The sequence below is a fragment of the Dromiciops gliroides genome, chromosome 2, assembly GCF_019393635.1.
Source record: "Dromiciops gliroides isolate mDroGli1 chromosome 2, mDroGli1.pri, whole genome shotgun sequence".
NCBI classification, from domain to species: Eukaryota; Metazoa; Chordata; class Mammalia; order Microbiotheria; family Microbiotheriidae; genus Dromiciops; species Dromiciops gliroides.
The window spans coordinates 154,502,455-154,574,543 of NC_057862.1; the positions used below are offsets into that span (position 1 = coordinate 154,502,455).

General features: G+C 41.6%; 1 pseudogene; it reads right to left on the reverse strand.

Moving 5' to 3' along the window:
• Positions 1-67: 67 nt before the first annotated feature.
• On the reverse strand, positions 68-1,118 carry LOC122738424 (annotated as a pseudogene).
• Positions 1,119-72,089: the final 70,971 nt, after the last annotated feature.

A 72,089-nucleotide genomic window follows, 5' to 3' on the forward strand; every position in this document is an offset into this window, starting at 1 on the left:
GGTGGCCTGGGGACAGGCTGGACTGGCCAATCTTCCTGGGGTGGGTAGAGGGGGGTGGTATAGCTTGTCACTGCTTCTTCTGCATCTGCATTTCTTTTAGAATCCAGGTCCTATAGCAGCACAGGTTGGTGTAGACACCGGGATATCTGGCCACAGTGTTCCATGCCCCAAGACACAATGCCTTGTAGGGCCCCATTGCACACCAAGGGGCCTCCAGAGTCACCCTGACAGGCATCCTTTCCACCTTTCTCAGTCCCTGCACACATCATTCCTGGGGTGATTTCATTTCGGTGGTAAGCTTTTTTGCATTTTGCCATGGACAGGATACTGACTTCCACACACTGGAGGGTGCTGGGATATTTGACAATAGGACTGGAGATGGTATCCCAGCCGGACACTTGGCAGGTTGTCCCAGGAGTGGCAAAGTCTTCTGCCAGCTGAATGGGCCAGACTTGAGGGGTCAGATTTGCCGGCTTCTCAAAGTAGAGCAGCATGAGGTCGTTTTTCAGATTTCTGGAGCTGTACTTGGGGTGGGTGACCCGGTGCTTCACCCTGATTGATTTCTGGAAGAGCTCCTCCTGATAGATATTGTGCTTTCCCAAAACCACTCAAAGGTTCCAGTGGTTACAATGAGCTGCTGTGAGAGCCCACTGATCGGACAGCAGGACACCCCCACAGTGGAAATTCTGAGAGACAAACAGTGCGGCCTGTCAGGGCTGGGAGTGGGGAACACATGTTTGCCCGCCAATGATCTTTTCCTCAGTCCTCTGGGTGATGTAGGCAGAGACCCATGGAAGAAGCAGCATTAAGACCAGGGGTAGTATATCTGAAGGGATCTCAGGGTGGGCTGGGGGAGGTCAGAGGCAGAGATGGTTCCCGAAAAGAAGCCACCATCTAGGTCCTGGAGGGAGACACAGGACAGAGAGCCAGGTCTCTGCTGGGAGAGGTGTCTGCAGAGAAGGACCAGTCCAGGAGGAAGTCCCTTTCTCTGGTTGTGGGTACATTTTTTGAGAGCCAGTTATTAAACATTTACCAGCACATTCCTGCATCCCTCCTTCCACCAATTCACAAGCCTCAGTTCCCATCTCAGGCTCTTCATTGGTCCCCTTGGTTAGCATCCCAGACTGACTCTTTCCTCCTAGTCCCCTCACCCTGTATCTTATCCCAAATCATACTTGGATACTTTGATGGGTCTTTGATGTGATCACACTGGGTATTACCTCCATCCTGGTCCATTGGGTGTCACTTATCTGGGTTTTCACCCTAACCTCTTCACTAGGGAGCTTCCCAGTCTGCTGGAGGCCTCTTCTGTCCATGGAGCTTCCATCTGAGAATCAGATAGTCTTAGAATCTTAGGGATCATCTAGCCCCCAAATTTAATTATTACAGATGCTGAAACAGGTCTAGGGAGGGAACATGATTTCTTGTTTTTGTTTTCTGTTTTTAATTTTGTGGGGCAATGGGGGTTAAGGGAACATGATTTCTTTAAGGTTGCCCAGCTAATTAAATTGCACAGATCGCTTCACTCCTAGTCTAATGTTCTTTCCACTATATTGGAGTATCTTGGCATAGTGGGGGGGGAGGGCCGAACTTGGAGTCAGGAAGAACTAGGTTCAAATCTCATTTTTGATCATTATTAACTAGGTGGCCCTGGGCAAGTTCCTTAGCCTCTCAATGTCTCAGCTTCCTAATCTATAAAATGGGCATAATAATACCTTATAGGGCTCTACCTCTCAATATTGTTGTAAGGCTTAAATAAGATTATTAATGTTAATATGAATATGTAGAGTGAATTTCAAAATTCTATATAAATATCAGTCCATTGGCTAATAGATCTAGAGCCTGAAAGGCTTAGAGGGCATAGAGTCCAACAGGTGAGGAAACTGAGGCATGGACCACACAACTAGTATGTGTTGGGACATGATTTGAATCCAGGTCCTCTGGACTCCCAGCTGAGGACCTGATCCTCTCTATCATGTTATCATGTTTTCTCTATATATATCTATAGCCACATCTCTATCTATGTGTATATTTATTTATTTATTTGTTTTGCGGGGCAATGGGGGTTAAGTGACTTGCCCAGGGTCACGCAGCTAGTAAGTGTCAAGTGTCTGAGGCCAGATTTGAACTCAGGTTCTCCTGAATCCAGGGTCAGTGCTTTATCCACTGTGCCACCTAGCTGTCCCTTATGTGTATATTTATAAAATTCATATCTATATCTACTTTTCTACATATAGTTATCTCTTCCACATTGTGACTTTCCTCATTGTGGTTTTGATACATCACAGGTTAGCATAAGAAATCAGTTGGAATTTTGAAAGTTTTGTGGGAACCACAGATGACAGGTGAAGGCCAGAAGATGACACAGAAAATGTTTAGAAACTCAGAAATGCAGAATATAGATGTAGAGTATTGTATAATATCAACATGCTTTATCTTTTAATGCTATATTAGTTCAGACTTCTTCTCTAGTATGAAGGGAGGGCCAAACATTTTTACGAGGATTTTCCAGATCATGGGGACACCATGCCCTTAACCTATGTGATGTGGAAGGGATAATGCTATCTCACCATCATCGTCGTCATCATCACTTTTATTCCCATTATTTCAGATCTTCTTGGGACCAAACTTACTTTGCTCACCAAGATGACAACTAACCTTAGAAACTAAGCTCTGCTAATAGAGAAAGCTGGAAGAGACCTTCATGTGAATTCTGCTTCCATCAGATAACAGGCAAATATTTTCACACGTGCTTCCTGGAGCTACTGCCTTTACCCTTGTCTATCCCTCCCAAAGGAATGACTTGAATGATAGGAGTCTCCAGGAAGATAAGCAGAGAGGGAGTAATGAAGTTTTGGCACGTGAGACTCCTGGATTCATTGCATGAAGCTGCTATCGCCTAGGCCTGGCTCCTTAGCATCCTTGTACCCTCACTATAGGCCTCCCACTGCACATATCTCCAATAGTATGTGCAAATCACCCATCAGCAAGAGACCTCTATTAGGTTTTATCTTGTAATATACAAAAGGACAACATGGACCCTGCAAGTCTCCTTGGGGAAACAGGATAGACACGTGAAACAATTTACAAACCCTTAAAAGAAGTCAGTGTACTTTGATTTCTGGTCCTTCGATTAGGAGTCAGGAGTCCTGGTCAGGAGCCCAGCTTGATCTCTAGCTGGGTGACCTTGGACATGTTTTTTTTTTCATCTCCCTAATGATGCTTGGACTAGGTGACCTCCAAGGTCCATTTTAGCTGATAGAATGGATAGAACACTGGACTTTGATGCAGGAAGACATGAATTGGAATCTGCCTTAGGTGTGTTACCTTGTGCAAGTCACTTAATCATTCTGTGCTTCAGTTTTCTCATTTGTAAAAAGAGGCAGTTGGATTCAGTTGCCTCTAAGGACCCAGGCATGTCTAAATCTATGAGCTTCTTTCTGCTAAAGTGCCCCCACAGGGGAAGAGGGGTTCAGAGGAGAATCACCTTGGGCGAGAGTGACCAGGAAGGGAGGAAGGGAGCTTTGACTACATCCTTGAAGGATGATTAGGACTTGGATAAATGGAAAAGAGTGGAGACAGGTGTGCCTGGCAAAGAGAAAAGGAAAAGGAAAGGAATGGTTATGGGAATCATAGATCACTGATAGACAAGAGAGAGGGGTCTTTGAGGTCACCTAGTTTGGCCCCTTATTTTCATAGATGGGAAAACTGAGAACAAGAGAGGGTGAGTGATCTGCCCAGGGTCATTCAGGTGGCAGGAAGCAGAGCTAGAATTTAGACCCAGGTGTTCTGATTCCAGACCCAGTATCCTTTCTGGGTAACCTGTGTTGGGGAGTCCATGAGGTGAACTTGGATACAGTGAAGGGTTCAAATGTGGAGGGTGAACATGTCTTTCCCAGCTTACAAATTTCCCCTCCTAGTAGAAATGAACAAATCCACTTTTGCTGCATCGGCGTTCTTGGGAGGGGTCCTGGCCATGCCCCTAAATCACGTCACTGACATGAGTTTTGTGTTGGGGAACAGCCTGTCAGCAGGCCTCCCATGCCGTGATGTATGTCTGCAGTCCATCATGACCGCCCTGACACTTTGATGCATTATATGGGAGTGTAATCAGAGTGATGGTGCCCTGATCTATTAGGGGTGTACATCATCAGAGGGTTGGTACCTTGACACATTACCTTAGCATGCTGTCAGTGGGACAGCTCTTTAATGTATTTCAATAATACATCACCCGGGCAATGGTGGGTTTAGGAGGTATGCTGGCGCCAGCTGGTGAGAGCCCTTTCAGTAGGATGGAGAGTGTCTTTGGGCTCTTAAAAAATTTATCAGTGTGTGTGTGTGTGTGTGTGTGTGTGTGTGTGTGTGTGTGTGTGTTGTTTGTGAGTGTGTGTGTATGCAAGAGAGACAGACAGGCAGAGAAAGAGAATAGTAGTAAGACAGAAACATCTGCTTCAGGGATCAAGAAGATGCCCTTTGAGAACCCCCTGAGTTCCCTCTCAAGGGGCCAGTTTCTACTGTTCATGTCTTAGAACAGGGCAGCTCAGATTTCCTGTAGATTTGTTTGTTCAAATCTCCATATTCAGGCTTGACCCCATAAATGAAAATTCCCTCTTCCTCTCTCTCTTAGAAAATGGGAATGACCCTAGCCAGTGATGTCATCAGGGATCCCCTTTCGGGGTGAGGTGGGGGTTGGGAGCTTATGCTTTGGTTTTTGGTGGAGGGCTAACTTGAAATCCCTGGTGAACCTCATGGAACAAGTCCAGATGATGGCTTTTGGGATAACTGAAGCTAAGTGTTGATCGTGCCCTACCCCCCACCTCCATTCTCCAGGGGAGACCCCTGTGGGCCTGGGTTACAAAAAGAAGAAATCTGGTTTCCTGCTGAAGTGGCAGGCGGGGGCAGACCCCATAATTGGATGGTGCTGTGTTTCCTGTGGCTTGCCCACAATGTAAATGATTTGCTTGTATAAATAATTTATGTTGTCCTTCATTATCTCTGGTAGCTGTCTGTATGTCTTCTCTAAAGAAATTAGACTCAGTCCTACCAGTGTTTTATTTAATGCCTACTCCTATACTAGGCACTATGGGTAATAGAGGGGGAGGCAAAATCTGTGTCCTCATGTTGCCTATAGTCTCATAAAGAAAATAATTATATTACCTATGAGTAGTTTATAAAGAACACAAATTCCTAGGAGGGACCTCAGAGGTTACCTAGTTTAGTATAATACCCTCATTTTACAGATGATGAAACTGAGGTCTGAGGACTTGCCCAAGGTCACCTAGGTAGATAGTAGTGTTGTTTTTGTTCAGTCATTTTCAGCTATGTCCAACTCTTCATGACCCCATTTGGAGTTTTCCTGGCAAAGATATTGGAGGGATTTACCATTTCCTTCTCTAGCTCATTTTTACAGAAGAGAAAAATGAGGCAAATAGGGTTAGGTGACTTGCCCAGGGTCACACAGCCAGTAAGTATGAACTCAAGTAGATGAATTTTCCTAAGTCTAATCCCAATACTCTATCCACTGTACTTATTTAGCTACCTCTGATCTTTCTCCCAAACTCCAGGTCTTAACAGCATACTGGATATCCCTACCTAGCAATCCTGAAATCATCTTGAACCCTTCTACCCAGAAATCATGAGTGGCTACCAGTTGTCTCTAGGATAAAGAGTCTCTTTCCGAGGTATTCAAACTCTGCAATCTGGTCTCCATCTGCCTTTCCAGTCTCTTCATATATTACTAACCTTCATCTTTCTCCTCATCCTCTTAGCTCATTTTTCTGTTTTGTCTTAGGGTTTACAAAATGTCTTAATACATGATCTCATTTAGTTGGTGTTTTTATTATCCCCACTCCTTTTAAGAGATGAACATACCAAGACGAGGACAACTAGGTAGGCAGTGGATAGAGTGCTAGGCATCAATTCAGGAAGACTCCTCTCTCTGAGTTCACACTGACTACATGCATGATCCTAGGCAAGTCACTTTACCCTGTTTGTCTCAGTTCCCTCATCTATAAAAAGAGCTGGAGGGGCAGCTAGGTGGCACAGTGGATAGAGCACTGACCCTGGAGTCAGGAGGACCTGAGTTCCAATCCGGACTCAGACACTTAACACTTACTAGCTGTGTGACCCTAGGCAAGTCACTTAACCCCAATTGCCTCACCAAAAAAAAAAAAAAAAAAAGAGCTGGAGAGGGAAATGGCAAACCACTCCAGTATCTTTGCCAAGAAAACCCCAAATAGGGTCACAAAGAGTTGGACAATTCATACAACAACTGTATGAACTGTAGCATTAGAAAGATACCCTTAATCCTTCATGGCTACTAGAAATTTGAGGGGGGTGTGTAGTAGTTGTCCACTGTGGCTCTACCTTGTAAGTATGACTGGGAGTTGGGAGAATAGTTACAGAGAACATGTTGTGCTAGACTATTAAAAATAGGCAACATATGTGTACATTACAGCAGAAAATTTCACAAAATCTCTCATGATCAGAGGATCTGTGTTAGAATTCTATTTATGCTATTTTGTGACTGGGTAAAACAGCCCTCAGGAAGTCCTTTGGGCAAAGCTCTTTGGTTCTTAGTGTCCTCATCTGTAAAATGAGGGGGTTGTACTAGATTACCTCTAAAGTACCTTTCACCTCTAAATCTCAGATCAAAATCTACAACCCTCACGGACAAGGAGAAATATGAGGAGAATAGCACAGTGAGGTAAATTTGTAACTGGTTAATGAGCATGCTCAGGGTGGTGATTAATAGATTTAACTTATTCAAGAGAATATTCTTTAGTGGAATAATGCCAAAAGGCTTTGTCTATCACTATGTCAATAAACAAGCATTTATTAATGATTCCTGTGTTTTAGATACCGTGTTAAGCACTGGGGACACCAAAAAAAAGAAAAAAGAAAAAGAAAAAAAAAGCAAAGTTTCTGTCCTTGAAGATAGGAATTTGAATGTAGGAGATACATATATGCACAAATAAATACATATAATACACATACAGCAGACATATAAGACCTTAGAATTGAACATGTGTAGAACCTTAGAACAGAATGTGCTTGCGGCTGGGGGTGGGGATGGGGCTGGGGACTGAGAAAGGGGCCTCTTCACCCCTACCTCTCAGAATTCCTCCATCACTTCCTGAAGAAGGGGTTATTTTAGTTGAATTGTAAAGGGATTCTAAAAGAGGTGGAGGTGAGGAGGGAAAGCATTGGATGCATTGTGGGAAGCCATTGCAGAAACATGGAGACTGGAGATGAAGCATTGTGCATAAGGAACAGTCAGTGGGTTAGTGTAGCTGAACATGTAAAGGAAATGGAAGGTAGCAACGTATAAGAAGACTAGAAAGACAATAAAGATAGTGTTATGAAGAGCTTAAACAACAGAGGACTTTGATCCTTGAGATAATAGGAAGCCATTGGAGCTTATTCAGTAGTAGGGTGACATGATCAGACCTGAATTAAAAACAAAAACTTTGGCAGCTGTGTGGATAATATATTCAAGTGGGCAAGAAATGAGGCACAGAGATGAAGTAGAAGAGTAATGCAGTAATTCAGATGGGAGGTGACGAGGGTGGTCATTGTGTGAGTGGAGTGGAGCTACAGGAACATATATGAGAAATATTCTAGAGGTATAAATGACAAGATTAGATGAGCTGTTTATATGAGGTAAATGAAAACGAAGAGTCAAGGATGAGAACCTGGCTCTCTGGGAGGATGGGGGTGCCTAACAGGTATGGAGGAAAGGATGGGTTCTGTTTGGGGCAAGTTCAATTTGAGTCTAGTTTGAAATGTCTAATAGGCACTTAGTCATTCAGAACTGGAGCTCAGTAGAAAGACTAACATTAGGAATAAATATCTAGTAATCATTAGCATAGGTCTGGTAAATGAACCAATGGAAGCTGATGAGCTCATCAAGGGAAGGAGCTTAGAGAGAAAAAAGAAGATGGTTCATGTCAACCCCTGGGGTTCACCTATGATTACTAGGCAGGATGTGGAAGAAGATTCAGCAAAGGAGACTGAAAAGAAGCAGTCTTCATCTTTGTTCTTGCCCCGTTCAATGTTATTATCAAGGATACATATATACATAGAAGATATACTTATCAGATTTACATATGACACAAAGCCAGGAGGAATAGCTACTGTATTGCATGACAGAATCAGGATTCAGAGAGGATCTTGGCAGGAGGAAATGCCAAAGGAACAAGATTAAATTTAATAGGGAAAATGGAAAGCCTTGTACTGAGGTTCAAAAAAATCATCTGTCTCTTATACTGGGGGTTGCCCATGACAAGGACGGTTTATGGGGGGGGGGCTGGATTCTAGTCGAAAGCTAAGCTGATATATTGGTAGTTTGACACAACTACTAAAATAGCAAATACAATCTTTGACTATATTAATATGAATGTAAAGATCAGAACAAAAGAGATAAGCTTCTTATTGTGTACTCTGTCCTGATCAGAGATTATCTGGAATGTTCTGTTCAGTTCATTTTGAGAAGGATACTGACAAACAGGAACTTGTCCAGAAGAAGATCTGGGTGGTGAGGAGTCTGAAAATTATGTTACAGAAGGAATGATTTGTTGATTGCAAACTTCTTTCTATTAAAGGTACCATGTTCTTCTCAGTCATCTGTGCTCATGACCTTGGAGCCATCCTTGACTCCTTTTCCATCTCCATCTTGTACACACCTATACCCAGTAAGTCAACAATTCCCATGGAGTGTATCTTTACAATATTTCCTTCGTCAGTCCTCTAGGACCCTAGTTTATATCCTCATTGCCTATTACCTGGACTATAGGAATAGCCTCCTTATTGATGTTCCTGCTTCCAGTTTCTCTACTCTTTATGCTCCACAGCACTGCCAAAAGAAAATTTTAAGACATAGGTCTGATTATGTCACCTCCTTGTCCCCAAACCCTCAGTGGCTCCCTATTATTACCTTTAGGATAAAATGTCAAGTTCTTATCTTGGCATTTAAGGTTCTTTACAAATGACTTCCTGGGCAGCTAGGTTGTACAGCAGATAGAGTGCTGGGCCTGGAGTCAGGAAGACCTAAGTTTAAGTCTGGCCTCATTATCTGGGTGACGCTGAGCAACCCAGTTTGGCTCAGTTTCCTCATTTGTAAAAATGAGCCAGAGAAGGAAATGGTAAACTGCTCTAGTAGTTTTGCTAAGAAAACCCCAAAATGGGGTTACAAAGAGTCAGACATGACTTAAAACAACAAACAAATGCCTTCTGCCTACCTTTCCTGGTATTTCACCTCAGTCTTCTTCATGTAGGCTATGTTTTAGTCATCCTATACCCCCTGCTGTTTTTCCTGTTCAAAAGTAGAGAATCATACAGAATCACTGAATTTGAGTGTTAGAGGGGATCTCAGTGGCAGTTTGGTCAAACTCATTCTTTTTTTTTTTTTTTTTAGTGAGGCAATTAGGGTTAAGTGACTTGCCCAGGGTCACACAGCTAGTAAGTGTTAAGTGTCTGAGGCCGGATTTGAACTCAGTTCCTCCTGACTCCAGGGCTGGTGCTCTATCCACTGCGCCACCTAGCTGCCCCAGTCGAACTCATTCATAAAAGGCATCCTCACTCTAACATGTAACAAATAGTTGTTTGGTCTTTGTTCCCAAGGAGTTCCCAAGGTGTTCCCATCACCTTTTGGGGCAGGCCATTATTCTTTGGGACAGCTCTAATTGTTGGGATGAGGTGGTTTTTTCTCCCAATAACAGGCCTAAATTAATCTCTTTGAATCTTATTCCTAGTGCTCTGGGTTCTGCCCTCAGTGCTTTCTTTCTTGCCTAGATGCCTACATTGGCACAAGCCATCCCTTTTACTCAGTGTGTACTAAATCCTCATCTGTCCCCCTCAGCATCCTTATCCCCTTTCAAAACTCAGCTCCGGCGCTACCTCCTTCCCACCCACCTCTCTTCCAAAGTTGTTACTCCTTCCTTCCTCAAATGATCTTGTATTTAATCTCAGGAAGAATATTAGCTCCCCAAGGGCAAGGAGTGCATCATGTTTTGGATTTACATATCCCAGCTTTCCAGTATAGTGACTTGCAGTAGTAAGGACTTAATATATGTTTATTTTTGTTGATTCTAGGAACTGGGAATGCTTAGCTCTGAGAAGATTTAGGGGGAAGCATATAAACAACCTTCTTCAAAGACTGTGAGTGCTATCATTTGGAAGAAGACTTGGATTGAATCTGTGTGGCCTTGGCTTTGTTTTGTTGATATTATGAATGTACTTATATGTGTAGATATCCTTTCCCCTATTAGAATGTAAATTCCTTAATGTCAGGGGCTGTTTTACTTTTGTCTTTATGGCAAAATTCCTGCTAAATGGTAGATACTTACTAAATATTTGTTTGATTGGCTCCAGAGGGAAGGACTAGGATCAGCCAGTAGAAAGTATCAGGAAGGAGACTGTGGCCAAAAAGAAGTAAGAGTTGGGTTGTTGTTATTTGTTTTAAATTATTAGTAGCTTGTGAAGGAGTGAGCTCTCCATCATTGGAAGCAGTGGCTGGTTGCTCACTGTCATTTTGCTTCTGAAATCATTAGTTTCTTAATTCCTAAAACAGAGGAATTGGTTTAAATGATCTCAAGATCCCTTTTAGCTTAAGGGATAGGGAGAGCCCTGTGATTTTATTGGTATAGGGAACTCCCTAAATGGGAAACTTCTTCCAACAATGCAGGTCAACACCTGCTCTGTAACACATTCTTAGTTACTTAGAGCAGAGATTAGGAGGAATCACACAGCCCATATGTATAAGGGGCAAGACTTGAATTCAGGTCTTTCTCACTCCGAGGCAAGCTTCGCCCACTATGCCATGTTGAATCTTTATAGCAGGGGTTCTTAACTTTTTTGTGTGTCATGGAACTCTTTAGCAGTCTGTTAAAACCTTTGTACTCTTTCTCAGAATACTTTTTTAAATGCATAAAGTAAAATACATAGGATTACAAGGGATCCAAATGATACTGAATTTTTAATGTTGTTGTTGTTATCAAGTCATGTCCAATTCCTGGTGACCCCAGTGGGGGTTTTCTTGGAAGAGATACTAGTGTGGTTTGCCATTTCCTTCTCCGGTTCTTTATCCACTGTGCCACCTACCTGCTCTGACATTGAATTAGTTATCAAAATAAATGTTTAAAAAGCTCACAGACCAGGGGCAGCTAGATGGCGCAGTGGATAAAGCACAGGCTCTGGATTCAGGAGTACCTGAGTTCAAATCCGGCTTCAGACACTTGACACTTACTAGCTGTGTGACCCTGGGTAAGTCACTTAACCCCCATTGCCCCACAAAAAACCCCAAACCAAACCAAACCAAACCAAAACAAACCAAAACAAAACAAAAAAACAAATAAAAAGCTCACAGACCTCATATTAAAAACCTCTGCTCTGTAGCTATTATTACTCCCACTTTACAAGTAGGGAAAGCTACATCAACTGCTCAGTATTATACAGTTAATAAATATCTAAGATAGAATTTGAACTTGGGTATTTATGACTCCAAGTACAGGTTTCTATCTACTGCAAAAGCTAGCTGAATCCCTTTAAGCTCAAATGCTCTACAATTCCTTGCCTCTATGGCATAGGGAGGATCTCTGCATAATATGAGACACTCAACTAAAGGATCTCCAAATTCTCATTCTTAAATTTCTACAGTTCTACGATAATATCTGCTAAGGTGTATTAACAGCTAACAAGGGGCATCTTTATAGGGATGTAATTATAGTGTGCAATGCCTATCTGCTTGGGGCAGGGCAGGGGCAGGTGGGAAGGTGTGTGGCACTTCTGAGCACTTGTAGCAGGCTGCTCCTGCTCCCATTCCTCCCTGCTATCTTCATTTGACATTCCAGACAAATTAAGCAATTTGCCTGAGGTCACTAACTGAGGAGGAGGAGGAATATAGAGGCAAGCCACCCCACCTTTGTAAGTCTCAGCTTTTTCATCTATAAAATGAGAGAACTGGACTAGACCTCAGAGGTTTCTTAAAGATCTAAAGTCCTTCCCCTTCTTTCCCTTTTTCTTGCTTTCCTTATATAACCTTTAGACAAAGGAAGCCACGTGTGGAATTTACCATTGGAGATTTACTGTTGAATAGATTTTTGTTGTTAAGTCATTTCAGTCATGACCAACCCCTTTTGGGGTTTTCTTGGCAAAGATATTGGGGTGGTTTGCCATTTCAAGATCTTCTCCAGCTCACTTGACAGATGAGAAAACTGAGGCAAACCAGGTGAAGTGACTTGCCCAGGCATCTAGTAAGTGTCTGAGGCCAGATTTGAACTCACGAATATGAGTTCAAGCCCAGCGCTCTATCTATTGCACCACCTCAATGCCCATCAAATGGATAGGCAGGACAAAAGAGTGAAGTTAATGAGTTGGTTTCACAAATACCCCTTAGCGAGGGGCAGCTAGGTGGCACAGTGGATAGAGCACCAGCCCTGGATTCAGGAGTATCTGAGTTCAAATTCTGCCTCAGACCCTTGACACCTTTACTAGCCTGTGTGACCCTGGGCAAGTCGCTTAACCCCAAATGCCTCACCAAAAAACCAAACCAAACAAAAAAACCAAACAAAAAACAAATACCCTTTGGCCCCCCAGCAGTGTGGTACAGTGGAAAGAACCCTGTATCTGGAGTCATAGTACCTGGATTCATATCCAACCTCTGGATACTTACCACTTGTGTGAGCTTGGGAATCACTTAACCAATCTGGACCTTAACTTTCTCACCTGTAATAATGAGAGTGTTGGACTAGATGGCTTCTGAGGTCCCTGTCAGCTCTAAATCTGATGTTAGAGGATCCTGGGATGTTCTTGGATACCTGGATTCCCCTAATTCTGGTGTAATACTTATGTTTATTCACTCCTGGCCACTATCTTTGCTCCAGACTTTCCTTTCCCTCACTCTCCTCATTCTATTAGAACTTCTCCATCTTTTACTCTCATCTCATCAAGGTCTTGTTATGTGACTGGTAGAATTAATTTGATTAATTAATTCCCACTAAGATATTAAGAGTTGTTAATAACTTAATGGGTTACTCATGGTAGGGAATGCATTAATATTTTGTCAGGTCCTTAACTTAACTCTGAGGAGTAACCCTAATGGTAGAATTTCAGAAACTATAGTAAAATGATGGGGAGACACTTGGGGGGAGGAAATTTGTGTCTTTCAGTTGACCTCAAGTCATACCAGAGGATCTGGGTTGGTTGTTAAACGATGAGTAGAAAAAACTCCAATTTCCCTCTTGCCTTCTTGGAGTTGTGATTATAAAGGCAAGACCTGAGAGAGAATGCCTCTATTTCAGTCTGCTCCAGGACAGAGGGAGGCTCAGGTTCCCCTCCAATGCCCTGAATCTGCTGGGGGAGGCTGGCAAAAAAAAAAAAAGGAAAGAAAAAAAAGAAAGAAAAAAAAGAATTCTAGGGCTCCTTCCAGTTTTGCTTCTGTCTTGCTCCTCTCCTCCTCTTGCTCCTCCCCCTGGCTCCCAAGCGTGCTACTTCTCTGCCTGCTGAACAGCTGTTTCACCAACATCATTGCCTGATTATCTTTCAAGTGGCTTCTTGGAGCAGATGTTCCCCCAGTCTTTCCCTCTCCTAAAGTAAACAAGAGCTTGTGTTGCCATCCCATCTAGTCGGGAAATTTCATGCTGCTCCCAGGGATTTTTCTTCTCAAGAGGCTCTGGGATAGCCTGGTGAGTGTCTGGTCCCTTATTCACCATGGATGTGACATCCAGCTGGATATTTTGGGCTAAATTCTTTCTTAGGAGACACCCCATTGTGAAGTTTCTCAAGTATATTAATATCATTTTCCAAGAATCCAGAGGAATGGAAGAGCCTTTAAACTCAGAGATATCAGATCTTCGAGGGAGACGAGACTAAGTGGTTCTGCCCATCACATGTGCCTTCATTTAGGCCCTTGAGGAAGGTAGGGGTAAGGGACAATAAAAGTCTGTCCATATCTCTTTGAAGGGAAGGCCATTTTCTACATGTGATTATAATTTGAGTAATGCCAGGAAGACATTCTTCCGCAGTCTGACCACATTGAAAATTCTTCTATTTGTAATTCATTTCTTTAACAAAGCATTTGCCCTTGCTTATTTAAGATTCAATAAATATTGTATACCAAAGAGGTCAAAGACAGAAAGATCCTATTTACACCTGAATATTTCGAGTAGCTTTTTTTTTTTTTGTATTAGAAAGAGCTAGAAATGGAATAGATGTCCATGTATTGCAGAAAGGCTAAATAAGTTGTAGTACATGGATATAATAGAGCCATAAGAATTGATGAATGTGTATTAGCAATGTCATCCTTTTGTTGTTGTTTTAACAAGAGCTGGAAATGAATTGGATGCCCATCCATTGGGGAATGGCTAAACAAGTTGTGGCACATGAACGCAATGGAGCCATAAGAAATGATAAATATTAAGAATTTGGAAAAGCATGGGAGAACATGTGAACTGATGGAAAGTGAAGTAAGCAGAACCAGGAAAAATAATCTAAGCAATGACCATAAGAATGAAAATGGAAAGAACAAAGACAACCAAAACCTGAATGTCCTATTATTATAATGACCAAACTTAGTTGCAAAGAAGAAATGAGAAAGTACACTTCCTTACCTTCTTTGTCTAAGTGAATGTTGGGAGTTGGGGTGTGGGGGTGGGACAGAACAAGAAACTATGGGTGTGGAATATCACATATTTTGTCAGACTCAATTGATCTTGGTTTTGCTGTGCTGCTTCCTTCCTCTACCCCTTCTTTTTTATTCTTTGTTCTGAGGGATAGCTGGATCAGGGAAGAATGGGAGAGGGTTATATTTGAAAATAAAGGTGATATTGAAACAAAAGATACCAATACAATTAAGAAAAAGATTCAATAAATATTTATCAGGAACCAGTTTTGTAGAGAGCACTGTGCTAGGTTGGCATTGAGAGAGAGCCAGTGTTTAGGTAATGCACAGTCCCTGCTTTCATGTAATTTATAGTCTTATGAGGGGACAGTGCACAGATAGTTAAAATACACCAATGTTTTGTGATAAATGTAGAGACCATCCCCTTAAGAGCTCCTCCAATAGACAAGAAGTGATCTGGGTGGTTGAGGTGGAATTTTTCCAGGTGTACTTACTATGGGTAGCCTTGAGATTATAACTGCCCTGAGGGTCCAACATCCAGGAAAAGTACACAGGTTCAGAGCATAAATAGCAGAGGGAGGGGCAAAATGGAGGAGTATTGGGGGGATATTGGTAGGTGTGATTGTGTTGGAGAAAAGCTCTATGATTGGCTATCACACCCCAAGGGTGGGATATAAACTCTTTTTCCACTCTTTGATTGGTTGATCATACACTCCTTGGGGTCAGGCCATGGTTCTCCTAGGGTGATACCTTGGCCTCTCAGAGGGTCCTGTTCCCTGCTCCAGAGACTATGGGACTAAATGTCCTTTAAGACTCCTTACAGCTCTAGTTCCAGTCACATAATAGGGCACCATTAAAAGATTCTGACAAAAGGGATGAAGTGATCAGAGCAATATAAAGGTTGAACTGGAGGAGGCAAGAGTGGAAGCATGTAAAACAATTTAGGCAGGTGGAATTGAATGCCTGTTAGTGTCCTGAGAATGACCTTGGGTAAGTCACTTAACCCTGTTTGCCTCAGTTTCCTCATCTGTAAAATGAGTTAGAGAAGGAAATGGCAAACCACTCTAATGTCTTTTCCAAGAAAACCCCAAATGAGGTCACCAAGAGTTAGACATGACTAAAAATGACTGAACAACAATGGGAACAATAGGAATAGAGAGACCACTCAAAAGTCATTGTGGAGTTGAAATGAACAGGACTTAGTAATTGGACTTTGGAATGAGTGAACTCTTAAGCCATTATCAGCCTTATACCTCAGTGTGAATTATGATCTGGTTTCTCACCTGGAAGCAGGCAGAGAATATTTGGGAGTAGGATGGGGAAAAGAGTTGGGAGAATGAGTTTTAGGGGCATGGTATAGGGTGGGCCTGACTAAGTATGTCCTGGACAGTCAAAGAAGCATCTTGAGGTCACTGGGTGCTCTACAGGATTTCTTCCTATAGAGTTTTTTTGGTTTTGTTTTGTTTTTTGGTGAGGCAATTGGGGTTAAGTGACTTGCCCAGGGTCACACAGCTAGTAAGTGTTAAGTGTCTAAGGCCGTATTTGAATTCAGGTCCTCCTGAATCCAGGCCCTATGCTCTATCCACTGTGCCACCTAGCAACCCCCCTATAGGTTTTTTAGGGGATGGGGGTGGTGGGTAGAATGAGAAGGGTTCTGAATAAAGGGATCACAAATATAGTGATGAGAGGACCAGCTTTAGAGTCACACACATCTGGGTTCAAGCTCTCCTCAGATACTTCCTATATTACTTTGGGCAGATCAAGCAACCTCTCTGGGCCTTGGTTTCCCCATCTTTTAAATGAGGAAGTTGGATTAGATGACTACAGAGGTTCCATCCAGCTCTAGAACCATTATCCTGCATTCTTTTTTTTTTTTTAATTTTTTTTTTAATTTTAGTGGGGCAATGAGGGTTAAGTGACTTGCCCAGGGTCACACAGCTAGTAAGTGTTAACTGTCTGAGGCCAGATTTGAACTCAGGTTCTCCTGAATCCAGGGCCGGTGCTTTATCCACTGAACCACCTAGCTGCCCCCCATTATCCTGCATTCTTAAGGAGATATGGTTTTCACTGAAGATAAATTTTGGTCAATGACATCACAATTTTACTGAGAGCCAGCCCTGACATCAACATTTGTTCATATATAGAAACGCCCAATCCATCAGTTCCATATGGGCAGAGAAGAAAGTTAAAATAATCTCTGGGGAAAAATTTTTGGCTTTTCAAAGAATTTCTCTTTCATATTGGGCCTCACATCTTGGCTGACATTTGTTTTACCCTTATATGACTTCCGAATTCTTCAGGAAAAGTCAATTCTAATTAATTTTATTTTTTAAAAAAAGCCTTCCTGAGCCCCTCTTTTTGGAAAGGCAGCTTGCCATAGGGCATAGAATATAGGAACTGGGATCACAGATTTAGAGCTGGAAGTAACCTTAGAGACCATCAAGTCCATCCCACCCCCTTCCCCTTTCATTTTAGATATGAGAAACTGAGGTTCAGAGGTTAAGTGTCTTCCTTGGTGTCACACTGCTAGTATCAGATGTGGGAATTTGGCCCAGGTGTTCTTGACTCCAAAAAGGCCTGTGCTCTATCCAACAAGCTAGGCTGCCCCCTCCTGCCTATCAGGAGTAGGAAAACCTGGATTTCAATTGTACTACAGGTACTGAATGACTTTGAATTAACCTTTCTGGGCCTTCATTTCCTTAACTATGAAATAGGGATAATAATAGCACCTACTTCCCTAATTTCTTGTGTGGAGAGTTTTTTGTAAGTGTTTAAAGTATTATGTAAATGTCACTGATTATTACTGTGTGTCTGTTCTCATGTTAAACACGGTGGTGGAGAAGAAAAGGATAGGACACATTCTCTGCTCTTAGGGAGGTTACAGTTTTGTGGCAGACTTGATATATGGAGCAGCGAGGTGGCTCAGTGGATGGAGCAGTGGACTTGGAATCAGGAATACTCCTCATCTGACTTCACATTCAACCTCAGACACTTACTAGCTGTGTGAATCTGGATGAGTCACTTAATCCTGTTTGCCTCAGTTCCCTCATCTGTAAAATGAACTGGAGAAGGACGTGGCAAATAACTCCAGTATCTTTGCCAAGAAAACCTTAAATGGGGTCACAGAGAGTTGGGCACTGAAATGCCTGAACAACAAGAAGACATGCCTACGTGAAGCAAGCTCATGTATGCAATGAAGTTCTAGAAGGAGGGATCCATACTTTGAGTACTACAGGGGTTCAGAGAAAAGACAGGAAGTTTTCAGGTGAACTATCAGAAAAGACCTCATGGAAAGAGCTGGTTGTTGGGCTGGGCATGAGGGACAGGCACAATTCAGAGAAGAAAGGAAAGGGAAGGCATTTCGAGTAGTGGGGCATTGTAAGCAAATGACCCTAACAAGCATAGGAAATTATGAGTAGGTCAGCCTGGCTATAGCAGAAGGAATACATTAGGGAGTGTGAGAGATAAAGGTTGATGATATAGCATTTTCTCTTTCTTCAGCATTTCAAAGATTTCAAAAAGACCTGTGATGTCATCAGTTTGGTTCTCCCTTGACACATGCAAATTGCAACCCCTCCAGACCTTAGTGGATGATTTCATGAGTTGCTGTAGCCAAAATATTCATTACCTAGTGGCCAGCCTTCAGATGACAGACATCATCCATCACTGGGTCCGCACTCTTCCAGCTTGGATGGTCCTGCCAAAGGTGACATCTCATTGATACAGCTTTTAAAAACCCAGGCTCATCTCTATCCTCAAATGAGATGTCTTAAGATGACTTCTTTTCCCATTCTATTTAATACATTTGTTTTCTTTATAAACCAAGAAGAGAGACAGCTATGTAGAGGGGAGAGGGTATTGGACTTGGAGTCAGGGACAAGGTTTAAATCCCATCTTTGACACTTATAGGCTGTGACCTTGGACAAGTCATTGGACTTCTCTGTGTCTCAGGTAACTCCATGGTACTTTTCTACTAAACCATAGTGGGTCATTAAGAACTGCATCGGTGGAGGAAATTCACACACTAGAAAGTCCCTACACTGACCCCCACATTTCAGAAGTCTGTTCCAAAACTTTCTATAAATAGCTCACAACTCTCTTTCTTCCCTTCCCCCACCCCTACTCCCTCCCCCACCTTCACTCTCAGCTGAAAACTTTACCAGAAGTCATTCCTAGGGAGCTCTTTTCCTGTTTCTCTTTTCACTTTCCCACCTCATCCTTCTTATCCCTCCTCTTCCAGCTGGTTGGGCCTCCCTGGCACAAATTACATTGTATGTATTTTACATACACATCCTTCAAAGGTATACAAATTATATCTTCTCCATGAAGCCTTCCTACTAATTCCAGGCAGCACTGTCCAATTCTCTTTCCAACCTCCCCACTGGTTATTGTTCTATAGTGTGGTGTCACCATATGTGGCTCAAACAGATTAAGATCGACTTCCTATCTGATTTTAATTTTTAATCTATTAATATAAAAGGGATATATATATATATATATATATATATATATATAGTGGTAAAAAAATATGAAAGTTTTTTTTAACAGTTAGGATAACTGAAAGATGCCAGTTTTTGAAGGACCACCCTTTTGGGGAGGAGACCAACGGCATGAGCTACGCACGCCAGTCCGCCTGCTGCGCACGTTAGACTGCCTGCTATGCACTCGACTTCCAGGGTGTGAGCTTAAAAGGCAAGGAGAGAACGGAAGTGGGAGTTTTTTCCTGCTCTGCTGGTCTCCTGACTGCCACAGACGATCTCTCTCTCCCCAAAGGTGGCCTTCTCTTTTGGTGAGTTTTATATGGAATATAGACTAAGCTTAGACTTAAGACGATTTGTATTGTGTTTCTACTTTCCTATCCTTCTAATCAATATCACCTTGTTACTACCATACAATAAATGGTCTATCTAGAAAACCAGAAGCTTCTTCCATTTACTAGTCTGGGAGATAAATTAAGGGAAAGGTTAAGTAGGGTAGATTTATGATCTAATATCCAATTTTAAATCTCTCTCTCTCTCTCTCTCTCTCTCTCTCTCTCTCTCTATATATATATATATATATATATATATATATATATATATAAGCACATATGGTTTTTCTAAGTCAACACGTGCAACCTGCAGGGATACTTATCAGTGGCCCCTATCTCTATTTGAGTTCAGCACCACTGTTCTACACCATGCACATTTGTTCTTGATTCTACATTACCTTGCACTCTTCTGTTGTTTTATGTTTTCCCTCCCCATTTAGATTGTAAGCTCTTTGAGAGCATGGATTCTAGGTCACATGTTTAAACCAAATTCAACATCTTCTTTCCTGGTTTTTGGCTACACCTAGATAACCCACGTAATTTAACAAATTCTCCATCTTATCCTTTCTTTTTTACCTATCCATGTTGTGCCCATTCTTCAAGGCCTATCCCTCCAAACCACCTAGTGCAGTGCTGACTAGGCAGTGGGGCCCAGTCCACCTCCTTCAGGAAGTCTTCCCTGACCACCTCAGCCCAGAGATATTTCTCCTTCCTCAGATCTTCTCTTGCATAATTCCCCTCATTTGACATTTTGCACATTTGCCTGATGATGTTAGTTAACTTTTTTTTTTTTAAGTGAGGCAATTGGGGTTAAGTGACTTGCCCAGGGTCACACAGCCAGTAAGTGTTAAGTGTCTGAGGCCGGATTTGAACTCAGGTACTCCTGACTCCAGGGCCGGTGCTCTATCCACTGTGCCACCTAGCTACCCCCGTTAGTTAACTTTTCATGGGGTCATACTTTGGCTCCACCACCAAGGACACGAAAAATTTGTATGCCTCTCCATATACCCAGCAATGCCAACTACATTAGGAATGCCAGGTCCTTTGTAGATGCTCAGTTTGTTGGTGGATTCATTATACCATGTTGCACTCCCTGTGATTCCTGGTATAATTCTGGACATATAGCAGATTCTCAGTAATTTCTTCTTGAATTGATATCAGGCAAAACAATTCTATTTCCCCCCCTTATGCCTCAGTTTCTTCCTCTGTCAAAAGAGCAGGTTATATTGGCTGATCTCTGAGATCCCTCCCAGTTCTCAATTCTCTGATCCTCCAAATCTGATAAAAAACAAACAAACCAGGAGGTGAAGCAGACAGTAGGCAGTCGACCTTTCAGAGCTGATCAGGTGGTGAGGATGTCAGCCCTGGAGCTGATGAAATTCATACTGGGTCTCCAAATGTATTCAGAAGCAGGGAATTAGGAGACAATGGAGGAGGCTGCCAAAAAGAATTTATCTCGGAAGTGGAGCTCAGGGAATAGCACTAATATTTTCGGAAATTGAAGCCCCAGCCATGAAATTGCCTATCATTTATCATACATGGCTTCACAAAGGGGAAATGGAGAAGTATTCAGTCTTATTGCTTTTTAAACACATGATCTCAGAGCACCCAGATCCAGGCTGAGTTTTTTCGATATGTATCTCCTGGAAGGGACTCTCAGAGCGGCAGTGGTGCCAACAGTTCCCATGAGCTACAGGTGACAGTCCCTTTTGCTCAACGCTGCTTTCTAAATAATCATGCCTGCCAAGGACGGAAAGGCCAGGAGCTGAGAATTCTCCAGGAAAGCTTATAAACCTGGGATCAGGACGGGTTTGACATAAGCGAATTAGGAGACCACTCATATGGTACAGTATTGGTGGTGCCAAGAAGAGCCTAGGCTTTTCTTCCAGCCCAAACTCTTAGCACCGCCTGCCTGATGCCTGAAATTGGACAATTAAAGATGTATCCCTTTAGATTAAGCCTGGGAATCCTGTTAAGAGGTAACTTGTCTCCATCCCCACCCCTAGGTGCTTCAGGTGTTACATTTAAAGCAGTTATTGTTTATACTTTTGTGGAATTAGAAGTTGAAGGAACCAAGGATATTTAGCCTAGAGAAAAGAAGACCAGGACATGGGGGTTGGGGGTGGGGTGGGGGGCGGAGGTTGGGGAGAGAAACCATAGCTTTCTTCAGTATTTGAAGGCAGAAGGAATGGACATGATCTAAAAGGAACAGCAGTGGCCATTAGTCCAACTCCCCCCCTTCCTCCAGTATGCACTTTTAAACTGAGCCCTAGGGAATTTAAATGAATTGTCCAAGGCTACACAGGTGGTAAGCATTTGAGGTAAGATTTGAACCGGAATGTTAGAGCACAGAATTAGAACTGGGAGAAGCCTTGGAAAAAAAATACCTTCCATATATTTTCTCACTTTATCCTCAAGAATCCAATGAGGCAGATGTTATCATAGTCATCCCTACTTTACCCATGGAGAAACTGAGGTTAAAGGACATGCCCAGGGAGGCAGCATGTTACACTGGAAAGAACATGAGCCCTGGGGTTAGAGACCTGGGATCAAATCTAACCTTTAAAGCTTACTACCTTGTGACCCATGGACAAAGCACTTAACCTCCCTAGGTCTCAGATCCCTTGTCTATAAAGGGATTGAATTAGATGACCTCCAAGGACTTTCTGAGCTCTAGAATCTTTATTGTTGTTTAGTCATGTCTAACTTCTCATAATGCCATTTGGGGATTTCTTTTTTTTTTTTTTTAGTGAGGCAATTGGGGTTAAGTGACTTGCCCAGGGTCACGCATTTGGGGATTTCTTGACAAAGATACTGGAATGGTTTGCCATTTCCTTCTCCAGCTCCTTGTACAGATGAGGAAATGAGGCAAATGGGGTTCAGTGACTTGCCCAGGGTCACACAGCTAGTAAGTGTCAGAGGCCAGATTTGAATGCAGGAAGATGAGTCTTTCTGACACCAGGCTTGGCACTCTATCCATTGTGCTACCTAGCTGCCCTATTGGTGATCTATGACCAAGTAAATCTCTGAGGGAGGATTTGAACCTAGGTCTTCCAGATACCATGTCCTGCATTCTACTCTACCATGTCACCTTGTGACAACTCAGATGGCTCAAGTCCTGGAAAGGGACGGTCAGAGCCAAGCTTAAATGATATACAATTAGGGATAATAGTCCTGGACCTTACTCCCTCTAAGGAGGACCCATTCTTGGACAGAGGCCACCAGAAACACCTTTTTAACTTTTTCAAACCGTGGTTTAAGAGTCAAGATAGCAATAGCAAAAGCAACCTCACATTTCCAGAATGCTTTAACACTAACTAATTACTTTCCTCACAACAACACCGTAAGGTTGGTAGAAGAAAGGTTATTATCCCAATTTTATAGATAAGGAAGCAGAAATTCTTAGTGGTGAGGTGACTTTCTGAAAATTTCATAGCTAGTAAATGGCCAAGTTGGGATTTTAACCCAGGTCTCTCTTCACTCTCAGAGTCATGCTTTATTCAGGTGTTTGAATTGAAACTGTTTAAGATGAAAATTGTATAGTTAAAATCACCATTGAAAATGTCTTTTTTTTTTGTTTTTTGGTTTTTTTGGCAGGGCAATGAGGGTTAGGTGACTTGCCCAGGGTCACACAGCTAGTAAGTGTCAAGTGTCTGAGGACAGATTTGAACTCAGGTACTCCTGAATACAGGGCCGGTGCTTTACCACTGCTCCATCTAGCTGCCCTGAAAATGTCTTAATGAGTTCGTAAAATATATCATAGTATCTGTAAACAATTAGAATTGGGAAGAGGATGGGGTCTTTTTTTTTTTTTAAATGGCAATCTCTATCAGAGAGCAGATGCATCTGAGATATTTCCTATGGAAACAATTCAATGTAAATTTTACTTTTCATAATACCCAGCTAAACTATTGATTAGGAGAAAGGCAGGACTCAAAACTTCTACTCAAATGGAAGAAAATAGAAATCTAAAGATTTAGTTGTCAGGAAAACTCATGAGCAGAAAAAACATACTCTTGAAAGGACTTCACATTTAAGTGTGATTCTATTAAAGTGTGAACATACCCCTACATAACTGTTTCTTTTTCCTATTTCACCATGAGCCAAGAAAAAAGGACAGGAAGAAGTCAATGGGAATACCAAAAGGACCTTCTAGAAAGGCCCACTTAAAGATCTCCCTATCATTAACTCTACTAGCCTAATCAGAGAATTTATAAGCTATGAGTGGAGCCTGACAAGGGAGGAGAGACTCCCTTAGTGGAACAAAACAATAAAATGCATTGCTTTTGTTGTTAATAAAATCCTTAGCTGCATGATATGGGCTATAGCTGCCAATGGAGGTCCTTGGAAAATGAGATCAACATGAGCCAGTCTAATCTATGAAGGTTCCATAGAAGTAACCACTTCAGGTGGTCCTTGAATGACAGAGGTTTGGATAAATGGAGAAAAGGGGGAAAGGTCACTGGGTCAAAAATTACAGAGAAGGGAACAAGTATAGCTGAGGACCTTGAGGAGACCCACCAACACAGAAGGAGTAGAGGTTGGGTGTTGGAAAGGAGAACATAAGGGTAGGATAGCTTTGAAAGCCAGGCAGAGAAGTTTATTTTATGACATGAACAATGAAGAACCACTATTTATTTTTGGGTAGGGGAATGATGTGATACAAGTGGTGTTTAAGGAGTATTAGCTAAGCAGAGATATGTAGGATAGATTGGAGGGAACAAAATACCTTGTAATATATACGGCATGTACTCCCTCTATCTGGTTATCCTGTTGGAAACAATGTCGATAAAACAATTGATTCCCAAGCTTGCTTTTATTTGTTCATTCATTTATTTATCTATTTATTCATTCACTTATTTATTTATTTGATTATTCATTCATTCATTCGTTTGTTTGTTTGTTTGGTCCCTAGTCCTATAATAGGTGCTGTTGGTGACACACTAGGAGTTATTATGATCCTTGTTCCAAAAGGGTTTTCTACAGATAGTCTATGATCAAATACTCTGTTCTATGACTCCTATAATAATAAGTCCTATTGGTGTTCCCATCAATCAAGTTCTTCCCTTTAATGCTCCATCATGAGCCAAAGATGGTCCTGAGTTGTTTCAGGCTATGTCAACTCTCTGATAAGTTCCATCAACCCTGAAAATGCTTAAAGCACAGTGTTGGTAACAGAGAAAGCATGATATATCAGTCCTAACCTAGCTAAGTTCAGACAAATTCACTTACTACTTGTAGTTTGGCATTCAGGTCTTGGAGTCATTGGTCATGGTGACTACTTCACAGATAAAAATACAAAATCACCCTCAGTCCTATGTGAACTTATTTTTGCTTCTACAGAGATGGTGTCAGAATGGCAGAAGGGACTAAGAGAAGGCCCCCCAAATCACAGCTTTTAAACTATTTGTAAGAATCACTTAACTGTTGATATTTTAAATGTTGATAATGTAACGATTGGAATGACACCACCTGCTGGAGACTTACTGTAGAAGAGTTCCGCCCATGAAGCGAAGGTCTCTGAGGGCAAGACCAGGAGTCTTTTCTTTGGCGTCAGGAAGTGACGTTGGCTAGTAGGAGGAAGAAGGAAGAGGCTGGCGCTCGGTCTCAGGCTCTTTCCTGAGGACTCCTGAGGAAAAGGGAGCTAGAAATGCGCTCTCCCTTTAATAGATAGGAATCTAGACCTTTCTCTTTCTCTTTACCAAATTCTCATTCTCCTTAATAAATGCTTAAAAGTCTAACTCTTGCTAAAGCTTATAATTTATTGGCAACCACTCATTAGATATTTTAGACAGTTTAGCTAGAATTTTAGCCCTTAACAATACTCTGAAGCTTAAATACTTTGGTCACATGATGAGAATATGGGACTCATTGGAAAAGATTCTGATCTTGGGAAAGATTGAAGGCAAAAGGAGAAGGGGAAGGCAGAGGTTGAGATGGTTAGATTGTGTCATGAAAACAATGAACATGAACTTGTACAGCCTTTGAGAGATAGTGGAGGATAGAAGAGTCTGGTGTGCTATGGTTCATGGGGTCATAAAGAGTCTGGCACGACTAAACAACAAACCACAACATTTTAAATGTGAGTGGCCAATGAGATGATATACTCTTCGAGGAAATGAGCCACATCTATCTTGATATTTTTACTATAAATAAAACTAGAAAGTAAATGAGCTTGAAAGTGAATGGAAGGATGATTTACAGGTGCTCTTTGGAGAGGAGGATAAAGGCATTGGTAGAGTCAGTTTCATTATATGCCCAAAGGCAACAGGAAACATAATTTCATAGGACACATGGTTATCTCACCTTGCCATGCTCATGATGAGTGTAAATACGCAGATAACCTAACAGGATGAAGAAATCAAAAAATCCTATGAATAATCTGAAAAACTCCTCCAAAATGAGTCAACATTTACTTTGATACTTGGTGACACTCCTGCAGATATAGGCACAGAGGAGGATGGTGAAAAATGTTAGAGATTATGTCTCAGGATTAAGAAATGAAAGAGGCTCAAGGCTTATAAATTACTCAGAAGGCTGATGTCTGTACATCATGAATAATTTATTTATGAAGAGAGTTGGAAGGTGCTAAGTGTAGCAAGCATGAAATAATATCACAAAAAAAAAATCACTCTATCTCTTGTCTGTGATTTTTATCAGTATAGGAAACTCCCTTTTGTGGAAATTCCCTCCACTAAAGAAGATCAAGAACTCCTCTGGAATTTGTAGTCTTACAGAGTTGCCTGGGACTGTGAAAGGTTAAGTGGATTGTTCATAGTCAAATGGCTGGCATATACCAGAACCCAGTCGTTTTTTACTGCAAGCCCAACCCACCATCTCTTATCCTATGCTGCCTCTTAACTGTAACTTAATAGGAAATGGATGGTTACCTAGACAGCAGTCATTTCACAATCAGCTGTCTGTGCAGTCAAATCAGTAGTGTTCCAGGTATGCTTAACCACATCCTAATGCTTCCCCCAAAAGAGTGACTTTTCATTTTAATTTAAACATATAATATACTCTATTAATTTTAAAATATGGATTGTTATATTTTGCAAAGGCATAAATTGTATAATATAAATCTTGTAGAAATGTATAAAAAGCCATCTTCCCTGGCATCATGCACACTGGGGCACTGATGGTGCTGATTGGCCAGTGGGATCAGGGAAGTGGTTCAATGAGGTGACCACGTGGTGGACAATTAATTTATTGTATTCTATTGCAATGAACTAATTGTTCACTTTTTTTTTGGTGGGGACATGAGGGTTAAGTGACTTGCCCCCAGGGTCACTCAGCTAGTAAGTATCAAGCGTCTGAGGATGGATTTGAACTCAGGTCCTCCTGAATCCAGGGCCAGTGCTTTATCCACTGTGCAACCTAGCTGCCCCCTGTTCACGTTTTAAAAAAATACAATTAAGTTTAGTTAGGCTTTTGTTCCTTTAGTTTAATGAATAAAAATAATGTCCCTTACCATTGAATATTCAATGAATGTCCATCATTGGTACACACATTAATGAAATATATTGTCCTCACCTATGAGTCAAATCATGGACTGATACAAGCAAAAGTCAGAAATCAAAACCAAATTAGAAGAAAGCGTAAAGATAACAAGAAGATATTGCATTCAATTCCAACAGTTCCAGTCCCATCTTTTAGAATGAACAGTTGATTTAAAAAATGGGAAATGGATGAGATAAGTCAATGACTCATGATCATTACTTCTTAGAAAAGTTTAATTGATGTAAAACACTATCTACTTGAGGGAGGTCAACAGAGCTCATAAACTGAGTTGGCAAATACTTGATCTCCCTGACAAGGGGAAAGACATGGTAGTCTAGGGAAATACCAGTTTATCAAATGAGCTCATTTGTAAAATAGTATAGGGGAGAATTCTGTGAGCTTATGAACAATATTGTCTTGTAAAATGACATAAAGTAACATAGGGAAAACTGAATCTATAGAATAATTCAATGGCTTTGATCTCCAAGTAGAATGCTGTGCCAGGAACTTCTTACTCCAAGGATCTTGCTACATCTCTCTCTAAAAGGTCCAGTCCCCAAACTCTTGAACTTGGCATCCCTCAAAGCTAATGCTGCACAAGAAATTCCCTTTCTGTGACTACTAGGCTAAATTCCAGGATTATACTGCTGAAGGAATTAGAAATTCGCTGTCCTCCATGTAGAAGTTTGGGGTTCATCAATATTATTCATGTTCTAGCCTTTAAGGCTTTGTGAAAACACCCATATACCTCCTCCATGTACTTCTGCTGTGCACTGCTCTTGGGTTGCCAGATAGGGTGGGTGGGAAACTTTACATGGGTTCCTCTGTCCCTTTTGCTCTGCAACACAGAACATGGGTTTACTCTGTTTCACACTGACCTGCTTTCTCAAAGAAACCAAGAGATGAAAGAAGCATCAGCTGCTTTTATTGATTATTTTTATAGCTCACAAAGTCTGGCAGCTCCTCTTAGAAGAATTCCTCTTTCTGGGGCAGCTAGGTGGTAAAGTGGACAAAGCACCAACCCTGGATTCAGGAGGACCTGAGTTCAAATCTGGTCTCAGATACTTGGCACTTACTAGCTGTGTGACCCTGGGCAAGTCACTTAGCCTTCGTTGTCCCACCAAAAAAATATTCTTCTTCCTGAGTTCCAGTCAACAAATCATCTTGATGGTAACACTAATCACAGGATTTATCTATGTCTTCTAAGTAGGATATAGGTGGCCTTGTTCACTTTAGTTGAAAAATGTCCCCCTCAGACTCTTACCAACAAAGGAACATGTCATGTCATGTCATCTCATTGGATTGATTGGAAGAGGAGCTAATAGAGTGATAGCTTTATTTATTGATCAGAAATTTTTTCTTCACAACCAAATAGTGGGGAATAGAGTTCAGAAGAGATAAGAAAAGGATAGAAATAAGGACAAAAAAAAATGAACACTTCTTAGAAAAGGGTGCCACAAGTGAAGTTGTTCAAAAATGTTCATGGAGAATGGGGGGAGGAAGACTTTGAACCATTTCTTATTTGGTTGGGGAGAGAAGAGGGTAGGAAGAAAGGAAGAAAGGGGGAAAAAGGAAAGAAGTGAGAAAGTAAAAACAAAGAGTATTATTAGTAAAAACTAATAATTAAGCAAACTCAAGGAATCTGGGATAGATCAGATTAATGGAAGTGGGAGGGAAGTCTCTGGGAAAACACTAGGACCAAATTAGTGTAAGAAAAACTAATCAGGGGGACACAGTATGGGCTAATAGAATAAACACTGACTTTGAAGTGAGAAGACATGAAGTGGTAGCTCAACTCTGCTGATTTGCTACTTGCCTGGGTAAATCCCTTCACATCTCTGGGCCCCATTTTTCTCATTGGTAAAATTAAGGGGTTGGACTAGATGACCTCTTAGGTCTTTTCTAGCTCAGAATCTGTGACCACAATAACTATTACCCAAAGTGATATAGAGAGAAGTGAAAGTGGTACTTAAGAGTATTGAAACAGGAATTGTCAAGTGATCCCACCAAATATATACAGAAGAAATCTCTGCTGAACAGAAAAGTTCCAATGGCACTTAGGGATGACTTTCAAGTGATCTCAAAGAAGGAGTAGATTCCCCCCAAATGGATAAAAGTCATTGATGATGTTGATGTCATTCTTCAGGGACTCCACAATCTCATCAGAATTGAGAATGCTAAATTTGGAGCCAGAAGAACTGAGTTTGACTCACTTGACTCTGCCACCTAGCTTTTTTGTGACTTTGGGCAAGTCACTATGGGCCTCAGTTTCTTCAGCTGTAAAATGTAGGGGTTAGACCAAGTGACCTTTAAGATTCCCACACCTCCACTCTACCCCATTGATTACAGCTTTAAAACCATTCTTCTATGATCCTATTTGTATACTTTCTTCACTAATTGAGTACAACCTACCCTTACCTTTTCATTGCATCTTATTTTTGTCCACATTGTTACATAAATCCCTCCTAAAGAAATTTTCCAATTTTCTAAAGGTCTCCCTCTGGGTTTTTTGATTTTGTATGGATACCAGTTCAACATTTGGATTGGCCACATGGTGCCCATTCCATGCTCCATGATGGGACTACCTCCTTTTCTAGAGTCTGCTGTGCCTTTGATGACATATTTTATAACACTTGTTTCTAAATCATTGTTGACAATATGCAGCATACCCACTCCACAGGTCAACTGCAATTATGATTCTTTTGAGATATTGTTGCTCCTTGGTTCATAGCCATTTAGTATTACCAAAAGAGACCAAAAACATTTAAAAAGATCCTTGGGTGTCAGGGAGAAGCTTAATATCATTGAAAGTGTTGCACAATTTCTCATATTTGTCCAAGCCTACTCTTCTCCTCCTCTTCAATTCTGGGCCCAACTGATTGTTTATTTGCCATTCCTGTCCAAATTAGATATGCTGGAATAACATACACACTCAATTGGGTGGAGTAATCTATCTAAACCTGCAGGAAAGTAGGAGGGGAAGGGGATAATGAGGGAGGTGTGAAAGAAGGGAAGGCACATTGGGGGGAGCATGCAGTTAGAAGCAAATCCCCTTTGAGGAGGGAAAGGGTGAAAGAAGATAGATAATAGAGTAAATATCATGGGGAAGGGAAAAGGATGGAGGGAAACAGTTAACAATAGTAATTGTGAAAAAGAGAAAAGGAAAAAAAATTGTACAAAAATATATATTTATAGCAAATCTTTGTGGAATTGGAAATTAAAAGAATGCCCATCAAATGGGGAATAACTAAACAAGCTGTGGTATATGATTATAATGGAATATTATTGTGCTATAAGAAATGACAAGCAGGATGATTTCAGAAAAACCTGGAAAAACATATGAACTGATGTATAGTGAAGTGAGCAGAACCAGGAGAACATTTTGCACAGTGATAGCATTATTGTTCTATGAGCAATTGTGAATGACTTAACTACTCTCAGCAATACAATGATCCAAGACAATCCCAAAGGATAAAGCATACTATCCACCTCCAGAGAAAGAATTGAGATTGATTGAACACAGAGTGAAGCATGCTAATTTGTGTTTTCTTTTTTTTTTTTTACTTGTCTTTTTATATAAAATGACTTGTATGGCAACATTTGCACATGCATAACCTATATCTGATTGCTTACCATCTCAGGGAGGGGAGAGGCTAGGGAGGGAGGGAATGAGTGAGAGAGGGATAGAATTTGGAACTCAAAACTTTAAATAAATAGAAATAGAAATAAAATAAAACAAACGAGATATGCTGATGGAATAACCCAATTGGCTACCAATTCAACTATTGTTAAGGACAATATAACAACTGCCGTGGTTTTTCTAGTAGCAATGTATGGCTGTGAGAATTGGACTATAAGAAAAACTGAGAGCTACAGAATTGACACTTTCAAATGGTGGTGCTGGAGAAGACTTTTGAGAGACCCTTGGACAGAAAGGAGATCAAATCAGTCAATACTTAAAGAACTTAATTCAGGCAATTTACTAGAAGGTCACATACTGAAGCTGAAGCTAAAATACATTGGCCACATAATGAGAAGAGGGGACTTGTTGGAAAAGATCCTGATGTTGGGAAAGATTAAAGGCAAAAGGAAAAGGAGACAGTAGAAGATGAGATGGACAGATAGTGTCATGTAAACAATGAACATGAGCTTGGGCAGACTTCAGGAGAAAGTGGATGCTAGAAGGGACTGGAATGCTATAGTCCATGGGGGTCACAAAGAGCCAGACCCTACTGAACACCTGAATGTCTGAACAACAGCAACAACATTTGTATAGTGCTTTTAAGATTTACAAAGTTGGGGCGGCTAGGTGGTGCAGTGGATAGAGCACTGGCCCTAGAGTCAGGAGTACCTGAGTTCAAATCTGGCCTCAGACACTTAACACTTACTAGCTGTGTGACCCTGGGCAAGTCACTTAACCCCAATTGCCTCACTTAAAAAAAAAAAAGATTTACAAAGTGCTTTACATAAATTACCTCATTAGAGCCTCACAATAGTCTTGTGTGGTAAATCCTATCCTTATCCCTATTTTACAAAGGAGGAAAACTGAGGCTGAGGGAGGTTAAGTGACATGTCCAGGGTCACACAGCTTATAATCCATTGTCTAAGGTAGGATTTGAAGTCAGGATTTTCTGACTCCATCCACTGTGTCACGTCAGTGTCTACTTTTTCAGCTCTATGAAATCCTTATAGGAAGAGTCTATGAAGAAGAACTATGGCCAATAAAAAGTGATCTGCCTAGTAATTCTCCCAGTAAAAGCAAGTGGCTGAAAAAATGAATAGTACCTGAATGATGACACCCTGTTGAATGGGTTAATCCATTAGCATCTATATCTTAAGGAAATGCTACAGGTTGACAGTAGCCTAGGCTCAGAATTGACTAGGATGAGATCATCCTGGATTGTATTGGGGAACTTCTACAGGGCTTGCAATGGTCCAGATTTGATCCCTCTCTGAAAAGCCATTAAAAAAATTGACCATCATCCTCTCAGTGGTGCTATTCACTTACACATGATGAAACACCATGCTCTCTGGAGAATCTCAATCATCATCAACCCAGAGGGCAAAGGAAAGATATATGACAGTTGTAATATCACCGTTGGTGATGAAAAGTGTGTTTCAGTCTATGTCTTTGTAGCTCTATTCACTTTCCCATTATCTCCCTCTCTGGTCAATGTCTGTGTTGTTTCTCTCTATTAGAATCTATGCATCTTGAGGGCAGGTATTGCTTAACTTTCTTATATTCTTTATGTGTTCTTATTGCAGTGTTTTGCACAGATGGCTTATACATGGTTATTCATTCATTCATTTACTCATTCATATTGGATATGAGTAGGTCATAGCAAGTCACCACTGAAGAATTGCATTCCAGAAATGGGATTAAAGACTTTAGATATGATCTTGTCCAATTCTCTCTTTTTACAGATAATGAAACTCAGACCCATAGAGATTACAGAGATAATAAATGGCAAATCAGGTAATCAAACCCCAGGTCTCTGCCTCTTCTAGGACTCTCTTTAGTTTAGGACACGTCTTCATTAAAGACACATACACCTGGGAAAGATGCTGGGCCAGTCACACCGTGTAGGCAAGGGATAATAGATGAACAACCCGAGCATTTTGCTGGTACCTATGATTATTAATAAGACAGAGTAGGAAGGCCTGCAGCTGGTTGGGTTAAAAGTCCTCTGTGTAAGATTTATGGAAGAGGGGAATGGAATGATTATCACACAGGATGAATAAGGGACTTGGTGGACAGTGAACCAGTGCTAACGAAGATGGCCCTATAGGGGTAAGACAGGAATTCAGCCACCTAAGGGAAGTTCACAAGAAAAGCAACTCAGGGCTGAGCTGGACAGAAGAAGCTGACAAAGGATTTACAGAGAAGGTAAGGCCTGAATTGGGACCTTGAAAGACTGGGTTAATTTACAGAGAAAGATTTCATTCAAAAACAGTACCCTGCATCTCTTCTACCTTTGGTGGCTCCGTATAGAGACCAAGACTTACTTGTATTTTGCATCTTCTCAAAAAAACATGTCTCAGGGGGCAGCTAAGGTGGTGGCAGTGGAGTAAAGCACCAAGCCCTAGGATTCAGGGGGAACTGAGTTAAGAATCTAGACATTTGACACTTACTAGCTGTGTGACCCTGGGCAAGTCACTTAATCCTCATTGCCCTAAAAACAAACAAAACAATGAAAAACCACTTGTCATTCAGTAGAGTATACTGTGTAGTACAGTTTTATTTTTTGTGTGTTTTAATTAGCTCCACTCTCTACAAGCTTGTGTGCTACATAGAGGCAGGGACTATATATTCCATCTAGAATTTGTATGTCTCATTTACCCCTTGGCTTTCAAAATCACATGTTCATATCCAAGATCCAAGATCACATATTCAAATCTGAAATCTTCCCTCTATGCCTAGAGTCTCCTTTCTCCTCACCTGCAGAATTCTCTCCCTCCCCTGCCCCTCCCTTTTAAAAACCCCATTTTAAAAGATCAGAATCCTATAAATTAACTCCACCACACACCACACCCAAGCCTTTGGTTTGTATCTCTTTGATGATCTAATTACATACCACTGGTTATTAGAGTCACCTCTATGCATCATATTTACCCACTAGACTATAAGCCCTATGAGGGCAAGGGCCATGTCTTTTCCCCCCTGGACTTTGCTTCTCTTCCAGCACCTAGCACAGTGCTCTGCACACAGTAGCTGCTTGATAAATACTTGCAGGATGAATGAAAGCACTAACTGCTCAGACCATGTTATAGGGTGGTTTGGGAGGGCTTAGCTTCCATGGCACATCATTTTTGGCATCCTCAAGGTCACGCAACTAGCCATCTCCCAGAATAGCAGGTGGGAGAAGTGCTTGGTTATAGTATAAGGAGCCAGTGGGCGGGTAATTTCCAGGCACCACATCCCTAACAGTTGGCAGCCTTCGTGTTTGATCGGCCACTCAGAGTTGTAGCCTCCGCCCTCCACGCTGTCGATCATTTCTGCAGGTAAGAGATTAAAAATTTCGAGGGCGATTGAGCACTGGAAACATGTTTCATGGCTTGGCACAAGATTTCTTAGTGCAGGTGTTTCAGTAATTGTGATACATGGGAAGAATTGAGCCTATGGCTGGGGTTCTTAGATTTCCATCTAGGTGGCTGGTGGAGGAGACAGGAATGTTCTAGGCCTGGGAGGAGAGAAGACAGGGATATAAGTGAAGGTCATGGAGGCAACTGAAATCCTCAGAGATTAAGTGACTTGCTCAAGGTCACACAGGTAATAAAATAGCCGAGTCAGATTTCAAATCTAGATCTTCTCTCTGGTGCCTCTTCCACACTACTAGTCTCTCTATATATATTGCAGGACCTCAGGAGATGACTATATCTAGCCCTCATTATCTTCAGACAGGTTACTTTTTATTATTGCTGTTTTACAGTGAAGGAAACTGAGGCCCGTTGGGATTAAGTGATGTACCACAGTTTGAATAGCTGACAATGAAGGGTGCAATAACACAGGTCTCTTATTTCCAGTCACATGGTTCTAAGCAAGTGTTCTAAATGTGTAGATAGCAGGGGCCAGGGCTGACTAGGAAGGGGAGAAATCAGTGAGGGCAGGAGTCTTCAGGTGAGGCTTCTTGAAGTAGTTGGAAATTGAGCTGGACTTTGAATGATGAATGGATTTAAATAGAGAAGGGAGGGGAGAATGCAGTGGAAAAGGGAATAATGTGAGCAAAAACATGAAGTCTAGAATGAGTGTAGTCTTTTGGGGGGGTCATGGTGGAGACTGTCCCTTTTACTTTGGGGGGGTCAGTGTGGACTGGCCATTGCAGGGAGGGTGGTAAGTGTGAAATGGCCCCTCTGCTTTGAGAAACCCATTTTTAAATCCCAGATAATACTATAAAAGTTAGATATGGAACTTTGTCCTGGACATATTTTGCATGTTGTCTTAATATGGATCTATTTTCCTTCCCTGTTTAGACCAGAAAGTCCTTAAGGGCAGGGCTATCTCTTCTCCTTTGTCCTTCTACCTTCTCCTGGGGTCAAGGTCAGGGCATTTGTTGTTGTTCAGTCATCTCAGTCACGTCTGACTCTTCGTGACCCTATTTGGGGTTTTCTTGGCAAAGATACTAAAATGATTTACCATTTCCTTCTCCAGATCACTTGACAGATGAGAAAACTGAGGCAAAGGGGTTAAGTGACTTGCCCAGGGTCACATAGCTGGTAAGTGTCTGAGGCCAAGTTTGAACTTAGGTCTTCCTGAGTCTGGGCCAGGTGCTCTATCCACTATGCTACCTAGTTTTGTGTGCTCTCTATATGAAGACCTTCGATCAAAGTCTCTGATCAGCTGTCTATTGTGTACAAGGAGATAGGAAAGTTAGTCTCTGCTGGGACCACATCAAGGAACCGAGTGACCCTGGGAACCCTGGAGAAAGTGATCCCTGCAAATCTTATTAATCATCAGCTTTATAACCTGAATGCACGAGCAAATCAATTCCCTTGTTAGGCTCAGTTTCATCATCTGTCAGATGAATAGATTGGCCTAGATATTCTCCAAGATTTCTTCCAGTTCTGGTACTTTCTGATATTAATGTCCTGGGTTCATGACTGAGGCCCGGAGGTGTGCGCACTCAGGGTCAGTTTGATGCACAGAGTACAAAAAATAACAAAGAGTTTTTATTTATAAGGTACTTTAAGGTTTACAAAGGAATCTCATTTGATCCTCAAAATTAACCTAGGAATTAGTATAATTATTGTCACTCCCATCTTACAGATGAAGGCCAGAAAGGCAGCATGGTATATTGGAAAGATGTTGGATTTGGAATCAAGAGAAACTGGATTAGAGCCCAGGCCTTAATATGAAGTAGCTGAGGGGACACTAGGTGGCATAGTGGGAATCAGGAGGATCTGAGTTCAAATCATTTACGACCCCACACTGCCTCTCCCTACGAATGACCTATGATTGGAGAGAGAGATTAGAATCAGCTCCGGCATGCTGAGAGTGTCTGAAATCCCCCTACTAGATATGCATTGTTTGTTTTAAAAGATCATTCCCTCATCCTGAAGTAACCAGGTGTTGGATATTTCCATTCCTCTGTCTATTCCAAACTAGTTCTCTGGCAATGGGCCTTTTGCTTCACTTCACTTTTCTCAGTTTCCACATCTATACAATGGGGATAATTACTGCACCCAGCTAACCTGCTTACAAGGTTATGAAGATGAAAAGAAATAATTGAGGTTAAAGTGTTATGAAAGGCATCAGCTGTGGCAGGAATCCAAAACAGTGCCGTTATAAAAATGCAAATTCCTTTTCTGGGGGTTAACACATTAAGCCATTATCAGCCGTTAACACCTTAATGCGAATAAATCTATCTGCTCAATTTCCAAGCATGACAGCTGGCTAGAGGCATCTTTTGATGGGAGGTTGGGGAGTGTCCAGAAAGAAGTCCATGTAGGTCCGGTCTTTGTGGAGTACTGGTAGGGAAGGGAGATTTCTGAAGTTAACAGGGGAGATGGGAAAACGGAAAAATTGTCTTTGCCTCCTTGACAACTTGTCCTGGGGAGAGGCATCTTTACTAATCCCTCTTATCAAACAAAAGCTTCTTCAGCAGGCATTGCTTTAGAAGTCGGAAGGTAGGAGAAGGTTTGCTTGTTAACAAAGGAGACCCAGGCATCAGTAGATTCAGGGGCTCATAGATTTTGTGCTGAAAGGGACCTTGGGAGGTATTTTGTTCAACTGACTCATTTCACAGATAGCAAAACTGAGGTCCAGAAGAGGATCATCCTTGCTGATAGCAAGATAGGCTCCTGGGGGCAGCTAGGTGGTGCAGTAGATAAAGCACTGGCCCTGGATTCAGGAGTACCTGAGTTCAAATTCGGCCTCAGACACTTGACACTTACTAGCTGCATGACCCTGGGCAAGTCACTTGCCTCACGTTGCCCCACAAAACCAAAACCAAAACAAAACAAAAAGATAGGCTCCCTTCAGTCAAACCCAGTCACTTCCTCATATTTTTCCTCCAATGGCCATTAACCTCTTCTCTGAATCAATCTATCCCATAAAAACCCTGCTCAAGCCTCATGGACTCTGTCAAGACTTCCTTGACCATCCCAGCACAAAATGGCCTCTACTTCCACTAACTCCCATACTCCTCTCTTAGCACTTAGTACTCATAGCTCTCAATGATTACTTTTCTGTGTAATTTATCTCCCCAGGCAGACTGTAAGATCTGTGAGGGCAGTACCCTGTGACATGTCTCTCTGTATCTCTCATTGCATTTAGCATGATGCTTAATGAGAATTAGCAGCCTGACGCATAACGGGGAATTTGTTTCTCCAGAAAACCCAGGCTTCATTCTGTATCAGTGTGGTATGATAGAAAGAAGACCCTGTATTCTGAGTCAGGGGGCCCGCGTTTGAATCCCAGCCCGGATACCTTCTACCTGTATGACCCCAGCTAAGACATATCAGCCCTTTAGGCCTCAGTTTCTTTACTTGCAAAATGAGGGGGCTGAATTACATGGGCAGCCAGGTGGCACAGTGGATAAATACCAGGCCTAGAGTCAGGAAAACTTATCTTCCTGAGTTTAAATCCAGCCTCAGATATTTACTAGCTATGTGACTTTAGGCAAGTCGCTTAACCCTTTTTGCCTCGTTTTCTTTATCTGTAAAATAAGTTGGAGAAGCAAATGGCAAACCACTCCAGTATCTTTGCCACAAACTGGGCCACAAAGAGTCAGACATGACTGAACCAACCACACTGAAGAATGACGTGACCTCTAAGACCCCTCCCAGCTTTAAACCTATGGTCTCACAGAAGTTCAACATAAACACACACCTACACAAAATAACTAGATCATCTCTAAGGTACCATCCAGTTCTAACATTCTGTGATCTGTAGCTGATCTCTCTAAGTACAGCAAGGAAAAGGTCACCTCGAAATAGGCTCCCCTTCTTTGTCCCAACACTGCTTGTCTCCTATTCCCAGTGCCATGTTATTCATTGTTCTGCCTCCCTGATGTGGCAAGAGTAGATCATGGATCAGAGTCATCTAGTCCTTAATGGAGATCTAGTCTAGCCCTCTTGGTTTTTTTGTTTTGTTTTGTTTTTTGGTGAGGCAATTGGGGTTAAGTGACTTGCTCAGGATCACACAGCTAGTAAGTGTCAAATGTCTGAGGCTGGACTTGAACTCAGGTACTCCTGACTCCAGGGCCGGTGCTCTATCCACTGCGCCACCTAGCTGCCCCCAGCCCTCTTGTTTTACAAATGGGGAAACTGAGGTCTTGGGAGATTAAATACCCTGACAGAGGTCACAGGTAATAAGTGTCAGGTATGAAGTTTGAGCCCAGATCCTCATAAGTCCAAATGAATTGATGTTTTGTACTCTGCCATTCTGATCATGGAAAGGTCCTTTGGAAGACGAATGAATAGAACTAGGGAGGGCAATTTTAAAAAACTTTGCTTTTAAAAAAAACAAACCACAACACAAAAACTTTGCTTTTTGTATTGCTGAAACTTAAGGAGGTTGAGACAGTGGCAAGAACCTTGGACCTGCTACTGGTCAGTCCTTGGGAAGAACTTTGATATATGTGTATGTATGTATGTATATATATATATATATATATATATGTATATATGTGTGTGTATATACATATATATGTCAATTTTTTTTGAAAGACCTCTCATCTTAGATGATCTGGGGGCATAAATTATCCATCCCTGGCGAGGAGCAGGAGTGTTGCACGGTCCCTTAGCAGCGTCAGGCTGAATAACTGATGATGATTAGTTAAATCATAACATCGCTCATGCCATGCATAAACGATGAGCCAACTGGTAGAGATGTCCCGATGAGATGTACCATTCTCGGCTTCTGAAGACTCCCACTTTGTAGCCCCAAAGAAACCAGCTCATCCCTGCCTCTCCTCTGTGTGTGTGTGTGTGTGTGTGTGTGTGTGTGTGTGTGTGTGTGTGTGTTATCTGGCGCATCAAGCAAGGCGACAATGAATATATATTGACCTTATTATAGCAGCCGGCTGCTTGTGCCAGAAGCATCGAGGCATACTTTGCACAAATTAAAGCTGTCAGCATGTAATTTATGGTTCATTGGGAAAGAGGAGCCCAGCTTGGAGGGGGAACAGTGAGTCTGGGGTGGGGGGAGCAGGCAGGTAGGCAGTGAAACTGCATGATAAAATATCTCCACTAATGATGTGATGCTAAAGCTGAAGTGTCATTTCCATTCTGTTTGGCACATTCTTCCTTACTCCTTACCATAGAAGCCAGTTCTCTCCCCTCCCCCTAAATCCCCCCCACCTTTGGCGTGGGTTTTTTTCTTCTTCTAAGGCAAAATTACTGGTTATACCTGAAAAGCATAGAGTAGGTATGTTTATTCTTGGCCCAGGAGAGAAAGCAGCCCTGTTCTGAGCTGTCTCCCAAGCCTATAATACGACATCATTTTCCTAACACACCCGAGAGCGAGTTGACGCCTCGAGTTGTGTGTGATTAAAGTTTTACTCCTTTTTCTGCCCCCCCTTCCTAGTGTGGAGAACAGATTAAACCCTAAGTAATAGATCTCGGCTTTCGTGCCAGCCTATTGATATACACAGTACACAATTTGACACAAAGAGTAAGTTAGACATCACAAACAACAGGCTCCGCTCTCTGCCGCTCTGAATTCATTTGCAATTCACTAAAGCGTCTGCCTCCTCCAGGCCCATTTTGATCTTTTTTTTTTTTTATTTTGCAGAGAGGATGGGGTGAGGTACATGGGAAGAACTCATCCAGAAGACAGGAAGGGGGGAGGTGAGTGGGTGGGCAAGGCACTGAAGCCTGGATGTTAACTAGTGGGACACAGGCCAGCTTTAGGCTCCCATAATAGCAATTCAATTCAATTCATAACATCCTGGATTTTTTTTTTTTTTGTACTGGAAGGGGCCTTGGGTATCATCTGGTTCCATCTCTCTTTTTATGGATGTGTAGTTATGTGGGCTCTCCCATGTGCTCAGTCCAGTGCTAAGGCCAGGGAGAGACAAAAGGGGAAGAGGCCTGATCCCCACCCTCAAGGAGCTACAAAGTCTGGCTGTAGTTTGTTATTGTTGACCTCATTTGGAGTTTTCTGGGCAGAGATACTGGAGTGGTTGGCCATTTCCATCTCCAGGTCATTTGACAGAAGAGGAAACTAAGGCAAACCAGGTTGAGTGACTTACCCAGGGTAAGCATCTGAGACCAGATTTGAACTCAGGAAGATAAATCTTCCTGATTCCACTGTGCCACCTAGCTGCTCCTATGGCTGCAGAGGCAAGACAGACATATGAAAAGTTGGATATGAATAATAATCCCTTTATATTTTGCATTGTGCTTTACAGTTCACAGAGTGCTTTCATATCCATGAACTGATCTGATCCTTACAACAGTTATAAGATCATAGACACGGAACTGGAAGGGACCTTTGGTGCCATCTAGATCAACCCCTTCATTTTGCAGATGAGAAAACTGAGGTCCAGAAAGGTTCTTTGAATTATAGATTTAGAGCTTAAGCAACTTGCCTAAGGTCACACAGGGCAGAGACTTGAACCCGGGTCCTCTGACTCCAAATTTAGTGCCATTTCCCCTGTTCCATGCTGCTTCACACAAGAGTTAAGTGTATTATTATTCCTATTTTATCAATGAGGAGACCAGGGCCTAGAGAGGGTTATTGAGTAAGCAAGGCTGGGACTGGACAGCTCCTCCCTGAGATATATTGGCTAGGAGGAAACTGTTTAGAGCATGGGGGCACTGTCAGGGAGGAGAACCAGAAAACTGGATGGAGGGCACAGTAAAGATGGAAGCAGTTGAAAGAGCACCTGGATTCAACTTCATCCGCTTTTGTGGATCCCAGGGACTTTCTTCCACTTCTTTATAGCTGGTTCCTCTACCTCGAGGGCTCCTTAGAGGCCCTTGATAAGTGTTTGTTGCTTCTGCTACAGCTGAAGATGACTCTGGGCTTGCCAAGGACCAGGTGGGAAGTGATTGCTTGCAGCATTCCTAGATGATCAGCTCTCAGCCCACCTCTTTCCCCCGTCCCCCGCCCCTCAACCCAATGCTTCCCCCCAACAGCTGCTCCTCAAGATGGCAAGCTGTGAGGTGGGTGAAGGTGATGATGAAGGGATAACATTCCTGGAATAATATGACATTTGGAAATGTGCATCAGCTGGTTAATGTTGCTTTTTTTTCTTTTCTTACTCCCCCCTTCCCCCCACTGTTCTTTAGAGGAGCTACAAAAAAAACCCCTAGAACTTGCCACCCATTTGATACTAGCAATTTGATCAGGAAAATCACAAGTTAGAGCTGGAAGGGACATTAGAGATGACCTAGTCCAACCAAGGGATAGCTAGATGGCTCAATGGATAGAGTGCCAGGCCTGGAGTCAGAAAGACCTAAGTTCAAATCTGGCCTCAGACACTAGTTGTGAGACCCTGGGCAAGTCACTTGACCCTGTTTTACTCAGTTCCCTCATCTGTCAAATGAGTTGGAGAAGGAAATGGTAAACCACTGCAGCATCTTTGCCAAGAAAAGCAAAAATGAGATAATAGGGACAACCAAAACAATCAAAAAAGTCTAACGAACCCTTATGTCTTATAGAGGAGGAAACTGAGGCACAGAGATGGAAAATGACTTGCTTGAGGTCACTGGTTATAAGTGCCAGGAGCAACATTTGGACCTAGATATCCCAAATCCAGAGTCCTTTCCATCAGACCATGCTGCCTTCAAGAAGCTGGATGTCTTGACAGTGCAGGGAGTCAAGAAATCCAGGTACCAGTGGTGGCTCTGCCACTAACTTGATTTGTAACATTGGATAATCTGGGATTCAGTTTCTTTGTCTGTAAAATATAGGGGCTGGACATCTGAATTATCTGTAAAGTCTATGATTCTACCAGCAGGGTTGGTCATAGGCACATGATGACACCTGGCAGTGTGAACTGCTCAAAATTACCTCCTGCCTCATCTGACTTGCCATAGGTGCCTGAAATTCTACCATTAATGGTTGATTTCTTTGTCTTGTAGTCTTTTGAAATCTCTCAACAAGAGCTCACATTTATGTGAAGCTTCATATTTTTAAAATGAGTTGCTTGTTACTAGCTGTGTGACCCTGGGCAAGTCACTTAACCCTCATTATCCCACAAAAAAGACAGAGTGAGAAAGAAGGAGGTGGGAGGGAGGGAGGGAAGGAGAGAGAGAGAGAGAGAGAGAGAGAGAGAGAGAGAGAGAGAGAGAGAGAGAGAGAGAGAGAGAGAGAATGAGTTGCCTACACACCAACACCGTGTTAGTGAGGATTTGGTCGGTAACAAGTATTACACCATTTTGTAGATGAGGAAATGGAGGTCTAAAGATGTGAAGGAACTTGTTTAATGTCACAGGCTAGTAAGTATTAGAACTTCTGATAAAATTTAATTAATCTCCACAAACATTTAATAATTGTATACCATGTTCAAGGCACTGGGGATATGAATATACTTTCTTTTTCCTCTTTCTTTTTTCTTTTCTTTCTTTTTTTTTTAGTGAGGCAATTGGGGTTAAGTGACTTGCCCAGGGTCACACAGCTAGTAAGTGTTAAGTGTCTGAGGCTGAATTTGAACTCAGGTACTCCTGACTCCAGGGCCGGTGCTCTATCCACTGTGCCACTTAGCTACCCCTCTTTTTTTTTTTTTTTTTTTTTTGCAGGGCAATGAGGGTAAAGGGACTTGCCCTGGATCACACAGCTACTAAATGTCAAGTGTCTGAGGCCAGATTTGAACTCATGTCCTCCTGAATTCAGGGCCTGTGCTTTATCCACTGTGCCACTTAGCTGCCCCCTGGGGATATGAATATAAAAAGGGAATAGTCTTTAACCTCAAGGAACTTACATTCTTTGGGAGCAGATGGATATAGCATACATTCAGAGAAGTAAATATGAAATCATTTCAGGAGGAAAAAGCCATTAAAAATGTGGGGGAATCTAGCTAAGTGGTGCAGTGAATAGAGCATTGGACCTGAAGTCAGGAAATTTCATCTTCCTGAGTTCAAATATGACTTCAGACTCGTACTATCTGTGTGACCTTGGGCAAATCACTTCACCCTGTTTACCTCAATTTCCTCATCTGTAAAATGAGCTGGAGAGAGAAATGGTAAATCACTCCAGTATCTTTGCCAAGAAAACCCCAAATGGGATCATGAAGAGTCAGACATGACTGAAACAACTGAAAATCTTATCATCCCCAAAAGGCTTTGCATAGCCTAGCATCTGAGCCTTTAAGGAAGCTGGGGTTTCTAAGAAGTGGAGATGAGGAAGGAAATGCATCCTAGGCATAGAGGACAATTTATGCAAAGGCAGTAAGACAGAGAAGATGGTATGACAAGTTCAAGGATTAGTTAGTAGGCCAGTTTGGTTGTGATACAAAGTGTATATAAAAAGGAAGTAATGTGAATAAAGACTGGAAAGGTAGGTGGGAGTCATTTTGTGAGGGTTTTAAAATGCTGGGCTGAGGAGATTGTATTTTTGTCCTTGAGGTAATAGGGAGCCATTGAAGATTTTTGAAGCATGGGGTGATGTGGTCAGACTATTGCCTAAGGAATATTAATTTGGAGGATGGATTAGAGAGTGAGAGAAACTGGAAGGATAGAGATTAACAAGGAAGTTACTGCATAGTTCAATACAGAGGTGTACTCTTTCCATTATGTTATAGGGTCTCTTGCAAATGCCCCCTTGGAAAGGGTTCCCAAATTATCCATTATCCAGCAACTTGAATACTTAATAAACATTTGTCGAATTAAAGGAAATTGACTGATGAGATGTCTACTTTAGGGAAAATTAGTTGGATGCCAGATAGTTGAAAGGTCACCAGGAATGGGATATAGGATGAATCTTAGGTGTCTGGGACGGGGCAGGGAATACCAGCAGAGGACAGAGGCATCCCTGAAAGGAGTGGGGTGGGAAGCTTTCAAAGACACAAGGTGCCTCCTCCTCCCCACTACATTTTGCCTTGGGCTGGCCAATCTGGCATGCACATCTCTGTCTTGCAGGATGCCTGTCAGGGCAGACTTGCAGACAGGGGGCCCATCAGCAGGATGAGTTCAAAGTAGAGAGACGCAGACGCTTGTCTTGGTCATCAGCTCACTCTTTCATGCTTCCATGAGTCAAGAGTAAATGAATCAGAAACACAGAACAGAAGCACTCAGCCTCCGGCTTGACTCGGGTTTAAAAATAGATGGGGAGAGAACTTGGCAAACTGCAATTTGGGGTTGATATTTATTTATTTCTCCCCCAGAAGCCCCTAAAGGTATGAAAGGTAGATAATGGCCTTTTCCTAGATGCAGCAGGGAGAGCCACCCATGACTGTTTGACCCCATTGCCTAGAGGTCACCAGGCATAGGCTACCCTGTTGGTTATCCCCATTTTCCAAACTGGAAATGGGTTGTATGTGTGTCAGGGGTAGGATGGGAGGGCAATATTATCAACTGATGACTGAGCTGCTGTTGTCAGGCAACCTGGCCTCCCTTCACCCCTCGCTTATGGGGAACCAGGCTAGCTCAGCATCTTTACTAGGAGATAGATGGTCAGGGCTGGAAACCATCAAGAAAGTGCTCCATTTCAGGGGGGAGGGATAGCAGTGGTACTTCCCCTGGGAGAATACAGCACTAGGGGTCAGGAACCTGAGTTCAAATCCTACCTTTGCTATTTAATAGATGTATGCGCTTAAGTGTCCACCTTTAAGCCTCAGTTTCCCTAGCTATAAAATGTGTAGGGTAGTACACTAGAGAATCTCAACATCTCATCCTTTTATCTCTGACATTCTTGGATTCAGAATTGAATCAGAAGAACCTTCTTGGAGGATCTGGCATTTGAGCTGGGCCATGATGTATAGAAAGGGTATCCACAAATAGAAATTGCCTCTGTGTGTTGGGGGTGGGGGGTGGGGGTGGGGAGAAGAGAGTGAAAGAAATCCAGTGGGCATATTAAAAGGTAATGTAGGAACAACCTGAGCAATAGTGCAGAGGTAGGGACCTACGGGGTATGTTTGGGGAATGGTTATTACTCTAGCTTGACTAGAGGATCATATGTATAAGGACAGGTAGTAAAGGGACAACATTGCAAAGGTAGGGTGGGGCCAGATCACAGAGGTCTTTGAATATTGGACTAAAGAGTCTGGTCTTCTTTTGCTAGGCAATCAGGAACCATTGGCGGTTCTTGATAACATGATTAGGCTTGTGTATTAAAAATATTCATCTGGCAGTAGCATATAGGATGAATTAAAGAGGAAAGAAATTAGAAAGGCCCTTTGGGGACCATTTCCCTTTCACTTCTAGACCACAAATGCACTCAGGGATTGGGGAGGGAGCAGGATGGAGAGGAATACACTTCCTTTTTTTCTTTTCCTAGAAGTAATGGCAAGTTATCTTGGAAGCACATAACAATGTGCTTGCTCAGACAAGCTCAATATTCAAATCCCTAAACTTCCCAGATTGGGGGAATTGCCTTCTGCTTTTCTATTTCTTTCTCTGGCTAGAGATCAAAGGCTAGATCCTCAGAATAGTCATTTCTAGTCTTGAGATTTACTTTATTTATTATTATTATTTTTTTTTAGCGAAGCAATTGGGGTTAAGTGACTTGCCCAGGGTCACACAGCTAGTATTGAGATTTACTTTATAAGCAATCCTGAGTTCTAGAATTTCTAAATTCCTCTGAGAACACACTTTTTAGAGGAGAAGCAGATTAACCAATGGGAGAATCCTGTAACTGCTCATCACCACTATCCGGCCATTGTCCTCATCTCCTTCCCAGAGTCCCTGGGTATCAGTTCTGAGAGGTGGCCTTTTCTAGAGGGTCTTTTATGCTGTTTCTTGATCATCTCCACAGCATGTCACCATACCCTCCCAGCTCCCATTTTTGTGTTATCTTTCCTCATTAGAATGTAAGCTACTGGAGGGAAGGGCCTATCTTGCTTGCTTGTATTTGTCTTCCTTCTGCTAAACACAATTCCTGACATATAGTAAATGCTTAATAAATGTTCTATATAAGTTTGTATCTGTCTATCCATCCATCCATCCATCCATCCATCCATCCATCCATCCATCCATCCATCCATCATCCATCTATCTATCATCTATCTATCTATTTATCTATCTGAGTCAGGGAGACCCATTAGGAAGCTGCGGAAATAGGCTAATAACAATCACCTTAAACAGGGTGGTAGCCATAGGAATGATAATAAAGAAACAAATTAAAGGGATTGTGGTGGTATAATCAACAAGACTTGTCAACTGGGTGGCCTTGGGGATGAAAGAAAAGTTTCTAATGTGAATGGAAGACAAGAAAAATGATTGTGCCACTGACAAGTCTCCCCTCCCCCCATTCAAAAAGCAGTCACTGAGTCCCTACTTTGTGCCAGGCGAAGGGGTAAGTCATAGGGATACAAAGACAAAAGGAAAAAACAAAGATGCTTGTTGCTTTCAAATAGCTCACATTCTGGTAGGAGACGATGACACCCATACTACACGACAACCAAGATTAGCTCAGAAAAGGAAATATAATCAGTTTGTGGAAACAGATTAATTCTTTTTTCACAACTGAGAATACTTCACCTAGTATTCAAACTAGCCTCAATGTATGAATAGTTATGTATACAAGCATTTTAACTATGCAAAACAGATAGAATTTTAAGTGAACAATAGTGAGGAAGGAGGAGGAGGAGGAGGAGGAGGAGGAGGGGAAGGGGAAAGGGAAGGGGAAGGGGGTCATTGTGGCAACTCAGGGCATGCATCTCCATTCCAGGGAGTGACACTTGAGAACAAGGGCAAGGAGCCCTTGCAAATGGGAGTATTACTTAAAGGTTGGAAGGGTGGAAACTTTTCCATTGCTAGTAAAAGTTCTTGATGAATCTTTGTGTTTTCCTGGAAGCCAGACAAGGGCAGGAAGAAAGAAAATTAGAACCAGAAATGGCAGGTTCCTGCTCCCTCAGCAGCCTATAGTCAGGAAAGCAACCAAAAGCCAAGTCAAGAACTCATCTTCTAGAAGTCCTGCCTACTGCTCTGTTACAGTTCGATGACATGATCATGCTCTGGTCCCCTTAGCACCTCATTGGAGGGGGATGCATCTATCCATGGAAAGCTGGGCCAAAAGAAGCAGTCCTTGTGGAAGGAGTTAGGTGAGGAGAAATCCATTTCCTTTCACTGCATTAAATCAAGGAGGTTCTACCCTTTGTTATTTTTGTTTTTCTTGGGTAATGAGGGTTAAGTGACTTGCCCAGGGTCACACAGCTAGTAAGTATCAAGTGTCTGAGGCTGGATTTGAACTCAAGTCTTCCTGAATCCAGGACCAGTGCTTTATCTGCTACACCACCTAGCCACACCCCATGTTATTTTTTTTTAAAATACGTTTTTATTGATGTCTTTATTGCTATTTATATCACCGTACTCACCCCTAGTATCTCTGTTATCCTCCTACTCACCATTTCTTAAAACACAATAATATTCTATTACTTTCATATGCCACAATTAGCCATTCCCCAATCAATGGTCACCCACTTTTTTCTACCACAAAAGTGCTGTTCTAAATATTGACATAGTCTATCTCTGGCATATTTCTGTCTTTGACCTCTCTGGGTTCTATGTTCAGCAGTAGAATCCCTGGGTCAAAGAGCATGGATAGTTTAGTCACTTCTTTCACATAATTTTAAGTTGTTTCCCAGAATGAATGAACCAATTAATAGCTTCATCAATAATTTATTAGTTTGACTATATTTCTACCATCCCTTCAACACTGACTACTTCCATCTTTCATTACTTTTGTCATGTTTGCCAATTTATTGGGTATGAGTTACCATTGACCACTCTTGAGATGGGAAATGCAATCAAGAAAAGGGGAAGCCGGGGGTAACTAGGTGGTGCAGTGGATAAAGCACTGACCCTGGATTCAGGAGGACCTGAGTTCAAATCTGGCCTCAGCACTTGACACTTACTAGCTGTGTGACCCTGGGCAAGTAACTTAACCCTTGTTGCTCCCCCCACCCCCCAAAAAAACAACACAAGAAAAGGGGAAGCCATGGATATGGAGTTAGGGAGGTGAGAGATGATTAATGCACTTTTTTGAAACAAATTTTTTTTGGGGGGGTCAATGAGGGTTAAGTGACTTGCCCAGGGTCACACAGCTAGTAAGTGTCAAGTGTCTGAGGTTGGATTTGAACTCAGGTCCTCTGAATCCAGGGCCAGTACTCTATCCATTGTATCACCTTACCGCTCCCAATTAATGCATTTTTAATGGGTAGAGTGTGAAGTGTTCATGAAACATCCAGGCAAAGAAGTCCCTTAGGTCATTGGAAGTGTCATTCTAGTGCTTGGAAGAAAGCTTAAGGCTACCAGTATGGATCTTGGAGTCCTGTGTATGGAGAAGAAAGAGCTGGGGCTGTGTAAGTGAATGTGATCAACAAGAAAGAGGAATTAGATGATCCCAGGGCTATCTTTGATCTCTAACATGATTTTATGATTTGTACTGAGACTCATGGGGCCATAGATTTAGAGTTGAGAGGAAGCTTAGTGATCATTAGTCCAACTGCCTCATTTTTACAGATGAGGAAAAACAGGCCCAGAGAGGTCAGTAACCAAGAGGGATTAAATGCCAAAGTCATACAGGCAGGCCTGAAAGTTTCTATTCCATGATAAAGGAAAGTCAGGAAGTAGTCAGGAGGCATTTTATTTATTTCCATTTTAGGGATACAGGGAAATCACACCTTTTAGGCAACTAAGTGACACAACAGATTCTCAATTTACTGTCTGATTCTCAATTTATTTTCTTTCCCATCATATACCCAATGGGGCATGGAGTCAGGAAGACCTGAGTTCAAATCCGTGCTCAGACACTAACTAGCCATGGCAACCTGAGCAAGTCTCTTAACCTCTGTCTGTTTTCCTTTAGAGGAGGACGTTTCCCTGCAGGGAATTCTAAATACATGTAGAAGAAATTTCTTGCTGGAAGCTCCTTATAGAACTTGAAATCCTAGGTCGTCAAGTCTGGTCCCTACCTTTTCTTCCCTGCTTCTCATAGCTTCCCCCCAACCCCTCCCCCTTTGAACCCTCTCCCCCATAAAAACATGTTTTGACTCTCTACAACAAATCATGGTTGTGACAATCCAATGAGAAATGTGAACCCAAGTCTTCCTGACCCCATGGTCATTTGTCTACCTACTACGCCATAGTCAAATCTCAAGTATGAGATAATGTTCTATAGATCACTGGTTTTGTGTATGTGTTACCTCCTCAAATAGAGTCTAAGCTCCTTGAGGGCAGGGGGTGGCTCTCAAACTTCTTTGCATCCTCCGCAGACCCTAGGAGAGTGTCTTTCATATAATAGCCCTGCAATAAATGTGTTGAATAGATCGCTGAATGGATGAATATAACCTCTCCGGGTCTCATTTTCACATCTGTAAAACAGAGATAAGAATTCCTGGGTTGGTTACATCTCAGGGATGTTCAGAGGGATTCAATGATGTGATGGTTATGAAAGCCCCTTGACAAACGTTAGGGCTATAGCAGGATGACCTCATCTCCTTGTCTGCCTGCCTGCCTGCTAGCGAGAAAAAGGAGGAGTCGTGGAGGTTGGGGAAGGCGTTGGTAGCTTCTCCTTATTCCCCCTCTATGCCCACCCTCCCCCATGCCTTCTGCCCATACTCTGAGAGGGATACGTGGGCACTGTGGCCTGAAGAAACACAGACGCTTCGGAAAAACCCATCAATATGTTATCAAGCACTGGGTTGTTCAATAATTAATCTTCATCTGGGAGTGGAACTTCTATTTCAATAATGGAAGGCATCTCAAGGAGAACTATTGACAGGCCAGAGACGACCACGGGGAGAGGGGTAGGCAGGGCTTCCTCTCCTGCTTTGGCATTCAAGCTAGAAGGGGCCCCAAGGAATGCCACGTTCAATCCTGTGCATTCGACAGCTGACAGACCGGAGATTTAGAGAGGAGCTGTGTGCTTGAGGTGATGCAAAGTGTGGGAGCAGAGTTGGATTTAGGGCCCAGGGCCTCCGGCTCTCAATTTACTGTCTTTCCCATCATGTGCCATGCCATCCTTTAGGTAGGAGTTAATTGAATAGCCATGCGATCCAGAAGGAGCAGTCAGAGACCCTCACCCCAGCTTCTTTAGCCATGGGTTTGCTCGTATGTCTCTTTGGAACAGGGACTTATCCCTTTCTCCATCCTGGGTCCCAAGAGTATTGTGCCAGTGCATAAAACTGTGGGAAAGCTATCATGTTAATTCCTGTGTCTTTTACTCATGTTGTTCTCACACGGCTTAAAATGCTTCCCAAGGGGCAGCTAGGTGGTGCAGTGGATAAAGCACCAGCCCTGGATTCTGGAGGACCTGAATTCAAATCTGGGCTCAGACACTTGACACTTACTAGCTGTGAAACCCTGGGCAAGTCCATTAACTCTTCATTGCTCCCCAACACCACACACACAAAGAAGAAGAAGAAATACGAAGTCTGCACAAGACACTAGTCCTCTGCCCTCAAAGAGCTTATAGTATAATGGAAACATAGGAAATAGATTCAGATAACTACATAAAATACAACATTAGAACATGGTAAGAAAATCAGAGATAAACAAAAGAAAATGAAATATGAGGTCCAAGGATGAAGATTGGTACCAGCAAGGGGAAGCTGAGATTCTTGGAGGAAGTGGCGTTTGCATGGGCTTTAAAGGACAGGAGTCAGAATAAGCATTTACATACTACCTACTATATGCCAGACACTGAGCTAAGTGCTTTACAAATACTATCTCCTTTCATCCTCACAACAATCCTGAAACGTAGGTACTATTATTATCCCCATTTTACAATCTAGGATACTGAGGTAGGCAGAGGTTAAGTGACTTGCCCAGGGTCCCACATCTAGTAAGTATCTAAGGCCTGATTTGAACTCAGGTCTTCCTCATTCTAGGCCCAACACTCTATCCACTGCACCACCAGCTGCCTCTAGGATGGGTAGGAATTTTACAGGTCAGGTCAATGGAAAAGATCTTACTTTTGGTTCAGTTTGGCTGAAACATACATCCACCAGTAATTCAAACTTTCTGAGAACAGGAACCACATTTTTTTAAAATATCCTATAGCAACATAAAGTCCACATGATAATGTGGTAAGAGTGCTTGATTTAGATTCCAAAGACCTGGGCTTAACTTCCATCTTTGCCACTTAGTAGTGTTGTGGACCTTGGGACAAGTCCATTTAACTTCTCTTGGCTTCACTTTCCTTCCTTGTAAAATGAGCGGGTTAGACTAGATAATACTGACCCTGAACACATACTTGTTATGAGGACTGGCCTGGTCATTTAACTTTCTCTTGCATTGATCTAGGAATACCTGGATTCCCACATTATAGGAGTATTGTTGGGGATATGCTTTAAACCCCTGGAGAAGTGGGTTCTCATTGGTGAGATGACCTTGAAGGATTCTTTTAGCTCTAACAATCCTGTGTAGCTGAGATGCATTCAAGACCTTTCCAACTTGGTTTCGGTCTGTGACCAAAGCCAGTCTTGATGTTATGCTGCCTCTTAACCAGGGGAAGCTATTTGGAAAGGATAAAACCTTTTGTCTTCCAAGCCCCCCTTTTCTATTTTGTGTGTTGCAGATTGTGATGTACAGTTTCATCTGCACTTGATATAAATCCATCAATTATTATGCTTTTCATCTGGTTGTTCGACCAGTTCCAATTACCCAGTTATTCAATCGTTATAGACCATATCTGTTTATTTCATTTACAAGAATATCATGAGAAAACCTTATTAAATACTTTGTTTAAAAGTCAGGCATAAATATGTCTATGACATTTCCCTGTTCTCTTGATTTAATACCCTGGTCCAAAAATGGAATTGAGGTCAGTTTGACACAGTCTATTCTTGATGAATCCATGTTGCTTCTTGTGATCACTGCTTCTATTGTTAGGGACTCCCAAACCTTTCCTTTAAGAAAACATCTTAGACACTACCCAATAACTGAAATCTAACTTAGCAGCCCAGAATTTAGAAAATCAACTCTCTTCTTTTTGAAATTCAGGACATTTGCTCATCTGTATGGGTTGGGTTACATCCCTCTCTCCCCAACTTTTCAAAAATCTTTGACAGTGGCTTAGCAATTATATCCATAGGTTCTTTCAATATCTTGGGACATAGTTTGTCCAGGTTTAATGAATTGAATTCCCACTGCATAACTTTGTAGTTTTTTTCTAGCTCCACGTTTACTTTAAGTTTCTGCTTCTTGTCAGTCGTCCTGCTGTGACAAAGAATAATCTTTGTGATTCTCCTGGTAGAGAAAAGAGAAGCAAAGGAAGAATTCAGTAGTTCTAACCTTCTCTCCATGATCTGAAATTGTCATCCCCTCCACCAACCATTGCAGTCCTGGCTCTTCTCTAAGGTTTCTTTTGCCTCCATAATAACTAGAAACAAAAGACTGTGGTTGAGTAGAAAGAATTTGATTCTGGAGTGAGACAATCTGGGTCTAGATTTGGCTCTTCTACTTTCTATGTGTGGAACCTTAGAAAAATCCCTTAAATTTTTCTCCATTTCAGGTTCCTTACATGTAAATGAGGGGATTAAACTACTAGTCTCAAAGGTATCTTCAGCAGTTCTAAGCCCTATTTTTTTTAATTCTTTACTTTCTTTATTAGTCATTGTCAGCTTTTGCTCATTCGGAATTTGAATGTCCCCGACTTTATTCTTTTTTTGTTTTGGAGGGCAATTTGTTGTTAAGTGACTTGTTAAGTCACACAACTAGTGTCAGGTATCTGAGTGCAGATTTGAACTCAGGTCCTCCTGATTCTACAGCCGCTACACTATCCACTGTGCCACCTAGTTGCCCTGCCTGACTTTATTCACAAATGGCCATTGTGTTCTTCTGTGTTCATCCTCAGCTACTTCTCTTTGCCTCCCTCTGCTGCACAGGTCTTTTAAAAAATCTAAGCAAGCTGCTAAGTTCTCTGCACATCTGCATCTATGTGTTTAAACAGCTCTTCCCTTTCTTCCTCATCAAAATAATTTGTTTCCAGGGAATTCCATTCTTCATAGTATCTTGATCCTCTTGGGCTGACATCCTTTGTATAATTTAGGCCACGGGATCCTATCTATCCTTCCTCTGCATATTAAATTTTTTTTTCTTTTCAAAATCTGGGTCTCACAGGAGAATATCTCTAGCATTCTCTGGTCTTATATTTATCACCCACTCTTAGTTTTTAGTGGTTACTTCCTCCTAAGTTTTGTCATTTCTACCACCTGCAAGGTCAGATTCATGCCAAAATAGCCATTTTCCTCATCCTTCCTCACTCTGAACCAGATTAAAATGTAACTGTGAAACGTTTAACAAAAGAAATAAAAATACAACAAAGCACAGATACTGTTATATGTGGTTTTCTAAGTCAATATACCCCCTCAGGCAGGTTTCCATTTGAGTTTGACAGCCCTATTCTAGGCAACTCTAAAACTGTTAAGATGCAGAGAAGGTGCCAACCCACATCAGTAGAAGGATTTTCTGCATCTGGGAGTTCCCAATAGCTATAAACTCCCAGACCACACAGCTAATAAATGTCTGAGGCAGAATTTGAACTTGGGTCTTCCTGACTCCAGGCCCAGTCCTTTATCCACTGTGCCCATGTGGTGGAAAAGGGATTACACTTGTAATTGCACTTGGCCCCAGAAAGTAGAACTGGGGTGGAAATTTTGTCACATAGCTACTATTCCAAACCTTTCTTCACCCTCTTCTCAAGGCTTCCACAATACCTCTTTCAACTCATTAGGTCCTGTGGCATCTTGATTCCATAATCACCCCCATTCGTCCCTGCTTCCTTCCCTTCCCCTCCCTGTCCCTCTCTTTTTTACCTTTCTCTTTCTCTCTCCCCCTCTCTATTCCTTATCCTCTTTTTCTCCTTTTTTTCCTCCCTCTCTTCTTTCCTCCTCCCTTCTCTCTCTTCATTCCTCTTCCTCCCTGTCTTCCCATCTCATTTTCATTCTCTCCCCACCTATTGGCTCCTTCCCTGTTCCCTACAGATATGCCCAAATCTTCCTAATCCTTGAAAACCTTCACCACACCATCCCCTCATCTGTAGCTATTGTCCTTTAGCTACCCCCACTTTTATAACACTGAGAAATAGTCATTAGTGCCTCTGCCTTCTAGTTTCTTTCTGTCTCCTCACACATTTCTTAACCTTCCATAATCTGACTTTGACCCTCATCACTCAACTGAAAGCATTCTCTTTAAGATTAGCAGTGATCTCTTACTTGCCAAATCTGCTGGATTCTTCTTTGCCTTCTCTGCCATCTTTAACACTGTTGACTGCCCCCACTCCTTGTGGATCCTCTATAGTCCTTGTGTTTTCTTGACACTGCTCTCTCTTGATTCTCCTTTTTTTTTTTCTTTTAAATGCTCCCTTTCATTCTACTTTGCTAGATCACCATCTAAATTCTACCCACTTCTTGTGGTTTTACTGTAAAAGGTCTATTCAGGACCCTCTCCTCTTCTTACTCTATACTGTTTTTCAGCTTCATTCATAGAACACTGGATGGGAATGCCAACACCTGGGTGCACCAAGCTCTGTGTACAAATATGTTCTTTCGGGGCAGCTAGGTGGTGCAGTGGATAGAGCACTGGCCCGGGAGTCAGGAGGACCTGAGTTCAAATCCAGCCTCAGACACTTAACACTTACTAGCCGTGTGACCTTGGGCAAGTCACTTAATGCCCCCCGCCCCCATTGCCTCACCAAAACAAACAAACAAATACGTTCTTTTTCTCTTTGTGGTCTCATAAGCTTTTTTGGGTTCAGCTATCATCTCTGGAAAGATAACTTCCAGATCTATAGATCAAGCCCACTTCTCTCTCCTGAACTTTAGTCTTACATGTCCTGGAGACACTCTAAACCCAGGATGTCCAAAACAGAGCTCATTCCCCCTGCCCCTTGCCCCAAACTTTCCCTCTTCCTAACTGCAGTATTTCTGATGGAGTCACCATCCTTCTAGTCATCCAGGCTCCTAACACCTGACCTGTCTTTGACTCTTTCCTTCCCCTAATCTCCCAAATGTAAGCAGTTGCCCAGTCTTGTCAATTCTACCACCAGACTATATCTCTCATCTGATTCCTCCACTCCAGGGCTTTTTTCAACAACATCATGTTACTTCCATTGTAACATGCCAGTAACTCAAGGTGATCAATGTACATATGGAAGACTTGTTACATATATAACTCCTGCCATCCTTCAAAAGCTGCTTCTTCTAGGAAGCCTTCCATGAGTTCTGACTCCTGGAGTCCTCACTGATGTCACAGAAACTCACAATTTTATAAACTGGAAGGGATCAAGAGGTTATCTCTCCCCTGAATTCCCGCCATACTCTGAAGACGTACGACATACATGGCTATAACCTATCTTGTGTTAGACTCTTATTTCATGCTTGTTAGTGATAGGGCCACAGTACTTAGTACTGGACAGGATTTTCAGAGATCACCTAGTCTAACCTTCTCATTTTCACAGATGAGAAAACTGAGGCCTGGAGAGATTCAGTGACTTGTCAAGGTCATGCCACTAGTAAGCAGCAGAAACAGGATTGTAATCAGGACCTCAAGCTACAGTTCCAGTGCTCCCCTCTATTACATTAAGTTGCCCTAGTCTTGTTTTCTTGATTAGATTGTAGGTTCTTTAAGGACAGGGACTGTGCCTTCCCCTTTTCTTATATCCATTACAGAGCTAAGAACAGGGTTGGTCTAATATTGAGCACTCAGGAAAAGCTTTATTGATTGGTTAATTTATTGTTTTTTGTTTTTACCTCACCTGTACATTGGATATTGTTTTATGAGCAGTCTCCAAGAAGGCCTGTTCTACTAGTGTGGTCAGATGGATGCAGTAATAGACATGGAGTCAGGAAGACTTGGGTTCAGAATGTGCCTCTGATGTTTACTAGGGACCATGAATCAATCAATCAGTCAATCACCTTACTCCTCTGAGCTTCCATTTCCTTTTCTGTCAAATGGGAATAATAATTCCCATAGAACCCTGCTCATAGGGTTGTTGTGAAGCTTAAATGAGATAACATATGTCAAGAGCTTTGCAAACTTGAGAGTGCTGTAGAAATGTCGGTTATTATTTTTATCCGGCTGGACATCACAGTCTTGGAAAAGGCTTCCAGTTTCCACTCCCCCACTCCCCCACCCAGTGTGGGGGCTTGGATTGGAGATATAAATACCTAGATGTGTATGAGACTTTATCTGCCTTGCGCTAGATGGGTTTAAGACATGAAAGCTGTGTTTAAAACGTTAACCTCGACACTCCTCCGGGGTTTATTAATAGTGAGAATTGAGATTGTGTTTCTCCGTAGTCTCCAGACGCAGAGGAGGAAGGGTGACCTCAGTGTGATGAAACTTGATTCTCCCCTGCCTGTCGATTTATGTTGAGAATCCGCGGCGTGATTAGCACCTATCATCAATAACTATAGAGCTCGGGCTGACAGTTGCTGAGTGGAATGAAGAAACCCTATGAAGCAAATAGCTACCAAATTTCCCTGACAGCCACGGTTCGATTACAGGGGCGTCAGCTGCCAAAATACCCGTTATTACAGTGGTGGATTGCTGTGCATTGCGCAGTGGAAACTGGCGGAGGCAGCGAGGCGCCGAGCACAGGGCTCACGAGGCTCACCCCCACAGTGTTCGTCCTCCTCCCCCACGCACCAGGGCACTTAGAGATCATTTATTTCCAGCCGCTTGAGTTTCCGACAGCTCAGACCCCCACATTGCCTGTTGTATCCAAATAGATTTTCCTTCCTTTATATGGCATGCAGACACACTCAAAAGGAGAGAGCCCCATTAGCTCCAGTGGAGTGGGGTAGGTTACTTTGGGTTGCTATTTGATCTTCTTATTGATTGTGGAAGAGCCCTGTGGCTTGGTGTGGCAGCTCCCATCAGGCTGAATTATTGTTATTAAAAACATTCAGTTGGTACCTTGTATTTGGATGGTGCTTTTGACTTTTCAATATGCCTTTCCAAGGGTTATAATAAAGTCACAGGTGTCTTGCACGATTCTCTGATAGGGGCCTTGCCCCAACCCTAGTTTGCCCCAAGATTTGGGAAAGATGATTGTCAATAACTCAGCATGCTGCCTCTCACTGTTATAGCCCAGGGTCTTTATCTAGGACTACTTGTCAATCATCACTTGTCATTTAGCCCCCATCCACTGTCCACTCCTATTGCTTCCAGATCCAGTGTGTTTCAGTTGCTCAAACCTAAAGGTCAAGCAGGTTAATTAGATTAAGGAAAATGCATGGTAATATCAAACAAATACTTAGGTAGCAAGTACTCTCATTATCCATGGCCCAAACAAGTCATAGTATCTCATCCCAAGATCTACAGGGCTAGAAGACTTCGAGTCCAGCAACCGTATCCTCACAGACATGACCCTAAGATCAATCAAAAACGGGGATTCTTAATTTGGGGAATATGCACTTTTTTCTCTCGCTTACTTTATTTTTTTCTCAATTACATATAAAAAAATTTTAACATTTGTTGTTTAAAATTTTGAGTTCCAAATTCTTTCCCTCTTTCCTCTCCCCCTCTCCTTGAGAAAGCAAGTGATTTTATGTATATTATACATGTGAAATCCTACAAAACATACTTCCATATTAGCCATGTTGTAAAAGAAAACACAGGTCCCTTCTCTCCAAAACCCAAGAAAAATAAAATTTTTTAAAGTATGCTTTAGGGGCAACTAGGTGGCTCAGTGGATAGAGCACCAGCCCTGGAGTCAGGAGGACCTGAGTTCAAATCTGGCCTTAGACACTTGACACTTACTAGCTGTGTGACGCTGGGCAAGTCACTTAACCCCAATTGCCTCACCAAAAAAAAAAAAGTATGCTTTAATTTACATTCAGACTCCATCAGGTTTTTGTTTGTTTGTTTGTTTTTTTCTGGAGATGGATAGCATTTTCCTCCATGGGTCCTTTGACATTGTCTTGGATAATTGTATTGCTCAGAATAGCTAAGTCATTCACAGCTGTTCATTGCATAATGTTGCTGTTACTGTGTAAAGTGTTCTCCTTGAACTTATTGTCAGTACATTAAAGTCTTTCCAAGTTTTTCTGAAACCATCCTGTCCATCATTTCTTATAGCACAATAGTATTCCATCATAATATTATGCCACAACTTGGTCAGCCATTCCCTGGCTGATGGATATTTCCTCAATTTCTAATTCTTTGCCACTACGAAAAGAGGCTGTTATAAATATCTATGTACATATAGGTCCCTTCCCTTTCCCTTTTATCTTTTTGGGATACAGACCTAGTAGTGGTATTGCTTAGTCAAAGGGTATGCACAGTATGCCTTTCAGGCCATAGCTCCAAATTGCTCTTCAGAATGGTTGTATCTGTTCACAACTCCACCAACAGTGCATTAGTGTCCCAATTTTCCCACATTTCCTCCAATATTTGTCACTTTTTTTTTCTGTCATATTAGTCAGTCCTTATAGGTGTGAGATTTAATTTGCATTTCAGAGTTGTTTTAATTTGCATTTCTATAATCAATATCAATTTTTCATATGGCTAGATAATTTATATATAATTTTATCTCTCTATATATATCTATATCTATATCTATATCTATATCTATATCTATATCTATATCTATATCTATATCTATATCTATATCTATATCTATATCTATATCTATATCTATATCTATATATATAGAGGGAGAATTTATAGATAATTTCTTCAGAAAACTGCCTGTTCATATCCTTTGATCAATTGGGGAATAACTTGTATTTTTATAAATTTGATGCAGTTCTCTATATATTTGAAAAATGATGCTTTTATCAGAGAAACTCAGTAAAATTTTCCTCCAGGTTCCTGCTTTCCTTCCAATCTTGGCTGCATTGGTTTTGTTTGTATAAAACTTTTTAAATTTAATTTAATCCAATTATCCATTTTATATCCTGTAATTCTCTTTATTTCTTGTTTGGTCATAAATTCTTTCTTTCTCCATAGATCTGACAGGTAAATTTTTCATGTACCCCTAAGTGGCTTATAAAATAACCTTTAATATCTAAATCATATACCCATTTTTTTTTTTGGTGAGGCAATTGGGGTTAAGTGACTTGCCCAGGGTCACACAGCTAGTAAGTGTAGCTAGTAAGTGTTAAGTGTCTGAGGTCGGATTTGAACCCGGGTCCTCCCAACTCTAGGACCGGTGCTCTATCCACTGCACCACTTAGCTGCCCCATCATATACCCATTTTGACCTCATCTGGATATATGGTATGAGATGTTGGTCTAAACCTAGTTTCTGCCAAACTGTTTTCCAGTTTTCCCAGAAATTTTTTGTTAGCCAGTTCTTGTCCCCAACACTTAGATCGTTACATTTACAAAACACTAGATTACTATAGTCATTTGCTACTATTGTACTACTATTGTCATTTACTAGATTTTGTACCTAATCTATTCCACTGATGCACCACTCTATTTCTTAGCCAGTACCAAATTGTTTTGATGATTACCACTATGTAATACAGTTTGAGATCTGGTACTGTTAGGCTACCTTCTTTTACAATTGTTTTCATTGATTCCCTTAATACTCTTGACCTTTTGTTCTTCTAGATGAAATTTGTTATTCTTTTTTTTCTATCTCTATAAAATATTTTGGTAGTTTGGTATGACACTGAATAAATTAATTAATTTAGGTAGAATTGTCATTTTTATTATATTGACTTGTCCTACCCATGAGCAATTAATAGCTCCTTGATTGTTTAGAACTGACTTTATGTGAAAAATATTTTGTAATCGTGTTCACAAAGTTCTCAAGTTTGTCTTGACAGTTTTTCAGGTATTTTACATTGCCTGCAGTTATTTTATTTTATTATTATTATTATTTTTTTGCAGGGCAATTGGGGTTAGGTGACTTGCCCAGGGTCACACAGCTCGTAAATGTTAAGTGTCTGAGGCCGGATTTGAACTCAGGTACTCCTGAATCCAGGGCTGGTGCTCTATCCACTGCGCCATCTAGCTGCCCTGCAGTTATTTTTAAATGGAGCTTCTCTATCTCTTGCTGCGGACTTTGTTGGTAATATAGAGAAATGCCAACAATTTATGTAGGTTTATTTTATATCCAGCAACTTTGCTAAAGTTGTTAATTATTTCAGTTAGTTTTTTGGTTGATTCTCGGAGGGTTCCCTAAGTATACCTCATATCATCTGCAAAGAATGAGAGTTTTTTCCTCATTTCACATTCTCATTCCTTCAATTTCTTTATCTCCTTTTATTGCTAAAGCTAGCATTTTTAGTACAATATTGAATAATGGTCATATTAGGCATCCTTGTTTCACCCCTGAACTTATTATCCAGCTTATATTCATTACAGATAATGGTTGCTAATGGTTTTAGATAGATACTAATTATCACTTTAAGGAGAGCTCCATTTATTCCTGTTTTCTAGTGTGTTTTTTTTTAAACAGGAATGAGTGTTATAATGAGTCATTCACCAATTGATAAATAGTCAAAGGATATGAACAGGCAGTTTTCAGATGAAGAAATTAAAGCTGGGGCAGTGAGGTGGTGCAGTGGATAAAGCACCAGTCCTGGATTCAGGAGGACCTGAGTTCAAATTTAGCTTCAGACACTTGACACTTACTAGCTGTGTGACCCTGGCCAAGTCACTTAACCCCCATTGACCTGAAAAAAAAAGAAATTAAAGCTATCTATAGTCATATGAAAAATATTCTAAATTACTATTGATTAGATAAATGAAAATTTAAACAACTCTGAGGTACTACCTCACACCTATCAGATTGGCTAATATGGCAAAAAGGAAAATGATAAATGTTGGAGAGATGAAGGAAAATTGGGACACTAATGCACTGTTGGTAGAGTTGTGAACTGATCCAACCATTCAGAAGAGCAATTTGGAACTATGCCCAAAAGGCTATATAACACTTTGACCCAGTAATACCACTACTAGGTCTGTATCCCAAAGAGATCATAAGAAAAGGAAAAGGACCCACATGTACAAAAATAATTTATAGCTGTTCTTTTTGTGGTGGTAAAGAATTGGAAATTGAGGGGATGCCCATCTGTTGGGGAGTGGCTGAACAGTTGTGGTGTATGAATGTAATGCAATACTATGGTGCTATAAGAATGATGAGCAGCCAGATTTCAGAAAAACCTGGAAAGACTTAACATGACTGAGGCTGAGTGAAGTGAGTAGACCAGGAACATTGTACATAGTAACAGCAACATAGTGGGATGATCAAACTCTGATAGAATTAACTCTTCTCAGCAATACAATGATCCAAGACAATTCCAAAAGTCTTGTAATGGAAAATGCTCTCCACATCAAGAGAAAGAACTATGGAGTCTGAATGCAGATCTAGGCATACTTGTTTTCACCTTGTTTTTGTTTCTCTTTCTCATGTTTTTTTTCCCTTTTGTTTTGATTCTTCTTTCACAAGATGACTAATGTGGGAATATGTTTAATATGATTGTACATGTATAATCTATATCAGATTACTTGCAGTCTTGGGGAGGGGGAAAGGGTGAAAAATTTGGAACTCAAAAATCTTGCAAAAAATGAATGTAGAAAATAATCTTTACATGTAATTGGGGAAAATAAATACTATTAAGAGAATGAGTTATATGTTGTCAAAGCTTTTTCTGCATCTATTGACATAATCATATAATTTTTATTGCTCTTGTTAATGATATGGTCAATTATGCTGATAATTTCCTAATATTGAACCAGTCTGCATTCCTGTTATAAATCCCATCTGGTCAAGATGTGTGATCTTTATGATATATTGCTGTAGTCTCATTGCAAGTGTTTTATTTCATTTTTTTTGCATCAATATTTATTAAAGAAAGTGGTCTATAGTTTTATTTCTGTTTTTGTCCTTCCTGGTTTAGGTATCAGTACCAAATTGTGCCATAAAAGGAATTTGGTAGGACTCCTTCTTTGCCTATTTTTCAAAAGAGTTTATATAGTATTGGAATGAATTGTTTGTAGAATTCACTTGTGTGGCAGCTAGGTGGCACAGTGGATAAAGCACTGGCCCTGGATTCAGGAGGACCTGAGTTCAAATCTAGCCTCAGACACTTGACACTAGCTGTGTGACCCTGGGCAAGCCACTTAACCCTCATTGCCCTGCCAAAACAAAACAAAACAAAAATAAAAACTACAAAAAAAAGAATTCACTTGTGAATCATAAGGCCCTGGATATTTTTTCTTCAGAAGTTCATTTGTGGCTTGTTCATTTTTTTTTTCTAGGATAGAATTATTTAAGTCTTCTATTTTTTTCTGTTCATCTGAGCAATTTGTATTTTTGTAAATAATTAATCCATTTCACTTATACTGTTAGATTTATTGGCATATAATTGGGCAAAATAGCTCCCAATAATTCCTTTAATTTCACCTTCCTTGAGGGTGAATTCACCCTTTTAATTTTTGATAAATTTGGTTTTCTTCTTTCTTTTTTTAAGTCAAATTAACCCATGGTTTATCTTTTTTATTGCTTGTTTTTATAAAGCCAGCTCCTAGTTTTATTTATTAGTTTAAAGATTTTCTTACTTCCAATTTAGTAATCTCTTCTTTGATTTTCAGGATTTCTAATTTGGTATTTGATTAAGGTTTTTTATGAACTTGTTTTTTTAAAAATATATTTTGATAGCTATATTTCAATACAAATGGGTTTTCTTTGTAATTCTATGTATTTTATTTTATGTGTTTAAAACCATGTTCTGAGAAGGGTCCATGGGCTCTTCCAGACTGACATAGGACTCCATGACACAAAAAATATGAAGAGCTCAATCTAAAAGGACTGGTAATATTGGAATTATAACTTGTCCATCATCATAAGAGTAGTGAGCTTTCAGGATCAGAAAATTGTATCTGCTAGAGGGTACTTGGCTTGACATAGGAACTCTGCTCTAACACAGAGAGGTGCAGTCCACCTGCAGTCTGGGAATCTGTGAGCTAAGCATCAGCAGGAGCATTCAGACTCCCTGGTGCTTCTGATTACAGTAGCCTGATGTTGTTGTTCAGTCATTTTTCAGTCATGTAATTACCCTTAGTAGTACCCATTGGGGTTTTCTTGGCAAAAGATACTGGAATAGTTTGCCACTTCCTTCTCCAGCTCATTTTACAGATGAAGAAACTGAGGTAAACAAGTTTAAGTGACTTGCCCAGGGTCAAACAAACCCTTAATTGTCTGAGGTCAGATTTGAACTCAGTAGAGTGATATCAATACCCAAAGTGGGACCTTACCAAGAGAGAAGAGAAATTTCAAAGACGGGATTAAAATTTTTTTTGACATGCTGAATCTGGTTTATTAGGACATAAAGGACAACATGGACAAGGGGTGGGGGGGGGGGGGGGGAGGAGGACAGAGGCCAGTCCACAAAGGGCCAGCCTGGGGTGGGAACAGGGTATGTGGATTGAGGTCCTTCACCTTGCTTTAGGGTTGGGATTATGGCAGGCTGATTGTAGGCATATGAACCTTGGTCTTTGTTAGCATCATTTGGCAGAGCTGGCTCAATGCCCTCTTCTACCTTCACCTTCCTTGAGTCATTGCCTAGCTCTAGTGGCAACTCCCCTTTCCCCCAACCATTTGAGATTTGGGGATCCAGGGAAGTTGGTAGCACTGGGAATGACCCTGACTCCATTTGGTTGGGACCCAGGAGGAAACAGACATTGGAATCATCTTGAATAGAATTAGAACTGGAAGGGCTGGTTTGTAAATGAGCTGCTGAGAATCAGAGATGTACTTGCCCAAAGTCACATGGTATATAAGGAATAGAGCCATGATTAGAAACCAGGTCCTCTGATTCCAAAGCCAGTCTTCTTTCACCAGTCTTGTGGCAATCCATCATCTACCTAGACACCCTCCAATCTATGTAGCTTATGGTGCAGAGAAGAGGACTTGTGTTGGAGGCAGGAGATTTGAGTCCCTGTCCCTTTCATAGAGCCATATGCTATCATAGGCAACTGGATAGCCAAGTGGTGCAGTGGATAGAGCACAGGTCTGGAGGCAGAGAGACCAGAGTTCAAATCTGGCTTCAGAAACTTACTAGCTGTGTGACCGTGGCAAGTCACTTAACCTGTTTGCCTCAGTTTCCTCATCTGTCCAAATGAGCTGGAGAAGGAAATGGTAAACCACACCAGTATCTTTGCCAAATAACAACAGTTATAGACAACTCACTCTACCTCTCTAATCCTCAGTTTTTCATACCTGTAAAATGGGAATGATACTTACATATTTATTTCACAGGATATTTGTGAAGAGAGCTTTTGGCCAACTCTAAAATGTTATCTAAACATGAGCTCTTATGATTACACCTGAAATGGGCGAGAAGCAGTTTGCCTCTCATAAGAGCTAGTGGTCTCCAGACAAAATTGTAAAGTCAATAAGCATTGCCTGTAACACTATCTGCCTCCCTTTTCAGTGAGCTTCTCTATTCTACATTGGAGCTCCTTCTCCCTCAGCCTTCATAATAGCTACTTATCAGCTGACCCAAGCATCCATCCCCTCTCTCCATGGTATTCCTTGCTCTTTACAGCATTTCTTCCCTTTTTCCTATCATCAGTATTTATTTTTTGTTTTATTCTGTAGGGAGCTGTTTTCAGTTCATTGATAAGATTAGAAAAGAACTAAGTAACAAACATGCTCCAAGCTATTAGAGCTGACAGAAGTTAATGTGCTAGCTGTATTTTAAGAGGGAAACATTATTTAGCCAAAGAAATGAATTTCTAATGGTGAAATGGCAATATCAAGTGAATCCCAGACAATACTGGATTTTGTTTGTGGAGGGAGGATGACGTTGTGAGGGGTTGATGGCATTTCCAGAGTCTCTCAAATCAAAGCCCATAGACCATCACATATTCTGCCTACCCTTAAAGACAAATCCTGGCCATATCATTTGGCTTGTACAACAGTCTTGGCTCTGGCTGGGGAACTGATTTGCAGTGATAATGATAATGGAGACATTAATGTTCTAGATCTGGAGAGGACTCAGAGTCTATCTAGCCCAACCCCCCTCATTTGACATGAAGCCCAGGGAAAGAAAGTGATCAAGACCACAGAGATGAAGTCAAGAGGTGAGGACTCTGATCCCACAGCTCCACTTTGGGCTTTTTCAGGCCAGGCCATTGTGCATAATGAAGATGGGAAGGAAACTTGGCAATGTCACTTATGCACCCTAACCACGTATCCAAATAGCTGATCAGATTCTTCCTTGTGCTCTGCTCTCACTCTTTGATGTTTGCTTGGGCTCCTTGGATGTAGTACAGGCTCCTGGGCACGAATGTGGTAGATGGGTAAGGGAATGCGTCAGACTTCTTTTTTTGTAGCTTCCAGCAGCTAGAATGGGGCTAGACTGGAAAGAGATCAGGAGCACAGGAGATAGCTGGGTTTGAATTCTGCCTCTGAAAAATTCCTGAATGGCCACAGGCAAGTCATCTCATTGTACTGAGCCTCAGTTTCCTTACCTGTAAAATGGGGATAGTATGACAGGTTTTTGGTAGAGGGCCCAAATGAGAAAAATGTGTATTTAATTGTGGTTGTTGTTCAGTCATTTAAGGTACGTTTGTGTCTTCATGACCCCATTTGGGGGCTTCTTGGCAATGATACTGGAGTGGTTTTGCCATTTCCTTCTCCAGCTCATTTTGCAGATGAGGTAACTGAGGCAAACCGGGTTAAGTGATTTGCCCAGGGTAGTAAGTTCTAAATAAATGCTTATTGACTGACCGATTTATGCCTTTCCCATTCTGTATCAAAGCTTCTCATGGGCTCTGACGTAGAGAACTCAACCCCCATACCAAAACACAGATAAGAAAGACATAAGGGGAGAAAGACCCTGGCCTCTGAGACTATAGACAGGATAGCTGCATTGTTCCACTCGGGTTCATCTCTCCACCTACATTCACTCTCAACACTTGTCCTGTTCGACACCACACCCTGTGAAGGGTGGTCTGATCCAACATAAGCCAGTCCCATCCTCACTAGATGGATCCCCTCAGTAGCCCAGCATCAATCAGTACCAGTAGCAGCAGCATCCACTTCATTTGTTGTTGTTTGGTTGTTTTCAGTTATGTCTGACTCTTCATTCCCCGTTTTGTAGTTTTCTTGTCAAAGATAGAGGAGGGTTTGCTATTTTCTTCTCCAGCTCATTTGACAGATGAAGAGGCTGAAGTAACAGGGTGAAGTGACTTGTCTAGAGTCACAGAGTTAGTAAGTATCTGAGGCCAGATTTGAACTCAATGAAGATGACTTTTCCTGACTCCAGGCCCAGCACTCTATTCACTTCGACACCTAACTTGCCTCCTTTATACTTTAAAGAGCTATATTAATGATATTTATTAATTTTTTTTCATCCATCTCACTGGTAGCAGGATGACAGGTATGCACCACCATGCCCAGATCTTACATAAAGATGGATCAGAATAAAAAGATCCCATTACCAAGAATGGGAGATGGAATAGAGAACTGATGAACAAGGATGTTAACACCTGAGAGGGTAGCTTGCTTATTTATTAACTAAGTAATTTATTAATTACCAGCTTTCTAGGACTTCGAGTTGGAAGAGAACTGAGAGATGTCTAGTCTACGCCTTCACTTTTACAGATGAAGAAAGTAAAGCCCAGAGAGAAAAGAATAAATTTCTCAAAGTCCCACAGGTAATAATAATAATAATATCCGGAGTGCTCTGATTTAGTTTCTTTTCTTTTTCTTGTTTTTTGGCAGTAAGCATTTATTATTAATTAATATTGCATATTAGTAAAGTATTGACTTCGTGGTAGTTAACACAAGTAGAAAAGCCCCGTGCTACATGGCCTACAAACCTATCCTCCTAAGAGTGTGCACTAAGTGACAACAGGTCCAGGAAGCCACCAACACCAAGAAGATGGAACCAAGATGGTGACAACCTCGTGTTCAAGGCTTTTATCCTCTTTTATTATTGTTATTATTATTATTATTATTATTATCATTATTATCATTATCATTATCATTATCATTATTATTATTTCTTTTTTAGTGAGGCAATTGGGGTTAAGTGACTTGCCCAGGGTCACACAGCTGGTAAGTGTTAAGTGTCTGAGGTTGGATTTGAACTCAGGTCCTCCTGACTCCAGGGCTGGTGCTCTATCCACTGTACCACCTAGCTGCCCCTTTTATCCTCTTTTGATAGAGACAGGTCACTATACACAGATCAAAGCTAATTGGGCTAGCATCATTTCAATTCCATTGGTTGACATGACCTGAGGGTGGTCCAAATGAAAATGTCTGATGTAGTTTCTACATATATTATTATTCCCATTTTACAGATGAGGAAACAGAGACCTACAAAAGTTAAGTGACTTGCTGTGGTAACATAACTGCTAAGTGTAGGAGGCAGGATTTGAACCCAGCCCTTCCTGACTTCAAATCCAACATGCTTTTCACTATCAGTAGTATGAAGCAGAGGCATGATTGGAACCCAGTTCTCTTACTCCAAATCCAGTATCCTTTCCTTTACATCATGTGTTGTCTTCATTCATTCATTCATTCAGTGGCTAAGATATAGAAGACACTGTGCTCAAGCTAAGCAGTCACAGAGCTCATTAAGAACCAGTTTCCAACTAAAAACTTGCTATAGAGGAGTCTAACAAGCTGAGCCCCATATACCCTAATTTCTGCTCCACTGGGAAGGAAGGATCTCCTGTTCCCCATGCTTTCAGTCCATCACAGGGACTGCAACATGCCTCCTGTTGCCAAGGGTTGTTGGGTATTGCTAGGGGTTGCCAGGGGTTGCCGTCTGTACCTAAGCATGGGACCAAGATGACAGTTTCACTTTACTGAACACGACACTCAGGCTGCTTCAATTCCCCTCCTCCCTCCCCACCTTGCTATGTGGAACCTCACCTCTGTGGGGCTGCCCTGATGGGCCTGGCCAACTGGTCAGGTTTCACTTTGCTCAGTTTTCCTTTTAAAATAATTAAAGTGTCAGCTTGGGTTCATGGGCTGGTCAACATTTTCATTCCTCCCTAACTTTATAAGGCAATTTCATGAATTATACAGCGCGGCAGCAGAAGGAGCTAAATAAAGATCCAACACTCCCTGGGTTTAATAAATACACTCCTTCTATCCTTGGAAGGTATTTGCAAGTCAAAAATATGGCACATGATGAGCTAGCTGTCGATGGCAAATTTTTGAGATTTCAGCTCGGTCAGCACTCTTTAATGCTAAATCCCATAAACTAAAAATAAAGGCAAGGGGGAGAAGAGCAGTGGTTTGGGAACAGGCCTCCCTCAGTTGTGGTGAGGCACCAATCTAGTGCAATCATTTATAAATGAGAAAGCTCCTATTGTTTGCTCAAATTAGCTCTTTATAACCTCTCAGAGAATCAATTGCCCTGTTTAGCATAGGGAGTCACACATAGCCCTTGCATCATGCAGGTAAACACTGCCCAGGTTTCCCCTTCTTTCTTTATTTATATAAATGTGGTTTGCAAATCCTTTCACATACAAAAGAAATGTGAAAAGGGTTTGTGGCATGCAAGCCTCTAGTTGGGGGGGGGGGGTGCCAACCACCTGCTCCAGCTATGATGCCTGGAGAGATGGTCTCCGTTTCACTTATCCACCCTTTTGAAAACTCCAAAGTAAGGGGTGACTTCATTTATACTGGATGCCAGGTGTATTTTTGGAAAGGTCAAAGTCCAAGCCTATTGCAGTCAGTGAATAGGAAAAGTATGCCACCCCCCCCCCAAAAAAAACCCCAGTAGTTTATAGACTGTTAAATGGAAATCTGACAGGAGAAAGGAGAGAGAGAGAGAGAGAGAGAGAGAGAGAGAGAGAGAGAGAGAGAGAGAGAGAGAGAGAGAGATTGAGATTGATTGATTTCATGCAACCAGTCAACAGGTTCTTATTCCTCACTTGCTTCTGTTGGGGAAGACACAGAGAAGCATAAAGACACAGTCTGTACCCTCAGGGAGGGATCTCATTAGGAGATCTTAGGGGATATCCACATGGCCACCACTCTAGGTTAGACCCCCATCACCTCTCATCTGGACCATTGCAATGGGCTCCTTATTGGTTTTCTTACCTCAAGTCTGAGAGAAACTATTATTAATAATCAATGATTTGGGGAAGTGCAGAATTCCTACCTTTTCTCTAGTCCTCGTTTCAAAGTTTGATCTCTTAAAAGACATTGAATAGGGGCAGCTAGGTGGCGCAGTGGATAAAGCACTGGCCCTGGATTCAGGAGGACCTGAGTTCAAATCTGGCCTGAGACACTTGACACTTACTAGCTGTGTGACCCTGGGCAAATCACTTAACCCTCATTGCTCTGCAAAAAAAAAAAAAAGACCTTGAATGAACTCCTCTCAAGCTTGGGCAGACCCCCACCCCACCCCAACCTTACAAAGAATCTCTAATTTAAGGTGAATTCTACTCAATCAGGCTTGGGTAGAGATAGATCCTTTGGTCCAGATTGCCGAGGCTGGGGGTGGTCTGGATATAGGGATAGTCTCTATGACATGATGTTGCTCTCAGTCCCTCATTGTAATATTCATTCTCTCATTAATTGGGAACCAAAGAGAGTTGATTGCCACCCTCAGGAACACATCTCTTCTAAGGGCACATAAGCCATGATCCCACCACCCTGATGATTTTTGGCATTCAAGAGTACCACTGACCTCCTTTTATTAAAATGCTGGCATTATTAATAAAATGACTAATTACCCAGCAATTATGTCTCTTGAACTTTTTAAATGTCACAAGTCTCATCTGATTCCAATCCTTCCACACAATTGTCAAAGTGATTTTTGGCTATGCCATTCCCTTACACAAGTACCTAGGGTGGCTCCCTATTGTCTCTGGAACAAATCCCTTCCCATCCTGGCTGAAACTTCTCATTCCAGTCTCATTAAACACTACTCCCTCTCAAGCTCTCGAATTCCCGACAAAATGCCGGCGTTCTTCACCCCCAGCGCACTCCCTCTCCCATCTGGTTCCCTTTGCACTGGCCATCCTCAATGCCTGGAATATGCTCCTCCCTCACCTCTGCCTCACGACTTCCCTTTCATCATTCAAAACTCAGTTCAAGCACCCAAGCCTTTCCTGATTCCCCCAGTGCTCTCCCTCCCTAGCAATCTTGCTCCTCTAAACTTGTTGATATTATTTTGTCCACAATTATTCAGTGTCTGCTTATCTATGTAGACTTTTCTGGCACCTAGCACAGCATGTTTCTGGCACATAGTAGGTGCTTAATAATATCACAGTGCATGGCATATTGAAAATATTTAATAAGTAGGTATTGGTTAGACTGATTCCTGCTCAATCTCATGAGTTTAGATGATGGGAGACCCTTTGTTCAGGACTTTGTGTTGTAGCTTCCTGGGGATGGTATGAATGCATCCTTTAGACAGGTCTCCCAGAGACTTGTCAAACACATGGCCTAATTGCAGGAGTGCTGTGGAATCAGATGAAAATATAATTGGGAAATAGTGAACAAAGCAAATACAAATATTATAATGTATAATGATATAATGTGGATTATCAATATAATAATATCTAATAAATAAAATAATTATAATAACAATGGGCAGCTAGGTAGAGCTCTGGGCCTGGAGTCAAATAGACTCATCTTCCTGAGTTCAAATTTGGCCTCAAACACTTACTAGCTGGGTGACCCTGGGCAAGTCACTTCACCCCTGTTCGCCTCAGTCTCTTCACCTGTAAAAATGAGCTGGAGAAGGAAATGGCAAAGCGCTTCAGTACCTTTTTCAAGAGAACCCCAAATGGGGTCATGGAGAGCTGGATACAACTAAACAACAGCAAGATGGTGGCGGCAATGGTGACGATGATGAAGATAATGATAGCCAACATTTATATGGCATTACTATATAGCCAGGCACTGTGCTAAGGGCCTTAAAATGATCTCATTTCATCCTCACAACAACCCTGGGAGGGAGGTTTTATTATTACCCCCATTTTACAGATGAGGAAACTGAGACAAACAAAGGTTAAGTGACTTTACTCCTAGTAAGTATCTGAAGTCAGATTTGAGCTTAAGTCTTCCTGACTCCAGACCTAGCTCTCTACCCATCACACCAGAGCTTCTTAAACTGTGGACCTCGACCCCATATAGGGTTGCATAACTGAATGTGGGGGGTCACAAAAAATTTGGCAACAGTAAAAGGTGGCGTATACCTATTTTATATACCTATATTCCTGGAGTAGTGTAAAAATTTCTTGGGCAAAAAGGGGTTGGGAGTGGGAAAAGTTTAAGAAGCCCTACACTCTACCACCTAGCTGCCCTAATAATAATAAGCAAACACATATAATGTATTATTAGCATGTGGTTTTCTAAGTCAACATGCAGTCCACTGGGATCCTTATGTATGGTTTAGTGGCTCCTGCTTCTCTCTGCATTTGACACCCCTGTACTAGAGGATGAGTCTTGGTGATCATCCATGAATTGGTTGGCTAAGTCTCCTATGGGAAAGACTGCTGAGGAACTAGCCCTTGGTATGTGCTGCAATGCTGAGTTAGAAGTCAGGAATCCCAATGTGACCACTGACTGACTAGTCCTGTGACCTTGGGCAAATCACTTCCCTACCCTGACCCTCTGTGGCTTCATCTGCATAATAGGAGGATTTTCTAGGCCTATATTTTTTTTCATTTGTCAAATAAAGGTGTAAAACAACATCAGGGGTGCTTGGTCTGTGGCCTGAAAACTTGTTTCTTAAAATGTTTTGATAACTGTATTTCCAAAATTAGTTTTCTTTGTAATCCTCTGAATTTTATTTTATGCATTTAAGGTATTATTCTGTGAAGTGACCCTTAGGCTTGGGCAACCTGCAAAAGGGGGTCCATGACCCTCCAAAGGTGAAGAACCTTTTTACTAAATAACTTCAGTTCTAACAACCTCCAGTAATACTACAATCAAACTCACAGTAAGGTGAGTGGCTTCATGTGTTAGTGGCATTTGTACTAGGAGAAGAGAGATTTCATAGACTATACCCCCAAAAGGAATCCCTCCATGAAGTGCCCTTCTCTCTCCTTATTTATTTATTTATTCATTCATTTATTCATTTATTTATTTGTTTGTTTGTTTGTTTATTTATTTATTTTAGTGAGGCAATTGGGGTTAAGTGACTTGCCCAGGGTCACACAGCTAGTAAGT